The sequence below is a fragment of the Melanostigma gelatinosum genome (assembly GCF_949748355.1).
Source record: "Melanostigma gelatinosum genome assembly, chromosome: 3".
NCBI lineage: Eukaryota > Metazoa > Chordata > Actinopteri > Perciformes > Zoarcidae > Melanostigma > Melanostigma gelatinosum.
Window position 1 is genome coordinate 24,983,690 of NC_136636.1, and position 60,948 is coordinate 25,044,637.

At 45.9% G+C, this 60,948-nt stretch overlaps 1 protein-coding gene across 1 annotated transcript; it reads left to right on the forward strand.

Moving 5' to 3' along the window:
- The first annotated feature begins 27,456 nt into the window (after nt 1-27,456).
- Nucleotides 27,457-53,046, forward strand: wnt4 (wingless-type MMTV integration site family, member 4). The gene is made up of 6 exons (XM_079265882.1): nt 27,457-27,925; nt 49,638-49,719; nt 49,940-50,093; nt 50,732-50,863; nt 51,155-51,297; nt 52,124-53,046. The coding sequence occupies exons 1-6, from the start codon at nt 27,690-27,692 to the stop codon at nt 52,592-52,594; spliced, it is 1,218 nt and encodes a 405-aa protein (XP_079122008.1). The 5' UTR covers nt 27,457-27,689; the 3' UTR covers nt 52,595-53,046.
- Nucleotides 53,047-60,948: the final 7,902 nt, after the last annotated feature.

The window sequence follows — 60,948 nt, forward strand, 5'->3', positions numbered from 1 at the left end:
CCCTCATCAGTACGAAACACCACTGTGAGGGAAAGTCGGGACTACGGGTGCTTCGGAGGTACAAAAGAGGCGAGACGCCGCTTCCGCAGGAAGCATTAACTAAATTAAACGCCAAATAAAATTAGCTCATAAAGATAGAATTCACACATACTCAACAGAATAATAAAGTACATTTTTAACTCTGTTACATCCACCCCCACTGAATTTTAGCGAATATGAGCACCGACTACACAGTGTGCACTAAAGAAAACACTACAAATCAACAAATTACAAAAGGGTCATCATCAAGAAAACCAACATCTAATGTATCCCATAGGGATGAAGTGGTATGAGAGCAGCGCTTATCCCTCACTCCAGCAACTGGCTGCCTTGTACACCCCACAAGACCCAAACACAAAGTGCAGTGCAGTACAGGCTCATGTCAGATAAGAAAATTAAACAGTGGAACATTATACCAAAAAAACAAAAACTTCCAAACCCATCATTGGCATAAGCTACATGCCTACGGTTTCAATCAGGAAGCAGCAGGAACATAGATTGTAGGGCTGGGCGATATGGCCTAAAAAAAAAATCTCCGATTTTTTTACAAAAAATCCGATTCACGATTTAAATCGATTTTTTCCCCCACAAATTTTTGCAGATGACAGAAGCTGTTGAAAACATTTTTTTTTTTTATTTTGTGATGATTTTCCCTCGTAGGTTGATAAAAATAAAGTGCAAACAAAACCTGAACATTGTAGAAAGGTGCCTGTAGTATACAAAAAGTATTTGGTCACTCTTTTGTTTCCCTGAATCATTTAAATATAAAATTAAATTAAACATAACATTAAATGGCATTAAATAGTAGCCTTCCATTGTAAACAACTGTGCAAATGTAACTTTTTACACTAAGCTTTTCTAACTGAATACACTGATACAAACACAGCATGAAATAAAATGTATGTGACCCTTTACCATTCACATTTTCAAAAGTGCAACATCTGATCTAACATCAACATAACATATTTTGCACAGTAAATAAGTGCATGTAAACAAAATCAAGTGCATTCACAACATAACCAACAGTATTAAACAGTAGTGCATGTTTTTTCTAAATATTTTTTGCCAGGAAGACGGCATCGCTTGTGCTCCCGCGGTCCTGCTCCCTGCTCAGGGCGCAACGCTTCTCCCACTCGGCGGCATGCCTCTGTTTGAGGTGCTGCATTAAATTTGTTGTGCTGCTTGATTTTGTAGCAATAGCTTTTAGACAGACCTTACATCGTGGTGCTGTTTGTTCGGTGTCAGATGACATGAACCCGAACCATTTCCAGACCACCGAAGACACATTCTTCCCTCTCTTAAGAACGAGAGCTTCACTGCTGGCCGCCATTGTTTTCGTTTGTAAACAATGCGCGCGCACTCAACTACGGGAACCCAACGGGGGGGAGGAGTGGGGGCGATTTTCTCGATTTTCAATAAAACACATCGCCTTAAAGCACACATTCGAATTAATCGATTAAATCGATTTATCGCCCAGCCCTAATAGATTGTCAAACAACTTTAACATTCGACTTCTCCTGAACAACATCCTGCCTGGACATGGTCTGAATGAGCCTGTTCACAGGCTTGACTAAGCGACCAAAACTTGACCTGACCTGTGCAATAAAACGACCACCGATCGTGGCTGAGGTCTGAACATCAGTGTGCAAAATGTCAGATGTTATCTGTCTGTGTCATGGTGTCAAGAGCAGAGTCTGGCTGTCTCACATGTGTTGAAATACCTCCAACAGTCAGAGCAAGAATCATAAGTCACAGACTGACCTTCTATGTGGTCTTCAAGTGAAACAGAAGCATCCTGGGGATCAGAAGCAACACTTCTTATGTCAGAAGCATCTGCCACAGACAGACTTGGTGCATACAACTCTCCGAGTCCACAGGTTCCGAATCAGCCAAGGGGCCCTGTCCATCCTCCACAGTCATAGGTGAGTGTCTGTCACTTTCAGTGTCGAGGCTTTCACTAGTCACACCATGAGGCTCACCCTCTCCCCCAAACAAGGTCTCTTCTGCCTCACTCACATCGTCATCTCCTGAAGCCGTGGATCCTGTAACCGGCATGGATGAGGCAAGGTCAGACATTCCACATGTGTCCCCCACAGGGAGGAAATTGGCCAGCATCATCAAGTTCTTGTGTATCACCTTCTCCCGTCCAGTGACTGTGTCGCGAAGTCTGTACGTGTGTGTCTCTGTATTCACGTCCACCACAGTGTAGACTGTCGAGTCCCACCTGTCCGCAAGCTTCTTCTTACCCCTCTCCTTCCTGTTGGCCAAGAGCACCCGGTCACCGATCTCGATGTCGGATCCCTTTACTTTCCTGTTGTACAGCTGAGCATGTCGATTCTGCTCCTTCGTAGCATGGACCTGAGCAATAACCATTGCTTCTTTTAGATCATTGGCGAGACTCGCTACATACTTCTCATAGCTCATCACAGCAGAGTCACGAAGGACAGTACGGAAGAGTACATCAACAGGTAGGCGGGGAATCCGGCCAAACATGAGGTAAAAGGGGGGATAGCCTGTTGTCTCATGAGCTGTGCAGTTGTACATGAACGTCAGAGTCTGCAAGCGCCGTGGCCAGTCGGCCTTCTCTTCAGGGGGCAGCGCACGAATCATGCCACCTAAAGTCCGGTTGAAACGTTCCACACTCCCATTACCCATCGGATGGTAGGGGGTCGTGTGCGATGTCCTGACACCAGAGACCCTGAGAAGCTCACTTATCAGCAGAGTTTCAAAGTTAGCACCTTGGTCACTATGGATCCTTTCCGGGAATCCAAAGACACAGAAGTACCGGTCCCAGAGAACTCTCGCCACCTGCTTAGCTGTTTGGTCTTTACATGGAAATGCCTGGGCCATCCTCGTGAAATGGTCAGTTATCACCAAAACATCGACAGACTTGTTCCTGGAGTCTTCGGCCGACCAAAAGTCAATGCAGACCAACTCCAGTGGCCTGGTTGTTGTTATGCTCTCCAGGGGAGCCCGTCCCTCAGGCACGATGGTCTTGCTGACGATGCATCGTTGACAATGCCGAACATAGTCTCTCACGTCTCTGTCAAGGTTTGGCCAGAAAAACCTCTGTCTCGCCAAGCTGAGGCTCCTGAACTGAGCTTGATGTCCAGCCCTATCATGAATCCCCTGCAGAACCTCGGCCTTAAGTGAGTCAGGAACAACATATTGAAAATGCTTCGCTTTGGTTTTCTGGTCTTTTAAAATGCTGTACAGCACACCATCACTTACAGTGAGCCTATCCCAGTGCTTCAGATACCTTGTGACAAGGACAGACTCATTGAATCTTTCCCTCCTGGAAGGCCTCCGACGTCTCTCAATATAGGACAGAACACGAGAGAGAGTCCTATCCTCCAACTGCTTATCACGGAGATCCTTCTCGGTGTAGGCGGGTAAGGCGTCCTGTCCAGGTGGAACCAACTGAGGTAAGTACTGCAACACCTCAACAGCACGGGCCCTTGGACCAGCATCCCATTCCATGTGTGACTGTAGTACAGCAGACACATCCTCCATTGCAACAGACTGAGTGTGCATGTGAAGCGGACTGCATGCAGACTGGTTATTGTTACTCAGAGAGAAGGGTTCCCTGTGCTGGCTGGATGACCGAAAGGCATTTTGGACAGAGAAACTTGACATATCTCTGACCTCTGTGAGAATGAATGAATGAATGAATTTTATTTATATAGCGCTTTTCACAGACAGTACTATCACAAAGTGCTTAACAGAGCAGACATTTAAAAGCATAAAAAACACAATGTGACCCTACGGTCAATAAATTACATACACAGAGTGAATAAAAAATGTTAAAGAATAAAATAAAAATAAAATAAAAATGTAAAACAAATGTTAAGAGCAGGTCTAGGACATGGGTTTACTTTTACACAAACGCCAGCCTAAACAGGTGGGTTTTTAGCTGGCTTTTAAAAGTATCCACAGTATCGGCGAGGCGTAGAGTTGCAGGCAGAGCATTCCAGAGCCTCGGGGCCACTGCCTCAAAGGCTCGGTCACCACGGGTCTTAAATCGTGTGCGTGGGACTGACAGAAGACCTAGAGCATTTGACCTGAGAGTGCGGGCGGGTGAATAGGGGCGAAGTAGATCAGCTACATAAGTCGGAGCCTGACCGTGAAGTGCTCTGTAAGTGATGGTGAGAATTTTGAAGTGTATCCGAGATGCTACAGGAAGCCAGTGGAGAGATCGGAGTACGGGGGTGATGTGAGACCGTCGGTTTGTCCTGGTGAGTAATCTGGCGGCAGCATTTTGGATGACCTGCAGACGGTTAAGAGCAGATACACTGAGTGATGTAAAAAGTGAGTTGCAGTAGTCAATGCGAGAGGAGATAAATGTGTGTATGATCATTTCTAATTCAGGCGTTGATAATACAGATCTCAGTTTACTGATATTTCTTAGATGGAAGAAACATGACCTGGACAGCTGCTTAACATGAGGGTCAAATGACATGGAGCGATCAAAGAAAATCCCAAGATTGCGCAGGTTGCAATGGGAAGCAGAGGAGAGAGGACTAATAATCTGCCTGATCATGGGGACAAACTCCTCTGGAGCAATAACTAGGACCTCCGTCTTAGAGTCGTTGAGTTGCAGGCAGTTTTCTGCCGTCCAGTCTCTGATGGCATTGACACAGTCCAGGAGCCTAGTTAATGTGAATGCCTCGCTGGGTTTGAATGACAGATGAAGTTGGATGTCGTCTGCATATAAGTGATAGGACACATTATAGCTTTTTATGATCGGTCCCAAAGGTAACAGATAAAGTGAAAATAACAGAGGCCCCAGAACCGAGCCCTGCGGTACACCACAAGACAGTGGAGAGGTAACAGACACAAAAGCACCCACAGAGACATTGAAACTTCTGTCACTGAGGTAAGATGTAAACCAGTCTAACGCTATGCCAGTTATGCCCACCCAATCACGTAGCCTCTTAATCAGGATGTCATGGTCTACAGTGTCAAATGCAGAACTGAGATCCAGAAGAACTAACACAGAGCAGTCACCTGCATCAGCACACATGAGAATGTCATTTGAAACCCTCAGGAGAGCGGTTTCAGTAGAGTGTTGCTTACGAAACCCAGACTGGAACTTGTCATACATGTTGTGCCTCTCCAGTGCAGCAGTAAGTTGTTTGGCCACCACTTTCTCTAAAAGTTTGGACAGGAAAGGCAGTTTTGATATGGGCCTGTAGTTCATGGGCAAAGCTGGATCTAAGTTAGGTTTCTTTAATATGGGCTGGATAGTGGCATGTTTGAAATAGGAAGGGACAATTCCTGTAGACAATGAGGAATTGACAATAGATGTTACTGCAGGGCCAATAGTTAACAGAACGTTCTTAAATAGAGAGGATGGAATTATATCCAGAGGGCAAGTTGATGGCTTTGTATTGTTAATTAAGTCCATCAGGTCTTGAAGGCTGATAGGCTGGAAAGAGCCCATAACAGCAGGAGATTGCGAGGAGCTACAAGTAGCCGAACAGATCCCAGGCCGAATGCCAGACCTAATACCTGTTACCTTATCATTAAAATAGATCAGGAATTTGTTGCAATCGTCAACAGAATAGCATGGTACAGTGGAGACAGGTGGTGAAACAATTCCTCTAATTGTGTCAAACAGAATCTTGGGATTTTTCTTTGAAGAAGAGATTAGGTTGGCAAAATAAGCAGTTCTAGCTTCCTTTACTGTGGTATTAAAAGAAACTCTGAGGTCTTTCAGATATAGACGATGCACTTCTAGCCCAGTAGCTTTCCAGAGTCGCTCTGCCCTGCGACACTTCTGTCTCACGCTGCACACAGCTTCTGTCATCCACGGAGTAGTGTTATAGGCAGCCCTGGTCCTTTCCTTAAGAGGTGCCACTTTATCCAGCAAAGTGGTGCAATGTTCATTAAAGGACTGTATCAAGTGTTCAACATCATTGAGATTTGTGTAAAAGTCACAGCAGAAGTGCATCGAGAACTGATCAGCTGTACTCTGAGTAATAATGCGTGAGTGGAATGTTTGTTTCAGACACAAGGGGTCAGCATTGACAGAAAGATCAAAGAAAATACATTTATGGTCACTGATCAATAGGTCCTCACAACGGGTATTATCAATATCAAGACCCAGAGAAAACACAAGGTCCAAGGTGTGACCACCCCTGTGAGTGGCGCCAGAAACATGTTGCGTGAAATTAAAAGATTCAGTAATATTGAGAAACTCAGTAGCTATACAGTCTGTGGTATCATTGACATGCAGATTAAAATCACCAACCAGAAGCACTTTGTCTAGCTTGATAATAGAGGTCAGAAAGTCTGTGAATTCTGATAAAAACTGACCTGCAGGACCTGGAGGTCGGTAAATTAAAAAACAGTAAAACGGCTTTTGCCGGCCCACTTTAGTCAGCTGTAGTTCAAAAGTAGCATAGGATTCTGTGCTCCCCAAGTGGCAGGAAAACTGATTCTTCCAGACCACGGCGAGGCCTCCACCGCGGCCTGTCAGACGCGGTGTCCCAACATAAGAACAGTCCACAGGGCAGAGTTCATTGAAATGGATGCATTCCATATTCTGTTGCCAGGTCTCGGTCAGAAATAAAAAAGCCAAATTATGACTTGTGAACAAGTCATTTAAAATGTGAGCCTTGTTTGTTATAGAGCGTGCATTAATCAGACACATTTTGATGGGGGAAGACACTGTGTCGTCATCAGCACAGGAAGCTTTGGGGGTATGTGCAATAGGACGGATCACTCGTGCAGCACCTCGAAACCGACCATAACTAGGGCGTGAGCGCGAGTCTGTGATTCTCACGGGAATGTTCATGGGTCGTGGAGTGGAAGTTACGTTAGAGGCTGGAGATCCTCCATGCCGCCAGGGGGAGCTGGTGTTGCTTGTAGGGGATGAATGCGGCTGATGATTTATCGTAGAGGAAGAGTGACAGCGGACAGGGGATCCAGGTGTAAACAGTCAATCATGTGAATGGGAGTGAACAGCATACTGTAAATTAGCCGCTAGCAGGCGGCTACCCAGCTTGTTAAAATGAATACCATCCTTCTTAAAAGCGGAAGAGCGGCCCCAAAACAGATTAAAATTGTCAATGAAGCTCACGTTGTTGATCCTGCAGGCGGCCTGGAGCCAGGTGTGGAGGCTGAGGACTCTGCTGAACCGCTGTGATCCACGGCCGAGTGTTGGACTTGGACCACTGATAAAAACAGACAGTCCACAGCTGTTTAAAAAGCTTAAAAGATTTGTAAAATCCATCTTGGTCAACTCGGACTGGTGGAGGGCTGTATCGTTGATTCCCACATGAACGATAATTCGCCGAATGGAAGACGGGAGGGCGCGCATCAGGCCAGGCAGTGTCAGCAGGATGTCTGGAGCCGTTGCTCCGGGGAAGCAGTGTGTCTCCGCGTTGAAGAAACGGGTGTTCCTGATGATTGAGTCCCCGACTATCAGCGTCGTCGGGGCGAAGAGGGGACGAGGCGGCAACACTGCGCGTGCAATACGCGTGGATGGAGGCGAGGATTCAACCAGTGGTGGCGGAGCAGACAAGCAAGGACTGAGAGAACGGGCGACCGAAGCTCGCCGCGGTGCTGGTGTAAAGCACGGTATGGAGCGGCGTGTCCTGGGGCGAGAGGAGGGCTCAGGAATGACTGGCGTAGGGATGTCGGTGGACCCGGGGCTGTGGGTCCCCCGAGGCGGCAGCTGGGATGATGTAGGAAGCTGGGAGTCCGTAGTCAGAGGAGGGAACTCGTGCAGGGCAAGGGCGTCAAATCCATTCTTCAGCTGGACATCGAAGCCATGGGGTGTAGGAGATGAGCGTCTCCCTCTCCGGCTGCCGCGAGCACAGACCAGGGAACAGGGCTCGTGATGTGATGGAGTAGAGCTGACCAGGGCTTTGGGCTTAGCTCCGAGCCGTAGCCAGGAGGCCTCAGGAGCTGCGACCGGAGGAGGTGCCGCGGCAGCAGGACTGGAAGCGATGGACTCATGCACGCGGTCGCTGGCTGTGTCAGTCTGTGATGGACCGAAAATGATGGTGTCCATGAGGCTCTCAGCATACTGGATCCTGTAGAGCGTGGATATTCTTCCCTCCAACTCTGTGATTTTATCCACCAGGCGGGCGCAGCTGACACAGTCGGATGGAGGGGTGAGTGAAGCCATAGCAGATCAAATGCAAAAACAGTTCTAGTTATAAAAAAGTTCTAAAAAACTTCTAGCTTCGAGAAGACCTGCATAGGGTTCAGCAAGTAGCCTGTGACCAACACTCCCCTTGACAAACGGCACACGGCTCAGGGCATCAGCCACGATGTTCTCTGGACCTGGAACATACTTGATGTCAAAGTCATAACTCGCCAACTTGGCTACCCAGCGTTGCTCACAACAATCTAGCTTTGGCTTTGTCAGGATGTGAGTCAAAGGGTTATTGTCTGTCCAGACTGTGAATGTGTGGCCTTTCAGCCAGTGACTGAACCTTTCGCAGACTGACCATTTCAAGGCCAGAAACTCCAACCGATGAGCTGGATAGTTCTTTTGGGACTGAGACAACGACTTGCTAGCAAAAGCAATGGGCCTGGCTCGTGCTTCCCCGTCCTGGATTTGAGACAGAACCGCGCCTATGCCATCCAAGGAGGCATCAGTTGACAGCACGAATGGACAGTTGAAATCGGGATGAGCCAAGACAACACTGTGAACCAGCAAAGTTTTCAGACTCTCAAAAGCCTGTCCCTGTTCCGGGGTCCAGTCTGCCGCACACAACTTCCTGCTTGACAGTTTGTTTTTATGTTTACCTTTTCTTTACTCACCTTTCAACAGGTCAAACAGTGGCTTGGCAGTGGCAGAGTATCTGGGCACGAAGTGTTGATAGTAATTTACCATCCCCAAAAAGGATCTTATCCGCTTCTGGGACGGGGTCACGCCATCAGTCTCCATGAGATCAGTGTCTGTCATGTTGGTGATGTTCTCAACCTTACTGGGGTCTGTTGAAACACCATTCTCATCAATAATGTGGCCAAGAAACTTTACAGACCTCCTGAGGAAGAAGCACTTTTTGGGGGCTAGCTTCAGGTAATGGCCACGCAGCCTCTCAAACACCATCTCCAGGCGCAGCAAGGCAGTCTCCTCATCAGGCGCAAACACCAACAAGTCATCCAAAGTCATCCCTTGAGATATGTTGATGAGAAGCGTATTTGTACATCAAACACAAACGTAATCAGGGAGAAAATACGTTCGTGGTAAAACGTAATTGAGAATGCATTTTAGTTTTGGGGGAACGTAATTTTTAGGAGACAGGACTGCACCGCCATTACATTTTCCCCAGGGGTGCGCGCACCCTACTTTGGGAATCCCTGGCTTAGACTGATGCAGGATGTGTTTTATAACATTTGTCCCGAGTATCAACTCATCGTGCTGTCCTGGGACAACAAGTGTGGGAACAAACATCTTACAGCCATACACTTCCATTTCCACATCAAAAGCACACTTGGGCCGAACACGAAGTCCGCCACATCCAACAAGGACTACATTCACATCAATCCGTTTTTGGTCGGTTATCACTCCAGCATCTTTCAGTTTCATCTCAGCTGTTTCGTTAATGCTACAAGCCATGGAACCACTGTCCAACATGCCTCCTATTGTCACTGTCCCACCCATCACCACAGGTGTGTAGAAAAGACTGTCACTACTGCCAACTCAATGAATATTCTGATAAATGGCAACTTCAGATTCATCACATGAGTCTCTCACAGCTGTGTAAACAGTCTCAGGATCAGACATGTCGTCTATTTGGGAGTTTGTTGTGCGACCTGTACTGCCTCCCTCGGAATACAGGTCAGCTAGTTTCCCTCAGTTTGAGAATGGGGGGAGTTCTTGGCAGGGCAGTTCAGTTTGGTGTGGCCAGGGGCGTGGCAGGCAAAACACAGTCTCTCGGACATACAATGTGTAATGGTGCTGTGGTCCGAGTCATTACAGACCTTACAAACTTCCTCTCTGACGCGTTTCTCACGATAGGCATGCTGGAATCTCCCACCTTGCATTGGACGTGCAGCATCTCGCAGTTGCATTTTCTCCATCATCTCCTGAAACATGTCGACCACACGAGTGATAAGTCTCTCCTCTGACTGTTAGAGATTCTGTGCCACAGCTGGTACAGAGGGATGACTCATAGCATGATGAGGTTCACCTTGACCTGGGGTAGACGCAGGAGAGAGGCAAGGAGGATGACGCACATGATGCTGGCCATGGAGAGAGAAAGGTGAAGGACTCGGAGTAAGACACTGCACAGACACCGTCTGACTTGTTGATGGCTGACTAGGCTGCTCAGAGGTGGCTGCAGTGACGTAGTTCTTCAGTTCTGCAGTACCAGCGGCTCCACCACTGGCCCTCAACTCCCTTTGATAGTCATCAATCCTCAGCTGAACATCACATGAGGTCCATTCATGGAGTGGCTTACACTTTAAGGTGCAAGACAACTCTGGGTCTGGGCAATGTTTGACGAACATGAGAGCCACTTCATCATTCATGTTTTCCGTCCGCTTCCCTTGTCTGCTTAGGCCCTCAAGTGCTAGGTCGGCAGCTTTGTTGACTCTTATCCAGTAGTCGACTGGATTTTCTCTGTGCTTAGGCAGAGTGGCATAGAAGTCTGCTAGAGGGAGACATGAGGGAGCAACACTGAAGTAGTGAAGAAGAACATTGTACATCAGTTCAGGTCTCTGTTTAACGTCAAGCGTAGGATCACTACGCAATGCAATCTTCACAACATCTCTGGCCTTGCCCATTAAATGGCTCATAACTTCCTCGGCTTGGTCGCACACAGGAATCTCTCGTTTTCTGAGATGTGTTTTAGCCATGTCAATCCAGTCCTGGATTGGGTATTTGTCGGTGTTATCCCCTCTGAATGTCTGGAGTCCTTTATCAGAGTTTACATGGACTGTCACATGTGGAGAACGGTCATGTTGGTCAACATCACAGTGTGTGTTCTGGGTGGTAGTAGTCTGGTGGTCACTGTTCATGTTTACTACACCAGCTGACATCAACTTTGCTACAATGGATTCCCCAATTTGAGCACCTAACTGCCCTACCATGTCTGTAAGATGATGAATAGCATCCAAATCACTGCCAGGAGTGGACGTGAGGGGACCGTCTCTCATAAGCCCACTAACAGGAGTACTACCTGGGCTCTGACCTAGCCCTGTATCCTCACTACTGTCACGTGTTAGCTTAGAATGTCCCACATCCCTACTGCCCGCTATATGACTGAGCCAAACACCCCTACCTTTTGGCAGACGAGGACTAGCAAACTCATCCATTGTTATTTCACCAGCCGTTTATAACTATAAAATGTACTTGCGTTGTGTGTACTTAGAACCAAAATGCAGTAGAAATGCAAGTTAATGTAAAAAGAAAATTTAAAAAAATAACTAACACAATAAAGATAGACAATTCAAATCACTATGCCCTATTCCACAGTCTTTTATAAACCTTATATGATCACAGCAGTCCTGAAAAGGCAGATCAGGACGGCAGCACAGCATCCACGGTGACGAGCATCAAGCTGATCTGAAGATCCGAAGGTCACGGCACCAGTGTAACAGACTTGGAATGGCATTGAAGGAGATGACTCAGAGGGTAGTTTCCCAGCATTTATTCGCTGCAGAAGACAACATAAACCACATTCGTTTCTTCCTGGTCTCACTCTCTCTGTATACATCTGCTCCCTCATCAGTACGAAACACCACTGTCTGGGGAAGTCGGGACTAACAGCGACATCAAGTGGACAAAACAAACTACATGAGGTGGAATGATTAACAAAACCCGCGAAAATTATAACATTAAACAAAGGAAAATACATACCTGCAGAAGACAACATAAACCACATTAGTTTCTTCCTGGTCTCACTCTCTCTATATACATCCGCTCCTAAACATGCAAGACAACAGAATTCACACAAAGGAATGCCAAAGTATCTGCGTCGTTACGTTATGACAGGGCAGGGAAAGTCGGGACTACGGGGGCTTCGGAGGTACAAAAGAGGCGAGACGCCGCTTCCGCAGGAAGCATTAACAAAATAAAACGCCAAATAAAAATAGCTCATAAAGATAGAATTCACACATACTCAACAGAATGATAAAGTACATTTTTAACTCTGTTACACGTGAACCCGGTCGGGATGTAGAAGGGGGTGTGTGGCCTATAAAGTTTGGGAACCGCTGTTCTAGACCACACTGGAAAAAAATTATGAAATTACTTTGAAATAGGACCAAAATATGATCTAGTTTGTTTGTGTGTTATGTTTACTGATATGTAAAGTTTTCTTTCATAATTTCATAATTTATTTGACTAATAATTGAATCAATTTGACATTTGTTTGTTTTAATGTCTTTTGAATTTAACAAAAGAACATATTTAAATAAAAAATAATTGAATCAGCTAAATCAATTGAGCAGCTCTTTCCTATTTTCCCATTGTAACAAATATGTCACATTGGTTTTTCTGAAATAATTACAAGTTTAAAAGCCCGATGTCACGTATCTGTCACAATATTTTCATACATTTTGAGACATAAATATGTTTGTGAAACATGGTTAGAACAGTTTAGATGTAATGTAGAACCTGTTGTGAAAGCATTAGAATTGTTAAATGTGTTGAAATTTACCTTTAGCAACAAAAACAAGCTTTTTCAAATTAGCTAGTTCTGCCAAATGTGCTGACCAGCCAGGCAACCATTTTGGAAGTGATGTCATTGGTTCATAAAGTCACTGTCACATGACCTCACCAGGATGTTCAGTATGTGTCACTTGGGGACTTCAAGTGTTAAAATCAAGGATAAAACTGTAGAAGGAACTCTCGAGGATATTTAAAGTGTCAACTGTGTCATTGTGGGTCCTTATGGGTTTTAAAAGAGCATGCTAACTAGCTAGCTCCGTCCCGACCTGTCTCGTAATACTACTTGTATACCTGTAGAGACGATAGTGAGTCACTGCATCCAGTCTGTCCTTGGTCCAAAGTGAGAAAACGAAAATGTAGAGCTGTCAGTCACGATCAGTAAGCAAACTCCAATTCTGTTGAGTGAAATCAATGCAGAAGTCACTTAAAACTTGCATTCTCTCTACTGACCAGCAGGAGGCGACTCCTCTGGTTGCAAAAACAAGTCTGATTGTACAGACGTCTATGAGAACATTACCCTGTTACTAACTTGATTTATTCCTTCAGTAAACATTGTAAACATGAGTTTATGAGTTTCAACTCTTCCTCAATACAGCATGATGTTCATTTAGTACATTATGATCCATTTAGAGTCTAACAGACCATAAAGCAGAGTATGCTTTAGGGCGGGCTTACTGGGATTGACAGGCCAATGAATGGTAACTTCCATTCATTGGTTGCAAAAAGAACAACATGGCAACGGCCGTAGTCCAAGATGGCGATGGCGATATTGCTAAACTCAAGGCTTCATAACGACAGTCCACAAACCAGTGGGCGACGTCAATATGACTACGTCCACTTCATACAGTCTATGGTCACGATAAAAGTACAGTGTTGCAGAACTTTGTTTGTCGTATTAAATCCAAAGTTGCAGAAACAATAAAAAAACGACTCTGTATTTATTTTATTTATTTTTCGTGAATTCTGATAAATCAAACCATTTATTTCCCTGCATGTGCTGCTCTTATTCATCATTGCAACAAGTGACCCTTCTAAACCTTTCAGTTCTTGACAATGTCTAAAGATCTCTGCATTGTTAAGATCGAAAAGTTCGGCGCTGTTTGGAGAAACAGTAACTGACTGGGCATGTGCCTGCATGTTGTAGTCTGGGCAGCAAAAGAGGAGCAAATCCAGAGGTAAATCCCTGACCGAGCCGTCAGCGAGACAGCGAGAGGTGACGCGGTTCAGCACCCTCAGAAAACAGAGGAATGAACCAAATTAAACTCCGTGAGCATGTGTGTGTGGGCGAAGCCCAGCAGACTGGAGCTGTCGGCTGTTGTTGTTTTCACTCCAGTGCTGTGGTGATGCCTGGAATACCTAAGCAAAGCTCTGTGGCTGAAGGCAACCATCTGATTTCCTGTCCACGGCAGGAATGGCTCTGATAAGGCAGATGAACACACACCCCGAGGACCTGGACCCTCTTAACACGTTGACACGCACACACTCCCGATGCAATACGCTGCTTATCGGCCCTCTACGACAGCGTAGGGCACTCCTGTCGACAGGCACATGGTAAAATTGGAGCTTTCAGCGCCGACAAACACCACTTCTCTCACTTTGTTTTTTTTCCTTTTGGGAGGAAACTGCTTTTGCTGAGTGACGCCGAGGAATAAACACATGCATAGCTGTGGCTGCTGTCGCTAGAAACAGAGGAAGTCGCAGCCAGTAAATGTGGGGAAAGTGTGGGCCAACCAACACTCGAGCCAGCACCTATGTAGTCAACGCATCCGAGGCCCACCCGCCTCTACCTTGACCTTCCCTCTCACTCCTTTTCCCCTCATTGTTCAATAACCAGTGTGTGTGTTTGAGACCCAAATCGGATTTGTGTTTGCAGACATCACTAACCTGTCTGCATGGGTTGCTGTGGAAAAGGCTGTTATACCCTTCATGATAAAAGTCGAAGCATCTATCATGCTTCGGGTTTCCAATGCCGGAGCATGATAAATGAAGGGTCCATAACTTTGCCCTCCAAAACATTCGCGTCACATCCGACAAACTCAGCGACTGAGTAGGCCGGTACACAAGGGGATGTTCCGTGCCTCCATAGTGCACTGCTAGTTGGAGTACTTCCGTCACTGTGGATTTGGCGTCATCGTTGCGTGTCACATTGCGAGTGATGCAAGGAGACACTTTGAGATCCGTCTGAGACTGAATACCATTGGAATCGCAATTCTAAACACCTCCAAGTGTGGTTTGACACACATTTACAAAAATCGTATGAAATGTGTTTTTTTTTTGTGCTGTGCAGACTTTCTAAAATCCCCCCGGACGCAATCTCAATGTGCCAATAAACTGATTTGGATTGTCAGTCTGAGCAAGACCCAAGAGGCCGGCCCATAAGTCTGTGAGAGGGGCCAGACAGTATGAATTGCACAAATGGAGATTAATGGTGCACATATTCTGGCTGTCTCTCCTTTCTCACATTCATAATGTTACATTTGGTTTTTACGGGGGGAAAAGGGATGGAAGTATTGTGTGAAAACTGTAGAAAAGAACACTTGAGGTGGATGTTCATACACCTTCCTTATCTGCACACCTCAGCACACCTGGCCGCTCGCTGCACGAAGCGGGCACGATTGTCTGAATGTCGGTTTCAGAAAGTTGGATGCAGTCCTTGATTTCTCATTTTAGTACATGATGAACTAAATGGTCGGGAAAGTACTCCAACGGTAAAAACAGCGTAGCACTGCCACATTCAGCATGGCACCCAGGGTTTAGCTTGTACCATTTCAATGAAATCCTCTTCACTTAGAGGGGGGATCGGAACTGCGAGGGAAGCCTCATGGGATCAACTCATCTGTTGAGTTTGTCCATCGTACAACTACTCTCACGTTTTAGCCAACAGCTTGGCTTTAGGGATGGCAGTGTTGATAAGTTGGTCGGTTGGTTGGTCCAGACTGAGACAACTTTGATATGGATTGCTGTGGCATTTTGTACAGACATTCATGGTCCCCAGAGAAAGATTAACTTTGGTGATCCATGACCACCACGATGTTGACATTTTTGCCTTGATTGGCTAGAGATTCATAGTTTTTACACGGAGAAAGGCCTTGTTCAATGGGATATTGTATATATTGGAGCCTTTATTTCATTGTAGTCTAGCTAATGTTAGAAAGCTAAGAGGGCGTGTGGGAGAGCACGGTTTCACGGTAAAAAAAAGACCTCATTATATCACATTTTCTGAATAGATTGTCTCCAGACCTCCTTGTTAATCTCGCAGAGTCGTTTTTGAGGTCTAATTATAATTTGATCAGATTCCAACCGGCTATGCAGGGCTGTGTTTTGATTATTTCTGTATCGGATGTCTGAGCAGAGACATCATTCCACTGTGGTGTGGGAGAAATCTTTCTCTCTCGAGTCTATAAAACCTGCTGTGAAACTTGCCTCGCCCTGTCTGCAATCATAACTTTAAAAAATTGTCACCAGTGTGACTTTTTCAGGAGGAGAGTTTTTAAGTGTCCCTTCATGGTCAAAACCTTGTTCCGGGTGGCATTTCCACACTCTGTGGCGGCTGATTATTTTTCCAGCCTTTGCGCCAGCTTGAGTGTGTGCACATCGGTGGAAGTGTGTGGTCAGTGTTGGCTTTTTTGCTGAAAGCCAAAGTTCTTCCAGAGCCACAGACAAAGCCACAGCAGGTGGATGGGTAGCAGGGTGGAGGGGTGCAGAGGCCTCAATGCCTCTCCTCATCACGCTCCTTGACTCCGAAGAAAAGGCTGATTAATCTGAGCCTAATAGGATGGAGGGGCAACACTCATCCTTTTACTGCTGCTGGACAGGCCTGCTGGACACCGGCACACAGAACGACAAAGTGAGGAGAAAACAATGACGATGAACTGCCGCAATGGCACAATGACTATCCTCAGTCCTGTCCAATACCGAATGAATATTAAGCTTTATTTTGATGAGAAAGTTATTACTATTCCTGGCTGGAGGTATTCCTGCTACATTGATTAGATCAAGGTAAAGAACATCAGACACTTTTCGGTTTTCATAGAAAGAAAAGAAGAAGAGACTGACTCATCGAACAAGTCCTCACAACTAAATGGCAAACATAGTTGGCTTATCACAGTCATTTAAAGATTTGTTTCCGTCTCGGGACTTGGCACACCCAGTTTGAAAGCTGAGCAATACCGCGAATCCCGTCACGTCTGGAGCTAGAAGCTCGGGGCTACATTAGTCGCTACTAGTGAAGCACACCCAAATCTCCAACCAGACTGTCGGCGGTGGAGTTGCCTTGTAGATAAAGTTTTGACAAGGAAGAAGAATGTGAGGAATAAAAAAGGATGAGATCTCTGGTTCTGCTGCATCGGTTTTGGACCATTTTTGCTTTAAACTGTCCATCATGTCCGACAGCATTATGGGCTGTCGGACATATGCTAACTTGGCGACGTACTCTTTGAATCGACACTTGGCAACTGGCTGCTGGTAACAGTTACTGTTGGTAACTGGCATAAGTATAAAAAACAGTCCCATACACACCACGGTACTTGGAGCCAAACTTTGTAGATTTTCAACTGGCCTTTGTTTCATTGCAATGTGGGTGGTATGTGCATCCGGCTCCCCCCCCCCCATAATACTGGCAATATTCCACTGGACAGGAAATACGCTTTGCGTCATTCGGCGGACCCTCGCCGACAATTGAGCAGCGCCGGAGCTCCAGGCGACGGTAACACAGAGGGAAGTCGGACGCCGTTCATTTGCTCATACCACCCACATCGCAAGGGCACAAAGGCGCATTCAAGTTTCCCTTTAATATCGCTGCACTCTGCATTCGATGAGAATACATTTCACGTTAGTTATTTGCCGATGAAGCATCGTCCTCTGAGGCTGAGTGAAGGTGCCAGTGAAGGGGGGCCCAGGGGGTGACTGCTGTGCTGTCCTGTGACGCCTGCCTGGCTTTGTAATGGACGCCTCTTGAGTCCTTTCAACCGAGCTCAGTCCGGTCTCCTGGACCTTCGCAAGGCCTCTGGGAGCCCGATGTTGACTCCCCATTGTCTGTGTAGGCTAAGTGTGTGTGTTGTGTATGTGTGTGTGTGTCCAAAGGGGTCTTTGGAGGCCTCCTGGGGATGGTGACTCCTCTTTGTCTCCGGTTGGCCTGCTGTCAGAGTGTCTTTGTTATGACAGTTGGGCTGCTTTTATACAGACTAAATCACCACTCTCAGCTGTTCATTTACTGGCCTAACCCCAGACAGCCCTCGTGACACCTAAAACACACACGCACCCACGTACACACACACACACACACACACACACACACACACACACATCTCCAGCATCATCCCCGTTTACTTCATTGCATCCACTTCTTTTACCAGACAATATGTCCACAGCCACACCGTGGAAATTGCTACGGTTTCTTCTGAGTAGAATGAGGACAAAAAAGATTGAAACGAAAAGGTGGATGAGGAGGAAGGGTGACAAATCAAGAGAGGGGGGGGGGCAAAGGGCGTTTGACCCCTGACCTTTGTGTTGTGGCTGGGGCACAGGGGGGGTCAAAGGACGCAACATCCCGTGGTAATCAGTAACTACACGCTAGATACGACACAAAACAGACCAAATCCAGGCCAGCTTAAATCCACTTTCTCTGTGTAACGGGAAGCAGCAAACGCAAACATGACATAAGAGTCCCTCTGAGTCAAAGTACAGTAATAATTGAGTTCATCTGTATTCCTGCCTCTGCTCAGCTTGCAAAATACTAAATTGCAATTTGGCCAGAGTATCAAGGTGTAATCATCCCACTGGCAGATTACTGTCACTCGTTTGGAACATTTATCCGAAAATGTCTTCTCGAGTTCGAGTGCAGAGAGAAAGAGAGCATGGCAGCATCCTGGATATCTACAGTCAATATTGAACAGCATCGATCTAGCTTGTGTTTGAAGAGGGAAGGCAGGAACATACTTTTGTTTGACTTGGTGTGTGTGTGTGTAGGAGCAGTGTCTCTGGACACTGCTCCTACACTCAACTCTAAATCCATCATCAACATCAGTATCTTCTTCATCAGCGGGAGGAGGTCTGGCTAGAGAGAGAGAGAGAGAGAGAGAGAGAGAGAGAGAGAGAGAGAGAGAGAGAGAGAGAGAGAGAGAGAGAGAGAGAGAGAGAGACGGGGCGAGATTAAGAAACAGTGGGAAAGAGGAAGAGACGTGTCAGAGTTGTCATAACTCTTTCAGGGGTCACACACTGCCTGTGTTAGTGTGTGTGTGTGTGTGTGTGTGTGTGTGTGTGTGTGTGTGTGTGTGTGTGTGTGTGTGTGTGTGTGTGTGTGTGTGCAACAGCTCATTTGTGTGTGTGTGTCGCCCGTAAGTAAATGTTAGAGGGCCGAGCAGCATTAGTGTTACCATGGTGATGGCACAGGAGTGTAAAGCCAGGGGGCAATATAAAACCTGTGCTTTTCCCAGAATGCTTTTGTGCCGTGGCGTCTGTGCCAGCTCCCGTTGCCTTGGGGATGGGGGGTGAGGGGGGTCGTCAGGGTAACACGTCCTGACTCAGACCTTTTCTACCATGACCCCCCCTGTCACCTTTCACTGTGTTTCGTGCATCCAGCGAGAACACACACCGTTCACGCCTGTCCGTCTCTCTCCCGCTCACCGCCACAGGGCTCCGTGGGGGGTAATGGTTTCTTTCACAGCATCCGTGTGTGTGTGTGTGTGTGTGTGTGTGTGTGTGTGTGTGTGAGAGAGAGAGAGAGAGAGACTTAGATGTGTGTGTGCTTGTGAGAGAGAGAGACTTAGAAAATGTGTCTGTGTGTGTGAGAGAGAGAGACTTAGAATGTGTGTGTGTGAGAGAGAGACTTAGAGAGAGTGTGTGTGTGTGTGTGTGCGTGTGTGTGAGAAAGAGAGAGAGAGAGAGAGACTTAGAATGTGTGTGTGTGTGTGAGAGAGAGAGACTTAGAATGTGTGTGTGTGAGAGAGAGACTTAGAGAGAGTGTGTGTGTGTGTGTGTGTGTGCGTGTGTGTGAGAAAGAGAGAGAGAGAGAGAGACTTAGAACGTGTGTGTGTGTGTGAGCTTGTGTCTCCTTCAGCAGCTCGCAGCGATCTCACCTCAGCAGACTGAATGATTGGAGTTAGCAACAACACACACACACACACACACACACACACACACACACAGCGTCAGAGAGGGAAGCGGTGGGTCCAATCTGCTGAGTGCTGGCACGAGTCGGACGCGTGTGTGTTTTGTGCAAAACTCAGATTTGACCCTGATTGTGAGCAGTGAGGACACTTCAGGACACAGCGGGGAGTTCAGTTCACAGCTGACAGTGAGGATTGAGTCTAAAAGATGTGTGTGTGTGTGTGTGTGTGTGTGTGTGTGTGTGTGTGTGTGTGTGTGTGTGTGTGTGTGTGTGTGTGTGTGTGTGTGTCTGCTGACGGCTGTGTGACTGCTCAGCACATCGTCTCTATAATGCATTAAAAATACAGGAAGCTAATCGTGAAAGAGAAGAAAAACATCAGTCAAGTATTTAAAGTTAATATGAATTCATTATGGGCTGACAGAGTCAATAGCGTTTCAATTCGCTGTTGTTTTTGCCCGTCCATCCAAAGATGCACTTTATAGTTCCCTCTATAGGTCAGCATGAGCGAAACATCTTGTAAACAAGCAGAGTAATGGTGTTTGACTTCAAACCAGGTCTCCTTGTTACTTGAGAGGGTATGATTTCAGTTTTCTTTCATATTTATTCTTGCTATCTACCCCACTGATGTTTTGGTACATTGTGTGAAAAGAAAAGTAAGAAGTTTAATGAAATATTAAGTAAAGAGGTAAAAATGAAACACCAAAGTATGGTTTAAGTGCTTTCATCCTTTCACACTTTTTGTTTAATACATATATAACTGCATAAATGCATGTACCTGACCTGTAACGCTGGAAACACACAATAGTTTCTTCTTTTTGTTTCCATCAGGGAGGTGTGTGTGGCTGTGTTCCAGGCGGAGGGATTCTGTTTCTTTGTCATGTCACAGGACTGTTTATCAGTATTAAATATAGACTGTTTCATGACCCGATTAAAGCTCCTCACAGTAACTTTAGAGGTGACGTATCTGAATATCTCTTGATAATCAGTTGGAGGCTAAACTCTCCTCCACAAGCAGCCGTACTATTTGAAACACTTCACACGGTGGACACACTCTCTGTCGCACACGCTGCACCATTAACATCAACAAGCTGGTTAGTTTGGTTTTGACGTTGCAGGTCTCAGACCTGACAGGTGCCTCTGACACAACTCAATTTATTGAAGAGATGTTCTTGTTTTTTACTCGTTTTGAATATAAATGGCCAAAATATATTTGGGGTTCAGTGCAGTGTCTTAGAATCAGACCTTTTTGCAAAACATAAAATCACTCATAGCACGAGTCCTATTTGTGGCGAGGTTTTCAGAACTAATTGTAATTTTGTTTTTCTTAGTTTCATTTAAAAGCAACATGCTCGATGCAGGGATGCCGAAGAAATGCCATTCATGGTAAGGTGCTATTGTATGTACACTGTAAACCCGAATTTATTTCAAATTAAACTTTTCAGTAGTCATTACTTATACTTGCGTGTTTTGTAAAACAACTGTGTCATTACTAAATATATTTAGTAGTTTGCACTAATCAACTGAAATATTGAGTGCAATGATCATGTTTAGCAGAAATAACTTGGTAGGTTACGTTTCTGTAAGGGGGGGGGGGGGGGCGTTTGAATTTCACTCGATTCAGCATTAGTGCCGTGTGCAGCACAGTGACGAGCCCAGAGGAGTCTGCTCATCCTGCGTCTGAGCGCGACACCTGTCCTCGCTTTGACGGAGCTGCGGGACTTTGCAACAACTTTGAACCAAGTGGAATGGTGAGTGTGTACTCTCACCATATTGACTGTAACGTTACATATCATTCTGGGAGCATTTATTTCAACAAGTAAGCTAAACGCTAACGTTAGCTGCGTGTTAGCATGCTAACGATTTTCTGTGGGTCATTTATAACTTTAACACGTGTGCTGTGTTTTAAGCTAGCTGACGATAACGTTACGTTAGCTTTTCAAAATGGTGCTTGGTTAGGTTGCACAGGAGTTATTTATTGCATTCATAGCAGTAACTTAGCTAGCTTCTCAAGGCACGAGGTCATTAGTTGGTTATTAGCAGAGGCTGGGTAACGTTTTGCAGTGGAGTTCATGTTACTGGAACTGGGTTGTTGAACTGAAAGTTGAGCCAATAGTTTTCTTCTTGTTTTCACAGGTTCTTGTGAAGATGCAATGGAAGTGTACATATTGTGAGTTCATAAGTCGACTCAGGTCGCCCCTGCGGACACCGGGGTATCCGCACATCAAACGCGCCTTTTCCCCCCCGTTCAAATACTGCAGGCAGGTAACAGGCAGCCTACCATTAGGACCCAGGCAACAGGGGGCATACCATAGGGTGGGAGGTTCACCTTTCCTCCTGAACTCAGACAAACCTGAGAGAGCAACTGATCTACCTCGAGGCCAGCCTTTGTTTGGTAAGTTCGCTTTCCTTTTTTAAATATGTTTAAAAGCATGATTTTAAGAGTGAAATTGTATAAAAAACATTCTGTAAAGTGTTAACAGTACTTTTTTGATCCATTTTAGATTTCCTCCCTGGCAACCATCGGAGGACATGACACAAAACGGGTTACATGGAACATCCTTGCCCGCATGTTCAACGGTGATATTGGGAAGAGAATGAACTGGAAAGGGATAAATGGGAAAAAGTCCTTCAGCCAGATGGAGTCGAAGACTTTGCTCCTGCGTAAGTAACTAATATTTAATGAAAACAATTTGAAGTCACCCAGAGGTCTTAGGTCGTGTTCAAACTTACAAATTCTCTTTGCAACTTCAACTTCATTCTCTGCTCAGGTAGATATTACTCGACTATATCTTCACACAATAGTTATATGATATATTAGCTCTGAATATAGCATAGCAAACCTTTACATGCCAGACAGCCACTAGCTTTTAGACTGCATGTCTGCTATATGTTCCACTGAGGGCTCATGGGATTTTGTATGATCTGCTTGTGATTACAGATGCCGTCGAAAGAATCATGTCTCGCGTGCCGCCACAGATGAGTGTGAAACAGCAATGAGGTGGTTCAACCTGGCAGCAGACAGGGGAAGCTCCAGGAGGCGTGCCACAGTCAGCATCCCAACTGAACAAGCCTAAACATGTATGTGTTATACATGTGATGTTTTAAAATCCTGTTTTTGATACTATTCGTTGCAGAGTTTGCTGTCTGTTTAGGTCTTATATGCAGAGATACCTTAACTGTGGGGTCTGCTAGCCCCCTTTGTCACCAAAGACTCTCAGGAAATGTTTAACGAGTAAGATACTTATTTTGAATTATGTTATAAGTTTTTGTTGAATGAGGAGTAGGAATGTTCCACCACTTGTGTTTTACAGTGTATGCTCAGGACTGCATATTGGTGTTCAGTGGTGTCGATATGTTTAACCCAGTTCCTCTGTCCTGATCCAGTCAAGTTGAAATGTCTGCGTGTGAATAGTCATTCACATGGCACAGTTACTGTGTAATGCTGCATTTCTTCTCTCGACAAGTTGGAATTTCTTGTGACAATGCAATGTTTTGAAAAAATAAAACACATTGGAACATTCAAATGTATTGTTTAATTTCTTTCCTTCTATACAATTTTCTTGAAACAATACATTAAATCTCAAAATTAAATAGTATAATTCATTTAATTAAAAGTAAAGACATTACTTAAATAAACTAATGTAAATAATGTTATATTAGTGATTTGTTTATATATGCTTATGTATGTTGAACTTAAAATAGTTATTTCATTAAACTTACACTAAAAAGAAATAATTCAAGTGAACAAATGATTTTTAGTGAAGATTACTAATGTGGACTTAAATGTGTCTACTGCATTCATTAAGGTTCTATGTTAACACAACTAGATCTGTTTAGTTCCTCTATTTGTAAAAACTTAAATGGTTTGAGGCAACGGGTTTCCACGCGGTTTTCTAGTAAACTCAACTAGTTCGGGCTAACTATATATATAGTATATACAAAGTGATAATAAAATGTTATTTCATTGTGTATTTCATTCACTAACCAGATATATTCAGCGTAATACTGATAACCTCTTATCACTGGGGGGTGTGACCCCTGTCAAGATGTCAAGATTGTTGTTTGGAAATTGGAACATTTTTTATTGTATTTGCGTTTCTAAAAAATGTTTTGAGTTTTGAGTCAAATGTTTAATTTATCAGGTTTTACAAAAACAATAAAATGATTTCACTTTCATGGAGAAAATGTATGCAGGTTATTCAAAGTCTACTTTTACCAAAATCAGTTTTAAAATCCATCCTTGTTTTTTCATTGGTGGGACCATCAAGGGGTTGAATATATGCGTTACAATTTTCCAAAAATGAACCTTGAACCTTGCTCACTGTAATGTTTACAGCAGTCTCCACACTTTATTACACTTGTTCCTCATGAACAACGATCTGTCAGCCTCGGCTGTGTGGGGCGGTGGGATGATAACGGGGCACATCTCAGTCATGTCGGAGCACATTATGATCTGTTGATTTCCTGCTGATTCCGTCAACAAGCTCCTCTACTCACTTCCCCCCTCTGTTGGTCGACCGGCAGCAGAGCTGAAGCAGGTGGCCTCTGGGAAACCCCGGACGCGCTCGGGGACGTTGGCCATTTCTCTTCACCGCCAAAAGGCCCTCGCGGCGAGGTGTCTTTCGAGCTCACTCTGAGTGGTAACCCACCCCCTGAGCCCAGCGCAGGTGCCATCTGTCTCGTTGCGAAGCAGGAACAGGGGGTTCTGTGGGAGCAGAAGCTTGGAGGAGCCTGTCGAGCCCCAGAATGTAGGTCAGCGGGTTCCCACACCAGCCCTGCTCTGCCGGCCAGAACGCTCTGCGGCTTTTTTTTTCTTTTTCTGAAGAACCTGCAGACTTTTCCGCTCAGATCAGGAGAAAAACTTTACAGCCCCTTGTCAGTTACTGTTTTCTGTGTTTAGTTGATACCCTGTTTTTTGGGCTCATATTCAACCTTCTTTTTGTCCCATTGCTGAACTAATTTAGTTTGGCTGTTGCAGCAAAATCTCCCCGCAGGGAAGAAATGCACATTTATCTTATCTTTAAGTATCAGATGAAGAAAATCAGACAGATGACTTGACCCTCTGCGTGTGTGTGTGTGTGTGTCCGGGGCAGCCAGGAGCCACACTGCACACAGCTGGTGGCGCGGCTGTGTGCAGGGTCTCGTCCCAGCAGGGTGTATTCTTAGCTCCCTAAAACCCAATAAGTGAAATGAGATTAGACGGCACACACACACACACACACACACACACTCACACACTCAAACACTCAAACCTCAACCACCACCACCACCTCTACACATGAACACACTCACACAAGCTTAAGACTGAGCCTGTGTGTGAAGAGCGGCTGGAGCAGAAGTCTCCTCTCTGTCCGTGTTTTCCGGCTTTTCCACATCTGCAGGCTGTGACTGAAGCAGCGGCGATGCCACACATTGTCTCTGACCACTTAACATCCAATGCTCCTTTTTATGTATTTCCCCCCGGTACAGTTGGAAAACTTCCTGTGTGGCTGCACCATTTACATTTCATTTTGATGTCTTGTTTTATGAGAATTTTCTCCAAAATTCAGCCCAGAGTTGGTATCGCTAAGTGCTCTTCACCGGAACTCAAATCAAGTTTCAGTGGGTTCGAACAAAGCGTGAGTTTCTGTTTGTTTCTCTGCATTCATGACATTGCACCATTTGTTACTTTTTCCTCTATGTATCTGCAATGCTCTGTCTTTGTTAGTTGTGCTCAATACCCACATTTCCTCTCTGGAGATCAATAAAGGAAAATCTTATCTTATAATGTACTGTGTGTATTATATCCATTGGATAAATACTGATATATGTAGAGAACACATATGAATATACATATTTGACTCATCTGTCTCCTCTTCTTGTCTTCTTCTTATTTATGTCCTGTTCAATTTCCCTCCTGGGATGAAAACTGTTTGATCTTGTCTTATATGCATGTATCTATGTATTTATATATGTATATATGTATACATTTCTGCATGTATGTATGTCTTTATATATGTATATATTTTTGCATGTATGTATGTATGTTTTTATGTATTTATGTATATAACAGTCATTCTGCACAAATACCTCAATTCCATTGTAATTGTTCTCTATGTTCATATATATATATATATATATATATATATATATATATATATATACTTTTGGATATATATTTATAATGTACATAGTCGTTAAATCTGTTCTACTTTGTTGTCCTTGTTATTTGTAATTTCTGTGTATGTACATTGAGAGCAACGTAAAAAACGTAGTCAACTTCCTTGTATGCATTCACATTCATGGCCAATAAAGCTGTGTGTCTGTGTCTGTTATTATGTATGTTTGTATGTATGTATTTATGTATGCATGTATGTTTGTAGGAATGTGTGTATGTTTGTATGTGTGTGTATGTATGTATGCTTGCATGCGTGTATCCTTGTCTGTATGTAGTTATGTATGTTTGTATAGCTGTATATGTGATTTTGTATGTATTTATGCATGTACTGTAGTGTCTCTGTATAGGTACAATATTTCTTTCACTCTGAATGTTAAGCATCTTTGGCAAAAAAAATGAATCCTGCAGCTTGAATCGTTCTTTTTGTCTAAGATGAACCTCTGAGACTCTCGGTTTTCCCTTGAATAACTCTCAAACTGCACAATATAGCACCTCTACTCTGTTTCATCATGCCATTCAAACTACTGCAGCTCATACTGAATGAGCATTCAGACCGAACCCAATGCCATTCTCATGGCTGCAACATGTTCAATAGAGGTACGTATTTGTCCATCTTTTTATAGACCTTTACCCATGTCATTCATTTCTCGGTTTTTGTCTGTCATCGCGCAGTCCTCAGTCCTCATCCTCGCTCCTCTTCTTCGCCAGGATCAGGTGAGTCATATCGAGTCCTCGGTGGTATTAATTACGTGATTCCAGCATGGCTGCCTCACCTTATTATCTCCCTACAACGCTTTCATCAATCAATAGCGAGTGGCTGACATTTGTCGTGTTATTGGGATTTGCTGTTTCATTTAAAAAAATGCAAACTTTTTGCAGCCAAGCTTTAAATAGCCCATTGACCGCAGAATATGTGGTGGAGTGTGTGACAGGGAGAGCGAGGCGCTGCGAAGGAGTGTGTGCGGCTTTGAGGAGCGCGAGTGAAAGAGAGCGTGTTTATGTGTGCGTTGGAGAGGAGCGCGGGGGGGGGGGGCATTAGTGAATGGCTATGCTATTGCATCCTCCCAAGAGACCTCTAAAAAAACACACACATTGTCCCGTCCACACACACACACACTCACACTCACACTCACACACAGAGTACCATAGTAGCGCGCTATGAACCCGCCTCCTTCACCCCCCCCCCCCCCCCCAAAAAAAACCTCCCATCTCGCTGCCATACCTCTATATCCTCGCGCCGCCCCTACACTAAAGTCAGCACGCATCTCTCCTTCGCCAGACGCACCGAGAGACGGTGGTGTGCGAGCAAGGGAGCCCGTGCGTATTTACGCTCTTCAGAGTGCGTGCATGTGTCCGGGCGCGGGGAGGAGGCGCGGAGAGTCCTGCGGCGCGCTGACAGGAGAGTCCCGCTTGTCTGAGTGAGAAGCACCGGACCCGGCAGCGGGTGATAAAGCCGCCAGAGAGAAGGAAGAACGGCACGTGATTGCTCGCTCATATTTGGCTTTTTTATTGACTGCTCATCCGCGCGCGCTGTCCCGGCGCGCGGCTGAGGAAGAAAGCAAACAAAAGTTGTCTATTAGAAGAAGGGTCCAAATTCAGCCCGAGCGCTCCAGAGTTTATCTTTTGGTTTTTTTCGCATCCCTCTTTTCTTCCCTCCTTCTCCCCGTCCCCTGTGAGTGCGGAGCGGCAGAGGGAGGGACGGGAGAACCCGGGCGGGCGGACCGTGAAGCTGCGCGCCTCCCCGGCGGATGATCCACTGGATGCGGGGCGATGGATTAACAGCTTCCTACGGACCCCTGCCGCTGCTTCTTTTTTGTTGTTGTTGTTTTTTTGTTACCACCGCCGACCCCCTGTCCACCTCGGGATTATTTCAGCTCTCACCGACCTCCCCGACAATCCCTCTCGAGATGACCGAGGAATATGTTTTGCGGTGCGTCCTGATGCTCTGCTGTGCGCTCCTCTCGGCCAACGCGAGTAACTGGCTGTAAGTTGGACTCCACACTTCTTTTACTCCTTGACTGTGGACCACATCTCTCTCACCTCGTTCACCTGACCTCCCCCTGCTCCTCCTCATCTTCACATGTCTACTCATCTTCTTCTGTCTTCTTTCACTGCAGCTCAGTTGCCGTTCAGGTTAATCGTTAACCATCACGCACACACACTCTCTCCCCCTCTCGCCCTGACTTAATAACTTACCAACACTGCTACATCCCCCCCAGCAAAGACCTTTACAAAAAAAAATAATAATAATAAAATTCTTCTTTTTCGGAAAGGCGCAGGTTTCCCATAAAGGTGAAATACCATATTCTTGATTAAAAGAATAAGTTTTAAAATCCTCTATTTAAGGTCAGGTGGAAAGGTGACAATAATATGCACGTGCAGCCTGAAGAAAAAAAGTTGGCGTCTGGTGGTATTTTGTTTTGCTGAAGTATCAGGTGTTCTCTGCCTTTTTGCCATGACAACCCCATATGTTCATAAGAATTTGGAAATGATGTGAGCAAGAAGAACCACGTAATGTGCGCATTTCCTTGTAAATGACGAGAACAAATTGTGAAGCAGAATTTTTGGTTTCACTTTAGAAACTCTTTGAGGAGCCATTTGGGCTCCTGACCTATGTTCTAATAAAAAACTTTTTTTTCATAGTCCTAACTTCATATTTAGTCATCAGCAATGACGCTGATGCTGTTAATACAAGGCAGGTGTAGGGCCATGTTCAGCTGCATTTGAGCTAAAGAATGAAGAACGTTCCAAAGAAACTATTGAAAGAAATTGTTATTCATAAAATTAAAATACGTTAATATTATCAAATTATCAGAGACTGACCACCACATGGATATGAATACAATGATACTAAAATACTTCAAATGCCCCAAATAAATAAAGAAGTATAAGACCACTATCAGCTACAGGGTATATCTCAGGAGACAAGGACAAATGCAAAGCTCAACCAGGTCATTATAAGATCAATGTCAGCCCGTGTAGGAATATTAGATATGTATCTGAAGCGGTCGGATACGGTGGCTCTAAACTCACAGTGTGGCTCCCTGTGCCACCTCTTCCTGGGGGCCGGGCCGGTCGGGTCGCATGCGTGCCTGCTCTCCCCGCAGCCTGTGTGGGAGGTGGTTAGGTGGGTTGCATTCCTGCTCATGCACTGCTCCTCACTTCTGCTGTCATTTATTCCCCCGCATATATAGCTCCAGCAGATCCACCAGCAGCGCTCATCATTCAGGGTGTGTGTGTGTGGGGGGGGGGGGGCACCTTAAAATCGAGGCTCGGGTTGGTTTGGATTAATCCCAGTATTGATGGTTATTATTATATGACACAATTGGCCACTCTAAGAATCCTCTTATGTGGGGGGCTTAGGTTGTGGCCGCCGTGCCAAATAGTCACCGTTTAACTTTGGTATTTGTATTTTCATTTTGATTCATTTCTCTGTGTTAACAGATTGTGAGGTATGATCACTACAGCCTTGCGTGTTGACATCCGCGTAGCGCGGCAGACGGGTTAACTGGTATCACTGACAGATTCGTCAGAATAAATCACATTGAGAGCCTTGCCAAACAGCACCGTCCGCCTTGAACTCTGTCACTGAGTGCAGGGTAATTGTGCTGTTTGGGGCTGAAGGTGTGGTGACAGCAGCAGCGCAGGGCAGGCATGTGCAGGCAGGCCCGCCGAGCTGCCGGGAATCACACTGTGGAGGAAAAAGTGTGTGGCGGGGCTGTATGTCAGTCCTCGACGCCCCAACAAACCCCTCGCGCTTCAGCTGGTACGCTCGGGGGGTCAAAGGGATGGGAAGCAATTTGGAGAGAGATTGTTGCTGTTAGCTAGGACCAAAAGAAGCATGCCTCAGCTAACCTACTGTACACACCAAGCAGTTTGCAATGACTCTTTATCAGTGCTGTTGGTTTGCCTCGATCCCTCTCACGTCACTTATTTAAAAGTCAAGAGACAACCGTCCACCGCTACTCACCAATTCAATCCACCAAGTCATTTTGCATGCAATAAGAACGCCTTTCTTACTTTTTGGGTGTCATTTGTACCATACTGTGTATAAGAAGTGGACGTAGTCATGGTGACGTCACCCCATTGGTTTGTGGCCTGCCGTTATGAAGCCTCAACTTGGCTTTTTTACAACTGATGAACAGAAGTTACCATATTTGGAATGAGGAGGAGTGACGTAGAGACGCTGTATACGTCTCTAGAGGCAGCAATCTGTCAATCACAGTAAGCCTGCCCTAAAGCATACTCTGCTTTATGGTCTATTTGACTCGAAATTTTACGAATTCAATTTACTAAATGAACATCATGCTGTACTGAAGAAGACTTGAAACTAGAGCTTGAGACCATAAACTTATGTTTACAATGTTTACTGAGGTAATAAATCAAGAGAGAAGTAGAGTCATTTTCTATAGACTTCTATACAACCAGAGGAGTCGCCCCCTGCTGGTCAGTAGAGAGAATGTAAGTTTTCACTTCTGCATCAGCTTCACATGAAAAGCAGATTCAAATGTCACGTGACAAGCCAAAAAATACCTGTTTCTAACTCTATGATGTCATAACAACAGTGTGGCCATTCAGAAAACAAGGGTGTTGATATAATATTCCTTCATCTGACAAACGGATTCATGGTGGAGAATCATCAGTTAAACTGTTACTCACAGTGCTTATTATTGTGTAATAAGGATACTGTAATTATAAATGATATTATTGTTACATAGTTGGGTGAAGAAATTGATTCATGTTGATAGATCAGATCTAGAACAACAAAGCAAAATCTGCTTTAATGATCATTTGTGAAGGTGCATCATTATAGTTAGCATCGTAGGTTTGGGAAATACATTGAAATCATATCAATATTGTGATATGACACTCAATAATAATAATATGGCATACGTGTTGTCGTCCCCTAGTTTTAAAGGCTTCATTACAGTAAAGTGATGGGATTCTCTGACTTTACAATATCGTCGCATTATCGACATCGAGGTATTTGGTCAAAAATAATCAGATATTTGATTTTCTCCGTATTGCCCAGCCCGTACACAGAGCTATTGATATCTTTCACCATAGAAACACCAAGCTGCCGCTATGACAACAAAGTAAGCTAGTTGTAAGCTAGTTCACTTTTTATTTGAACAGGTGGTTGATTTGTAGTGTTGTGACCTCCCCAGAGGACTGATTATGTTCCCAACTTTGAGAAATGTATCGAAAGCTGTGTGAACCAATCAGGACCAATACGTTTGACTTGTATTTACTGGATGTTAAGAGACAAAAGCAGAAATGGAACAAAACAATAAATCACTGCAGTGTTATTTAATATTGCACTTTCATCTCTCAAAAGACAGATTCAAAGATTTCAAAATGAAATCCAAGCAGCAGATGGACAGATATCCTGACTTATACGGCTGAGTAGGGGTCAAGCTACAAAAACACAGGATCCTACATTTCCCATAATGCAACTTGAAAGCATCTATTCATGAGTTAATTCCTGCCTGTTAAATAGCCATGTCCTTTAATCTACAAAGCTCCAGTCTGTAATAGGGGCTATCTGTTATAAATGTGTGGTCTCCGGACCCTAACGGAGATGATGACATCACTGTGACATCATCAGGGTGATGAAGGCATTAAGCAGCTGTTTCCTAAGAGTCGACCAGTTCGATCAGGTTGTTTGACTGATGTGTGCGTCCTGCAACTTCTTTGCGACAGTGATAACTTTTCTACAAAGTGGATTGCATTTTGTTTGCACAAGATGGATAAATACTCAGTACTTGAGAGCGATTGTAAAAATGACCCCAAAAATTGTGGTTTAAAAAAGTGTTACATTTTCGAGTCATCAGTTATGTTTGCTTAGAATTTTCACTGCCAAACATTCGTTTCCTTCGTCTGTAAATGAAATACCTTCAGGGTTTTAGACTTTTGGTCTGATAAAGTCAGCCATATGTTTCCTTTCGCTGTCAGAAATTGTGACAGCCATTTTCCTTATTCTATGTTAATTAATGAATTAATGAATCATGAAAACATTATTGTTAGTTGCAGCCCTGTGTCGAGAAATATCAACAACTTACAATAAGTTGGCATGAATGTAGTTGTGACCTCTACAGGCCTTTTCCCTTCTCCATGCACCGTGTAAAGTTGTGCCAGAACCCCCCCCCCACACACACACACACACTCACACACACTCTGCTCCCAGGTTATTATTGTTTCACACATCAAACGTGTCTTAAAATGAGCATGATTCAGAGCAGCTCTAATATTTCGAACACCTCTCAGCTGCTCTGACGTCACATGAAACCACAGCCTGTTTGTTTACCTGCAGCTCTGCCTTCAGCCCGTCAGCCAGGATGCGATCACTTTGCCAAATCTCCGCAGCTGCGGAGTCATGTGTGGCGTCCCGCTGCCCGAATGGGGATTTGAATGCTACTTTCCATTAGTGTGTCCGTCGTCGCCCTCCTCCTCCTCTTTCTCCTCTTCCTCCTCTTGCCCTGCTCCGACTGGTTCTGCTGCACCTGTGCGCTGCTCCAGGGCTGCAGACTGTGTGTGTGTGTGTGTGTGTGTGTGTGTTGAGCTTGTAAACTGGCATCTTCCCCAACAGTGGCACATATTACCACACTGGCTGCGGAAGAATGGTGGCCACACAATGCACGCTCCAACTCCCACACGGATGCATGCACAGCTGAACCCGATGTGGGAGAAGAAGAAGGAAAGTTGTGTGTGTGTGTGTGTGTGTGTGTGTGAGTGTGTGTGTGTGTTTGTGTGAGTGTGTGTGTGTGAGTGTATACGGGCATGGGTTTTGAAATCAAATCAAATAATCTCGGAATGCACTGCCTAGTGAGAAACCAAATGAATTAGCAAGAGGACTTCACTCTCATCTTTAGAGGAAGAAATTCAGTTGTCACCTGAATTCTCTCTTATGGCCAACAGGTCTGATTATATGCTGTAGAAGTCTATGAGAAGATGACTCTTCTGTCTTGATTTATTACCTCAGTAAACATTGTAAACATGAGTTTATGGTCTCAATCTCCAGTTGCAAGTCTTCTTCAATACAGCATGATGTTCATTTGGTACATTATGGTCCATAGACCATAAAGCAGGGGATGCTTTATGGCTACCTTGTGATTGACAGGCCGCTACCACGACAATGTCCGGTCTCTGTGTTTACATGGTCGCCCAAAAATGTCTTTTTCAGCGCTTGTAGTTCCCGCCTCTCGTGTCACTTCTGGTCGCTAAAAACCAAAATGTCGAACCTTGAGACTTCAAAACTATAGTCAAGAAACCAATAGGTGACGTCGCAGTTACTACCTCCACTTCTTAAATACAGTCGATGATAGCACTAAACATCTAGCAGCTTTTGGGTTAAAATGACAATGAGAAGTATTTCAATTAAGCTTTGCCAAACATTGTGGTGTGGGTTAATGTTTGTACTTTGTTAGTTTGTGGGTGTGGTCAAAAGAAATAGACGAACAGCAGTCTCCTATGTTAAAGTCAAGTCTTTGGACTTTGTTGCTCTACTAAATTGTCATCTGACTTCCTCCTTTGCTTCGAGGCCAAGAGGCATTACTCTCCCACCGCTAGAGGGCTTTGTCCCTTCATTGTAAATAAATGTTATTTCGGGGCATTTGCTGAAACAATTCGTTCTGTTTGTTTTTGTTCTTGGGAAGACCGCCTCTTCTCTAGTGTCTATGATATAGACATATATAAAGTCCCCATGACATGATGATGGGGCTGGATGAAAAGTCATGTGATCACCAACGTTATTACAATTCAGCCTGAGGTAAACGTCAATGTCAGCACCACATTTCAAAACAATCCATCTATTTAGTTGTGGACCAAACGACCGACTGACCGACATTGACGTCCATGAAGCAGAGTTTCAAATATGAATACAGCAGTCCAGAGATCGGCCTACTGCCAGCAGTAGATGATTGAATCAGAATTTATTTTAAAGTTGAATTCAGTTACACAGTTATATCATGTTGCTCATCACAGCCACGCATCTACTTCTATTGTAATGACTGTAAAATGTTGCCCCTGGTTACCCATTGTTTTACACACTGTCCTGAGAGACAGTCCTGAGAGAGAAGTTTTAATTGAATAATGACGACATCACTCACCCACTTAGAGTATGCAGATGGAGCCGACATCTGCTGCCTTCAGATGGCAGTAAACACAGTCACCAGAGTAAAGGAAAGGCCTTCAGAATAGGCTGCCTACTCACTGCTGTTACCTGGTAAGAATCTGTATTCTGCCATGAGACGGATAACACTGGTTGGAAAATGCAAAATAAATGTGGCAACAAGCAAAACATGAATAAAAATGTCCTTCACCAAATGAAGTGACTAAATATTACTGTTTGAGACACACTCGTTCTTAGCACCAAGACTGCAGCGTGCCGCTGGGTTGACATCGCCACACCGAGTTAGCAAGATACCAAACGGGTGCAGTATAAAAATAAATCAGTGCGCCCTGACAGACAAAACGTTTCCACGGTTACAAGGTAACACTGACTTAAAGCTACTACGGGGAACTTTCACTGCGTTTTGATCATTTTAACTGCAGCAAGGTTGGTCCTGGTTCTCCCGGGCCTCCCTTCCCTCCAGTGGGCCATGCAATATAGCCTTTGCATCCAGCAGTGTGGTTGTTGTCGGTGTTGGCTCCCGGCAGGGACAGGCGGAGGAGGAGCTTGCCATCAATCGTTTAGTCTGATTTCGCAGGGCCATCGGACCAGATATCAGCCATTAAGAACAACTCGACTGTAGAAATAAGCCCATATTGGTCCTGTTTGCTTATAAAGGTCATATAAAGGCATCAGTTTTAGATTCTTACTGTTTCATGTTTCAATTTTAAGAAAAGAGCAACCATAGCGGTTGTGAATAATCCATCTCACCACTGTTGTGGCAGAAGAAGGATTACATCTGGCATCTGTCTGAAGACGAGACAAAAAGCGAGAGCGGCCTCGCACGGCTTCATTTATTTGTTCAGTTAAACTGTCACGAATCTGCTCTGGAGAAAGGATTAGAATCCTGGTTTATTTGCTCAGGAAAGGACATCCCCTTTAAAGGCTCCAATGGGTTGAGTGTTTGCTTTTCAAACACTTCACTTTCAGCAGGGAACAGTGGGTTCAAGTTTGGACGCCGTTTGCTGCTGTCAACATGAAGCAGAGGATACGGCAGAAGAGCAACCAGCGTATGGAAAAGAACAAATGTGATTGGAAGATGGTTTTGGTGAATACTCTGTGGTAGCATCACGGTGTTACACAGAGATAACTCACTAACAGCACCGAAACTATATCTGTTGATACACTGTAGGATAATGAGCACACACGCTGGTCTCTCTCTCTGTGTCTCCGTCTCTTTGTCTCTCTGTGTCTTTGTGTGTAAGTGTGTGAAGACGCATGCATGTGTCCCGGACAACCATGGTGAGGTGCTAAAGAGATGGCAGCTGATGGGTAACCAGAGAAAGCAGAGACCTTGGCATTGCGGTACTCACTGGCGCCTCACACTTCTTTACACACACGCACGCACACACACACACACACATGAATGTGGTGAAGCTGTGGCATGTTATTTCGAGCACGGGGGACGCTCACGGCGAGCAGATTACCGGCAGGACGGCTCCGGCTGACGAGGAAACACCCGGGTCGCTGAAAGACAAGAGAGGGTTCTGGCGGATCCGCTCTGGCGGCCATGTTTGAAGGGCTCGTGCTCTGGGAGGGCAACAATGGCGAACAGCTGATCGCATTTCTGAATGTACACTGCAGCTTCTCTTTGATGCATTGGCTCGTGAAGAAATGAAACAAGACAGGAAGCATGTTTTTTCATGAAAAACTTTTGAAGATCGATTATATGCAGAGAGCCGTCACTGTGAACCAGAGGGACAGACGTGAGGCACGGATGCTGCTGAGGTGAACGGGACAGGTGCATGCTGGATGTTCTAAACACAACTGGCAGGTAGTTATTGTAGTTTGGCGCGCTCAGCAGCAGCAGCTGTGACTCTGAAAACACGTCAAGCCTGATTGCTGTAATTTACTTCAAAATTGAACTTCCCCTCGAAGTGACTTAGACTTTCCGAGGATATTTCCATCTCTGACGGGCCGAACGTGAATCAACTTCCATAAAGTTCCTTAGAAATCATAGAAATAGACACTCCTTGTAACTCCAGAACATGTCTGGAAATCATTGAGTTTTCCTCAGTATCAAAGTAGTGCGGTGATATTTGTCTGTACATCCGCAGGCTACAAACTAGAAGGGCACTCTGAGAGCGCAGAGCTTCGCCAAAGCCATTTCCATTGGGTGAAAAATTGTGCGCGAGTTTGCCTCATGATTGAATTGAACTTAATGGATTCCTCTTTGGCTTTGCCTTTCACAAAGTTAAATGAAAATCTGGCAAGCAGTTTTTCCATAATCCTGCTCACAAATCCGAAAACATGACCTTCTTCAGCGGAGGTAACAAGAACTGGTAATCGCTAATTTGGCATCATTGTAAACTTGCCAATTCGCCAAAATGTACAAATATAGGCTTAAAAGAATGGGTCACCAGTTGGGGGTCCCTCACATCGAGATCCTGTCCAGGGGTAAAACCCCTCAATGATTACTGCAAGAGTATAAGCAACATTTCAGGATATTTAGGGTAACATTTATGGTTTGACTTTGGTCTATTTTTTAAATAAGAATGTATTTTTCCCCCTTTAAGTGACTAACTCCAGACACATTTATTCTTCATGTTAAAATGTAAAGCTTAAGGGGTGTATAGTCAGGTATTCTGCTCAGTAGTGATGGCTAAGTACCAGGTTCCAAGAACCAAGCTGAATATTCTAACCGAGGGTTCTTTATACACACAAACTTGTGTACAACACACAGTTTATACACGTGTGTTAACTGTGTAAATAGTTAGCAGGAATGGTGCACGTCCAAACCTGCCCGCCGCACATGAATGATTCCACTTTCACCGGCAAGCTTATCTCCTTATCTATCCGAACTGAATGTGGAGATAAAAAACAACAACAAACACATCAATTATGCAATCGCATTTCTTCTCAGCTTATGATTTCATGACCTTTTTTCAATCTGACAAGTTGACAATATGGGAGAACCAAGCATTGGTCTGCAATATCGTCAAGCCGTGCTGTTCACTCGCTCAGTCTTTCATTTGAAACTTCAAATTGTCAACTGATCCAAATGACATCTGAATGTCTTACCTTTACTGAAAAATGTCATATTGTCCTTTGACGTTAAATAGGCCATAATTAAAACAAATCGTCCAAAATATATTTTTGCCATAGATTATCAAGACAAATGTCCAATCTCCAATTCTTGTCCAACAAACTGACAAAGGTGGGTCCAGGAGGTCACGGGACACTGGCCCCCTAATCTGACCGGCCACCCCAATTTTTGTTCAAACTACTATTTTTATTTGGAGGCATGCCAGCGGTATTGCTCTATGGATGGCAATGTTGCACTGTCTGCTGGTCGGTCCGTCACTTTATCCAGATTGAAATATCTCAGCTTTGTGCAAAAAGTGCAAGGACGAATCCAAATCCCTTTTGGTCATGCTCTAACTTTTCATTTTGCATCATCATCAGGTAAAAATTTAAATTTGTCCAATACCTTGTTTTATCGGCAAATATCTGGAGAACATACCAATCACTTTGTGTTTTGTAGAAATCAGCAAATGTTAGCGTTGTCATTGTGAGCACGTTGGCAAGTCGATGTCGTCATTTAGCTCAAAGCATTGGCGAGCAAGTCTTGTGTAAATATTGGTCAAAATGACAAAATGCATTTTTACTGATGAGATGACTTTACCTAAACACAATAATGGTCACAGGTGCACAGCACAGGAATCCCCCAACATGGCCGCCAGAGTCTTACATCACCTGAAAGACCTTTATAGGCAGAAACAAGACGATACAAAGCATGACAAAGACTCTGAGGACAGTCACAGTCAAACCGGCTGATGCCTCCGGTTGGATGAGGCTGGTATATGAACATTACACTGACACACACACTAATTGATTCCTGGCCTTTCGGGGCCGTGGCACTAACACCAGGCAGGAGGTCAATTTCATGGCTTTTATTGCCTCTTTCCCCCTGTGTGAAAGTGTGTTGTTGTGTACACGTGTGAGTGTGTGTGTGTGTCTGTGTGTGAGTGGTTGTGGTGTTGGCAGAGCATGTTATTTTTAGGGGGAAATGAGCTCTAGTGGAGCCAGCAGCATATAAATACACCCAGACACACGCGTGGACACAGACACACACTAACATTCAAACACACACATGCAAGCCTCTAGCTGCTCAGAAACTACGTTAACTGGACTCATCAGATGCATTTCACCTTCACCTCTCTGCCCTCTTATCCCGTCTCCACGCTTTGCTTCCATCTTTTGTCGTATGTACTTTAAATGATTCTCTTTGACCTTTGTTCCATTGTCTCATCCCCCCTTCCTTCTAATCTTTCATTCCTTTCGTTGAAGCTTTCCCTCCTGTATTTATATCATTTGTCACTGAATACATAAGAGCAAAGGCTATTTTGAACATTGTGACTCAAAATTAGATCCACGTAGCCCTTCATACAAAAACCAACCTACTGTTACTACCACCACCGACCCACCTACTGTTACCACCACCACCGCCCCACCTACTGTTACCACCACCACCGCCCCACCTACTGTTACCACCACCACCGACCCACCTACTGTTACCACCACCACCGGCCCACCTACTGTTACCACCACCGACCCACCTACTGTTACCACCACCGACCCACCTACTGTTACCACCACCACCGCCCCACCTACTGTTACCACCACCACCGGCCCACCTACTGTTACCACCACCGACCCACCTACTGCTACCACCACCACCGGCCCACCTACTGTTACCACCACCGACCCACCTACTGTTACCACCACCGACCCACCTACTGTTACCACCACCACCGCCCCACCTACTGTTACCACCACCGACCCACCTACCGTTACTACCACCACCGACCCACCTACTGTTACCACCACCACCGGCCCACCTACTGTTACCACCACCACCGGCCCACCTACTGTTACCACCACCGACCCACCTACTGTTACCACCACCACCGCCCCACCTACTGTTACCACCACCACCGCCCCACCTACTGTTACCACCACCACCGCCCCACCTACTGCTACCACCACCACCGCCCCACCTACTGTTACCACCACCACCGCCCCACCTACTGTTACCACCACCACCGGCCCACCTACTGTTACCACCACCACCGGCCCACCTACTGTTACCACCACCGACCCACCTACTGTTACCACCACCACCGCCCCACCTACTGTTACCACCACCACCGGCCCACCTACTGTTACCACCACCACCGACCCACCGACTGTTACCACCACCACTACCGACCCACCTACTGCTACCACCACCACCGACCCACCTACTGTTACCACCACCACCGGCCCACCTACTGTTACCACCACCACCGACCCACCTACTGTTACCACCACCACCGGCCCACCTACTGTTACCACCACCACCGACCCACCTACTGTTACCACCACCACCGGCCCACCTACTGTTACCACCACCACCGACCCACCTACTGTTACCACCACCACCGACCCACCTACTGCTACCACCACCACCGACCCACCTACTGTTACCACCACCGACCCACCTACTGTTACCACCACCACCGGCCCACCTACTGTTACCACCACCACCGACCCACCTACTGTTACCACCACCACCGGCCCACCTACTGTTACCACCACCACCGACCCACCTACTGCTACCACCACCGACCCACCTACTGCTACCACCACCAACGACCCACCTACTGTTACCACCACCACCGACCCACCTACTGCTACCACCACCACCGACCCACCTACTGTTACCACCACCACCGACCCACCTACTGTTACCACCACCACCACCGACCCACCTACTGTTACCACCACCACCGGCCCACCTACTGTTACCACCACCACCGACCCACCTACTGTTACCACCACCACCACCGACCCACCTACTGCTACCACCACCACCGGCCCACCTACTGTTACCACCACCACTGGCCCACCTACTGTTACCACCACCACCGGCCCACCTACTGTTACCACCACCACAGACCCACCTACTGTTACCACCACCACCGACCCACCTACTGCTACCACCACCACCGACCCACCTACTGCTACCACCACCACCGACCCACCTACTGTTACCACCACCACCGACCCACCTACTGTTACCACCACCACCGACCCACCTACTGCTACCACCACCACCGACCCACCTACTGTTACCACCACCACCGACCCACCTACTGTTACCACCACCACCACCGACCCACCTACTGTTACCACCACCACCGGCCCACCTACTGTTACCACCACCACCGACCCACCTACTGTTACCACCACCACCACCGACCCACCTACTGCTACCACCACCACCGACCCACCTACTGTTACCACCACCACCGGCCCACCTACTGTTACCACCACCACCGGCCCACCTACTGTTACCACCACCACCGACCCACCTACTGTTACCACCACCACCGACCCACCTACTGCTACCACCACCACCGACCCACCTACTGCTACCACCTCCACCGGCCCACCTACTGTTACCACCACCACCGACCCACCTACTGTTACCACCACCACCGACCCACCTACTGCTACCACCACCACCGACCCACCTACTGCTACCACCACCACCGCCCACCTACTGCTACCACCACCACCGGCCCACCTACTGTTACCACCACCACCGACCCACCTACTGTTACCACCACCACCGGCCCACCTACTGCTACCACCACCACCGACCCACCTACTGTTACCACCACCACCGGCCCACCTACTGCTACCACCACCAGCGACCCACCTACTGCTACCACCACCACCGACCCACCTACTGTTACCACCACCACCGGCCCACCTACTGTTACCACCACCACCGACCCACCTACTGTTACCACCACCACCGGCCCACCTACTGCTACCACCACCACCGACCCACCTACTGTTACCACCACCACCGGCCCACCTACTGTTACCACCACCACCGACCCACCTACTGTTACCACCACCACCGGCCCACCTACTGCTACCACCACCACCGACCCACCTACTGTTACCACCACCACCGGCCCACCTACTGCTACCACCACCAGCGACCCACCTACTGTTACCACCACCACCGACCCACCTACTGCTACCACCACCACCGACCCACCTACTGTTACCACCACCTCCGACCCACCTACTGTTACCACCACCACGACCCACCTACTGTTACCACCACCACCGACCCACCTACTGCTACCACCACCACCGACCCACCTACTGTTACCACCACCACCGACCCACCTACTGTTACCACGACCACCGACCCACCTACTGCTACCACCACCACCGACCCACCGACTGTTACCACCACCACCGGCCCACCGACTGTTACCACCACCACCGGCCCACCTACTGTTACCACCACCACCGACCCACCTACTGTTACCACCACCACCGACCCACCTACTGCTACCACCACCACCGACCCACCGACTGTTACCACCACCACCGGCCCACCGACTGTTACCACCACCACCGGCCCACCTACTGCTACCACCACCACCGACCCACCTACTGTTACCACCACCACCGACCCACCTACTGTTACCACCACCACCGACCCACCTACTGCTACCACCACCACCGACCCACCTACTGCTACCACCACCACCGACCCACCTACTGCTACCACCACCACCGACCCACCTACTGTTACCACCACCACCGACCCACCGACTGTTACCACCACCACCGGCCCACCGACTGTTACCACCGCCACCGACCCACCTACTGTTACCACCACCACCGACCCACCTACTGCTACCACCGCCACCGACCCACCGACTGTTACCACCGCCACCGACCCACCTACTGTTACCACCACCACCGGCCAGAGGCTCCTGATGGCAGGATGGCAGCAGTGTTTTTTTCATTTTGATGAGTTTCATTCCTCAATGACACATCCATGATTTTTTTTATTGACTCATGAGAAAGAGTTACTGATTTCATATTATTCATGCAAAAGCATATGTCAATATTTTAAAGCTCAGTCATTCATATTTTTTAAATTTTCACTATATTTTACTAAATATGTTTAATATCTGTTTAATATTTCAAATCACTAGCTAGCTTTCAGTATTCTGTATTCATTCACATGACAACTTTGTTCTGCTTCCTTCAAGCGGACCTTATGAAGTTGCACGATTCTGTGATCCCCTGAATATTTGTGATAATCGCATGTCGATCCATTAGTTTTTGGACATTTCATTATTCCAAGATCAAGCCTGCCTGACATCTACGCTGTAGTCAGGGATGGTTCGACAAAATAAAACAATTGTGTCAATGTTGCTGAACAGTGTGTGTGGAAAAGTGAATCCTGATGCAACTGGAACCTCGACGGACTTCTTCTGTAAATGGGAAAACAAAAAAAAGCAAGTTGAGTTGTTCTACTTATATCATGGACACTTATCAAAGAAGGGAAACTTAACTACCAGGCAGGTTCGTTTCACCAAAGATGGGAGGGTAATGTAACAAGGAGCAGATGTTGTGAAGGTAAACTTACAGTTTAATGTAAATGATTTGAGGATTAACAGTGATTCAAGTGTCTACTGTGGTTATGTTTGAGATACACTGATTCAAACTGTTGAAAATATGTGTTTTATTCAGTGTGGATTAAACATAGTGGACTGTGCAGGTGAAGTTGTATCTGTTTCACTTTGGTGTCTGAGAGCCCCATATCATCCAAATGTTGAAGGGAAACTTGTTTATGTTTTTGTGTCTAAGTGACTAATGGGGACAATAACATTGGAGGTTGGTCCGGTATTGAGTGAGAGTTGACTTGTTGCCAGAGGACAACGCTGGAAAGGTGAATGAGAGTTGGAGAGAGAAGTTTGTTGTGCCGGAATGGAGAAATTGTAGCTCATGTTGTCTCAAAGGTTTTGATCGTCGTGGATATTTGGCTGATTTGGACGATGTGGAGGAGGCCTTTGAATTTGACGACACCTCTCATGAGATTTCGGGACGATTTCGTCTGCAGTCACTCGGCAGGTTATTACAATTTTGCAGCCGCATATTATCAGAACAACACAACAGCAAACACTATAGTACAACACTGTACAACACAATACTATACAATACAATAAAAATACATAACAAAACTATTAGACTTGTAAAACCATGAGAGTATCGCTCAAAGGCTCGCTCAAATGTGTCAAAAATAATGATTCGGACGCAGGTCAGAGGTCAGCTTTAGAGGTCTGGTGTCTGATTTTTTTGGACCTGTGAGCATTTTATGGACTTTCTGACATTACTGAGATGTTTCACTCGCTGAGTTCTATAAATGTAGATCTTTGTTGTGAAGGTCCATATTCCAGATTCACACTTAGATGTCTTAGAGTAGAAAATATCTGTCACTGTGGAACATTCCATCAGAAGCTGGTCTAACGAGGAAAGTGGAGACTGCATTCATGGGTTTAAAGGCTTTTCTTTCTATATTTTGGGCACATAACACGTGCATCATGCGATCAACAGACGGGTTTTTTTCTCAGAACCCATTTGGTTCATCAGGAGCGCCACAAGTGTTCAGCGAGCTCGGCGCTGTCATGTAGTTCAGTGCGGTAAAGAGTCTGAAGGTAAACTGAGAGGATAGTGCCCTCTACAGCTCACGCTCTGTTTTACATCCTGGAGGTGTCCACTGCAGAGGGGGGGACAGGGAGGGTTAGCTCAGGTCACACTCGTCTTTACCCGAGCAGTTTAAATCTCTGCTGAACCAAAGTATTTCCTTTCGCACAACTAACGCACAAAAAACACAGCCCGTGCGTCGAGTCCTGTAACCGCTCGCGGGTCTGTGCGCAGCGCCTCGGTGGAGGAGACGTTTCTGAGGCTCTTTCCTTGCAGCTCTCCTCCTAGCCTTTCCCATCCGTGCTATATTTACCTGTCGCTGTGTACCTCTGCTGTGTGCTCAGTGCTGGAAAGGCAAACACGCGGGTATTTTCATATAAATACACATTAGAAGGGATGGACGCACAGAGAGAGCGCTACAGTAGTGTGCTGAAGCACATTACTGTCATGCAGATGTATCCAGCCTCCACATCCCCCTTGCCTTTCTCTCTTCTTCATACGGTCCCTCCTTTCTCTCCTTCAGGCCTTCATTTAGTGAAGGGGGGGGGGGGGGAACTGCTGCACTGTATGAGGAGGACAACTCAAGACCTCTCTGAAGTCATATCGACTTCTCTTCAGTTTGGCATGAACAATAAAGTAAAGCTTAATCTGTTTCTTTTTGTTGTTTACTCTATGGAATGTCCAAAATAGTAGAATAGGGTTTATGCTGTTCACAAGTTGCCAGAACCCTGGGGGATGATTACAAATGGCTTCTTAAGTCTGACAGCCCAAATGTAGTCAATTCAAACTCTTACAAAACAGTAACAAAATTCACCTATCGGTGAAACCAGCAAATATCTGGTATGTTTGCATGGGACCAGATTGACATTTTGGGAAACTCCTGCTGAGAGTCGGATGAGGAGATCCGTACCTGTGAGGTCACTGCTCGTGGCCAAGAAATAGTCCGACACGTAACATTCAACCTGTTTTTTTCACTGGTCTTTGAACTGATTAAACAATTAATTATTATTAATAGATTAATCGTTGAGCTTCAGGGGTACCCATAGATTATTGTTGTTTAGCTTTGGACAGAGCCAGGCTAGCCCCCTGTGTAATAAATGAAGAACTTCACCTGGACCTGTGGTAACGCTTCATGTAACAACAAAAGGTCCACTCTCCAGCTCCCCGAGCTTTCAATCGCATCCCAATGTTTTCATTCAGAGTGCAGCTCTGACAGCTAGTGGACCTTCAGCTGAGTTTATTTTGTTTCATAGGACATAACTATTGTTGTTGATTTATTTTATGTTCATCAACTGATACATGTTGAATCATCTTTACAATGATGTTCTTCTTATTTTTTCTTACTTATTTATTTTTGTTTAATAGCATTTTAAATGAAATGATTCTCATAATAATAGAATGTGCAAGAAAGACCAACAGCCTGGAAGGCTTATCACGTGTCTCCCCCAGTTTTGATTTTTTTCTTTTTATATAATTTCAAAGCAAGAAATCATTTTCTAGAATAAAATAAAAAAATAAATACAACACACAATTAGTAGGAAAGTTAAGTGAAACTAATTAATCAGAAAATGACAAATAAAACAACAACAAATAACTCAGGAAATAACTAAGACTAAGCCTTGAAGTGGCGATCATGATCTCCAACCATACACATGTCCGTCGAGTCATCTGACACCGAATGAGGCAACACAGTGGCGACCGAGCCCATCGATGAAAGCGCTGCACATTTATATGCAAGCAACTGGGCCTCTGTGGTGACGGCCGGAAAAGAACTATGCACACAATACCGAAGAACCTAAAGCTCACCACCAACGAAACCACCACTGTGGCAACTGTGGCTGAGTGGCCAGCAGGGCCGTCCTCCAATCAGAGGACCGGAGGTTCGTGCCCCGGCTCAGCTGTAGTCACATGTCGATGTGTCCTTGAGCAAGACACTTAACCCCAAAAGTGCTCCCGTAGCTGTGCCTGTATGAATGTGATGGAATCTGAATTGTAAGTTGCTTTGGATAAAAGCGTCTGCTAAATGACTGTAATGTACTGTAACACCTCAGACTAACAAACTCCAGGCACAAATACCGTTGTCCTCCAAGACCTGAATCCCAAGGAGTGCCACCCTGACTGAATGCAAGATTTAGCGTTGTGTTTTTAACTTCAACAACAGCAACTTTTTTTTAAATGCAGTAATTCATATTTACAATGCACAAAAGTGGTTCAAGTGGGAGTTTTGTGTGGTATTCACCATTTTCTATGTTAGCCTTTATTTCCTGTCTCCAGATAACAGTCTGCGTCATGAACGGCTCCTCTGTTTAGAATTATCTCTTATTTCCAGTGTGAGCCTCCCATGAGCCCGTGGGGGGCTCTGGGTGGGAGGTATGGAGCATTCCACCTGGACCGTGGTGCGTTCGCGTGTTTGCGTTGCATTACACATCGCAGCCTTCACAACACCACTGGCTCCACTGGGCTTAGGCCCCCTGGGATTTAAGCACGCAACCACCAGAGGCCAGAGAGGAAAGAGGGAGTGGAATGAGGATGAGATGTGGGGATGATGGTGTGTGTGTGTGTGTGTGTGCGTGTGTGTGTGTGTGCGTGTGTGCGCGATGCTCTGTCCTTCTACGGTTTGTCTCCTTGTTGAGGCGTTTCGTTAACCTCGTCTCTGGGAAGCGAAGGGCATACACATGCAGAGGGAGCAGATAAAAGTGAGACGGGGATGAAAGCGCTCACACACACACTGGCCCAAGGCCTCTGCTGAACCTTTCCCACGCGTGTACAGACACACACACACACAAACACGTATCCAGAAAATGGCCCGCATAGCGGCTTATCGGATGTTTATTAAATGTTTCCAGGGTGAATGTCAGGCCAGCGGGATGCCATCCAGCTGTTTGTGTCTTGGCGAGTGGGATGCTGCTCGTCCGGCGGGCAGGGCTCTGTTGTCGTCTTGTGTTGTTCTGTCCGTGGGTTGTTCCCATCGCCGTCTGATGGTCTCCCAGCTGGATGCCTCCACCCGAACGCAGCGCTCTGCCCAAGGCTACGCCAAACAACAAAGAGGGATCAAACAGCACACATGGCTTTGATCAAAACCCCCTCGCTACTGCAATAGAGCAAATCAGAGCTGGGCAGAGCCGAGTTGGACTCCATCCGAACCAGGGGGGGGGGGGGGGGGGGGGGGGGCAGGACCTGTAGATTTTGGGAAAAGATATAACCTGGCAGAGGGCTCGAGAACAGACACTAGGCTTTAGGGTTCCCCCAAGAGTTTAGATTTACCACAACTCAATCGATATATATTTTTAAAGTATTAATACGCTTATTAATATTTCCTGCCACTGCCTTCTTTTGGTCTGGTGTGACCAGTATAGCTTATGTTGGCTAACGTTAGCATAACAAATATTTGATCACAGCAAAGACGTTGGGAGACCAGCCATGAAGCCAAACAATGATGTCTTCAAAACGTTGTGATCACAACATTGACATGTGATCACCTTTTAAGGTTTTTGATATGGCGAATATTTTTGGAAATTTCGACAACGTTACAATGATTGTTCCATTTGTTCTTGGGACATGTTACAGTGCTTCTCTGTTTGACAGTGGCTGTTTCTTCAATGACAGAGCCTCATGCTGCTGTGGTGTATTTCACTCTTAAGAGTCTATGAGGGTCGATCGCATTTTGAGTCGGTTTCTAATTGTACTCCATTGTCTATTTAGATCGGTCTAAATGTGAGCTCTGGCAACGTGAATATATTCCTGCTCGTCCTACTCGTGCCGCTTGGGCAGAAGCCTTTTGCGTGTAGTATCTTGACGCAGCGCGTGGCCAACGTTGTGAAGCCGTCGCGGTCAGGTTTAGGCAACAAAACAGTTTGGTTCAAGTCAGAAAAGACATGTGCTTTGGTTTAAAATGAGTATGCTTTTAACAAAATGCTGGCTACAGTCGTGTCATGTCACGTGACTTATTGTCTTCAGTAAAAATAACTCCAATTTTGTTTTCACACTAAATGTTGGGGGCTCGTGGCATGAAGACATTAGACACACTCTGATGAAGGGGGGGGGGTCCTCGGTGGTCCTCTTGAGGAAACTGAGTCAACCTCACGAGAGAGTGAGGTCACCCCTGAGGGTGGATGTGAGCGGATGTGGCGGAGATGTGGTGGAGTGTTGGAGAGCGGGGTTATCGCAGCGATGAGTGCTAAATACTGACACTGGCTGGAGGGGGGGAGAAACAGAAGGACATCAAAGAGACGGAGAGAGAGAGAGATGTTATCTGAACTGTTGAGAGGAGGAGATGAGCGGGTGGATGGAGAGGAGGAGCTGTTTGACCTCAAGGATGATGTACTCATTTTACCACCACATTTACAAATAGCACCGACAACAACGCAACACTCGGACATTACCACCCAAACTCAGCAGGGTTTAAAAGAGCTGAGATGCAGCTAAAAGCTGATCCATACACAATGAAATTGATCATTTGGATGTCAAAATAATTATTCGTACAGTCAGCTGGTGTGCAACATTGGTGGGCAGGACTTTGTGTTGTGCGTTACAGCTTTGTCAAGGATCTGACAGCCGAATTCTCTGCAATCTGCATGTGTGCCACAGCTTGATTGAGACGGACTAGCAGGGCTTTACAGAGGTATGTGTGGTCTTGGGAACTCATAACCCAGGACTCATAAAACAAGCTTGAGAAACCCTCAGGAAAAACATATCTGCCCGTACGGAATGATAGCCTGGAAGTTAATTCTGTTGGAATTTGCCTTTATTAATAAGGACCATTTTGATATTCAAACTCTGTTCATCTGTTCAGAGGCGCCTGCAAATACAGAAACATTAATATTGTTTTTACTATTATAATAATAGTTTTCATGCGTTAAGGGATTTTCTTTGGTCCTTAAAGACTCTGCTGTGGTGTTATATTTCAAATAGGATGTCAGCGATGGACAAATGGAATATAATATTAGCATATGTTTTCTTTCGTGTTTAATCACTTGAAAATAGGAACTGCTGTGTTTTCTCTACCTTGGAATGAGCTGTTTTTATCTACACATGGACGGTGTCCTCCTTACAGAGTCTGCCATGTTGAACGTTGCCTTTTTGCGTCGGCCACCGTAGTTCTCCTGCACGCTCGGCACGCAGGAGAAGTTTCAGCCGGTTGCGATCAGCAAACTCACCGCGTGGATAGCCTAGCTTAGCATAAAGATGACACCATTAAAAAAGTTTCTGGAATGCGAAAAGAGACAACTGCCAACAACAATGTGTTGACACGACGTAAAGAAATCAATCTCAACAATCCGTCGACTTAATCTGGTGTTAAGTCGTAAATATGAAAACGTACGTGGATCTGCACTTTGAAATGAGTTCGCTCAGGTCATCTGCAAAACTTTCCATTGTTTGAGGAAAGCACGCTTTTTAGACTCAACATGCGTTGACATTTGAGTAGCGTAGCCGGTACACGACCAGGGCTGCTCCCGCGCTGGCAGACTCACCGCCAGCTGATGAGAAAGCCTATTTCTGTGAGGTGCAGCTGGGACTGGAGATATGAGACTGAAGTGAGGTGGATGTGTGAGGGTCAGGGCATCCAGACTGATGCCATTTTCTCACACATCTTAGATTGTGTGTGTGTGTGTGTGTGTGTGTGTCTGTGTGTGTATGCGGTATATCTCCCCGACCTGTCTGGCCTGGAGGTGGTGTGTATGATAAGCCGCTTTCCCTCCTCTCAGTGTCCTCACAACCTGATATTTATTGTCCAAAACATTCCCACAACGTCATGGGAACCAAACCCCTCTGTACGCAAGATGTGCTTCATCTGAATGGTGGTGTGGTCCAATTCAATAATTGCCGGTTTGAAGGTCTCATTTTCTTTGACAATAACTGTATCAAAGTGATTTGTAGCCTCTGTCTCGCCTGTATCTCACCTTATATCGCTTTAAACAACGACACTTTCCCCTGAATGTTCCTCCGTGACCTCCGTGTTCTTTCAGGCCATCTGCTGCTCACGAACCTGTTGTTGGTCTTTTTGTTTTTCTGTCAGGTACCTGGCCAAGCTGTCGTCAGTTGGAAGCATCCGGGACGAGGAGACGTGCGAGAGGTTACGAGGCCTCATCCAGAGACAGGTACAGACCTCTACCTCTGTGCACCTTGTCTCCTGTAACGTGTGTCCAACAGTGTTTTCTTTCAGCATGGGGTATCAACATCTGGTATCTGGTGTTGATTTGATAATGACATATCAGTACCTTTTTCATCCAGGACACTTCTAATGAGAAAGTGAAGTATTTTGTCAGTAGGTGTGCTTGTGTTCGTGGCTGACGCAGCTCCTGTGTGTCTCCGCTCCAGGTCCAGATCTGTAAGCGCAGTGTGGAGGTGATGGATGCAGTGCGCCGTGGAGCCCAGCTGGCTATAGACGAGTGTCAGTTCCAGTTTCGCAACCGTCGATGGAACTGCTCCACTCTGGAGACCCTGCCCGTGTTCGGCAAAGTGGTCACCCAGGGTAAGATTATGTTCTGCATCTTGGCACAAAGGAGACACTGACTTGACAGATAGCGTTTGGTTAGGACCCCATGGGGAAGCTTAGGTTTGGTAAAAAGAGTGGTTTGGGTTACAATTACATAACTTCATTAACTACGTAGGTTATGTTCAGCAACGTGATGTCAATTCTGAATGTTACTTACGCTACTTAAAATGAGTCAATGTTTACTTGTTTCACTGGGAACACAAACAGAGGTCTCCTGGGTGAAAGTCCTGTGTTTGCGCGACCCATCCATCGGCCCGACCTCTGCCCCTCTCAGCCTGGTCGCTCGTTACTCGACAGCCCTGTTGGTCTTTGTAAGCGGAATGAGACCGGGCTGGCCCGACAGCTGATTGACACGAAAACAACTATCCGACCTGCATGCATTTACAAAAATGGGGATTATTCCATTCCATTTTCAAATATTGTGACATTTCAGCGCCGGTTTCCATTTGTATTGGCTCAACCAGCTCCTGTATGTCAATGTCTGAGCTCCCTCCCACAAACTTTAACACAGTCTTCATCTGTAGAAGTGTTCTTGCCATTCAAAATGAGAAGCTCTTTTCAGCTACATAATGAAACAATACGGCCGTGTGTGCCCGTGTTTGTGCATGTGTTAGGCACCCGTGAGGCAGCCTTTGTGTATGCCATCTCAGCAGCCAGTGTGGCGTTTGCGGTCACGAGGGCCTGCAGCAGCGGAGAGCTGGAAAAATGTGGCTGCGACCACAATGTACATGGAGTCAGTCCAGACGGTAGGTCTCTCTTTCCCTTTCACACAAACACACACACACACACACACACACACACCCGAAGGAAACAGAAGGACCAACTGATCCAGTACATTTGATTTTAAAAGCGAAATAATGCGACGTTTTAAATATTTGTTTCATTTTGAAAAGGCCAGAAGGATGTGATTGGTGGTCGCATATTATTCATGCCATGTTATCTCCATGTGTATAGAGCCAGATCTTTTACAATACGTCCATAGCACACATTACTACAATGAACCATCAATGAAGAATTATCTGAATGTATTTTCATAGGGTTCCAGTGGTCGGGCTGCAGTGATAACATCGCATACGGCGTGGCCTTTTCCCAGTCCTTTGTGGATGTGAGGGAGAGGAGTAAAGGCCAGTCCTCCAGTCGGGCTCTCATGAACTTGCACAACAACGAGGCTGGCAGGAAGGTAACTCAAAGGCCCTTTTGTAAAACACTCAACTTCTTTTAGTACAGCGCACCTAAAGAGTCATGTTGGATTTCTTTTTCCTGAACTGATACAAGTCTAAGTCTTAAGTCATTCAAGATAAGTCCACGTCAAGTCTTACATTATTCCAGTCAATTCAAAGCTATGTCTCAGGTCATTCAAATAAGTCCAGGTCAAGTTTTAAATCTTTCGAGATACATCCAAGTCAAGTTTTAAGTCACGAAAGGCAAGCTGGAGTCAGGTCCCTAGTCATATGAGACAAGTCCAGGCCAAGTCACATGTCATTAAAATAAGTCCAAGTCAAGTCTTAAGTCTTTCTAGATACATCCAGGTCAAGTTCCTCAGGTAACTCAAATAAGTTCAGGTCAAGTCTCAAGTTATTCGAGACAATTTCGAGTCATGTTTAGAGTCATATGAGACAAGTCTAAAGCAGGCCTAAAGTCAGTCAATAAAAGTCCAGGTCAATCTTTCAAGATAAGTTGAAGTCAAGTTTATCATTCAAGACTAGCCTGAGTCTAGTCCAAAGTCCAAGTCAAGTCGTACGTTACCAGATAAGTCCTGAGTCAAGTTTCAAGTCAATCAAGTGCAAGTCCATTTTTAAGTTATTTTAGACGAGTGCAAGTCAAGTTTCAAGTCATTCAAATCAGTCATATGAGACAATTCAATTTCAAAATACAACATGCTTACGCAGGTTAGCTCTGGTAGCTGTAGAACATCATTTGAAGCAATTTTTTGGGGATATTATGCATTGTCATCACATTATTTCAAGGTCTTTCTGCTAACCAAAGGGTCTTTGGCTTCTCTGCAGGCCATCCTGTCCCACATGCGTGTGGAGTGCAAATGTCACGGCGTGTCAGGCTCCTGTGAGGTGAAGACCTGCTGGAAAGCCATGCCGCCCTTCCGCAAAGTGGGCAACGTCATCAAGGAGAAGTTTGACGGCGCCACTGAGGTGGAGCAGCGCAAGGTGGGCACCACCAAAGTCCTGATGCCTCGGAACTCCCAGTTCAAACCTCACACGGACGAAGATCTTGTCTACCTGGAACCCAGTCCAGACTTCTGCGACTATGACCCGCGCACGCCGGGTATGCTGGGCACCGTGGGCCGCCAGTGCAACCGAACGTCGAAGGCCATCGACGGCTGCGAGCTGATGTGCTGCGGCCGCGGCTTCCAGACGCAGGAGGTGGAGGTGGTGGACAGGTGCAGCTGTAAGTTCCACTGGTGCTGTTATGTCAAGTGCAAACAGTGTCGCAAAATGGTGGAGATGCACACTTGCCGGTGATGGGAGTGGCGGGGCACAGAGGGCACTGCTGATGAACAAAACAAACGCCCCACACTCCCGCTCGATTACAAAGGCCAGAGGGAGCGAGGAGGACTTGTTGAGCTCCCTCTTCTCCTGCTTGAACCCCCCCCCCCCCCCACCCTCCTACTACTGGTCAACGGAAACAAACTGAATGGCTTAGAAGTCAAATGTCATCCTATTCATTTCATGACACCTTAATGGACAATCAGTAGATTATGCATGGGACCTCTTACAAAGCTACAGAGGCAGTTTGTTCTCGAGTAGAGAGTGTCTTTCTCTTTCTGTCTCCCCCCCCCTTCACTCTCATGTTTGCTTTGTCATTGATGCTTCTTATTTTTGTAATGTTTAACTTATTTTGTTGAGATTGAGGAGACTGATGAGGGGTGGACCTAGAAGGAGGGGACAGACCAATGGAGACAATAAGGGACTAACTGGACCCATGGGTGGGTGGGGTTAAAGGGTTGGGGTGGGGTCAAGAGGAGGGTTGTTTGCCCTCTGTCCTTGCTGCTGCTGCTGCTGCTTTTGGAGGACTGAGTTGGAGCGCTGGATGTCAAAAAAGGGAGCCGCCGAGTCTGTCGGAGGACGGACTTGAAGAACGAGGAGGAACATGTCGCACTTTCTGTGATTTGCTTCCTGAGTGTACATGGCTGTGCTGCGCTGAGGTTCAGATGCTGCTCCACTCTCTCTCACACACGCACACACACACACACACTGTCTTTCTGTCAGAGGGAGGATGATGATGGACAGGTGAAAGCCACTGTCAGCTCCTGCCTGTCTTTTCTGTACAGTACTGGCAGGTGATGGTCATGAGACACATGTACCCAGCAAGCATTGTTCCAGATCGACACCTGTATTCATCCACAGCTTCCGGGTCCGATTTGGCGTGAACTCGGCCTCCACCTGCATGTCGCCATCTGCCAAAAAAGCGAGTCGGCTTAATGCAAACAAGAGTAAACACGCATGTACCGGCAAACACATACATAACGCAAACACACACACAATGCAAACACACGCGTACACAAAGGGGTCTGCCAGAGGGTTGCCGAGCATGCTCACCATGCATGATGACTGAAGCACTTTCTCTCCAAGCGCACATAGAGCCCTCGCCCCCACAGCAACGAGCGATCCGACCACACACTCAGTTTTCCCGTTCCTCTCACACACACACACACACACACACACACACACACACAGTTTCCCATGCCACTGTCAGGACTCTATTGTTGTCTTGTCCCACCACCATGAAGCCAAGCTTTCCTATAATAACGTGCTATCATTATAGAGACATACTGTAGATCTGTAAAGACTTATACACTGAAGAAGACTATACTGCCTATGAATGTATGTTAATACGGAATATATGCTGTGTCCAAAATGACTGTTGTCCCTTCTTTCAAAAGGGATTACGTGTGTGTGTGTGTGTGTGTGTGTGTGTGTGTGTGCGTGTGTGTGTGTGCGTGTATGAGCGAGAAAGAGAATGACAACAAAACAATGTTGCTAATAAGGAAAGAAAGAGCACGAGAGGGATAGTAAGAGGGAAAGTGAGAGAGAGTACATCCCCATTCCACCACCATGTCTTGTGACACACACACACACACACACAGCCCTGCTGACAGACAGACACATATTTCAATAAAATCCTCCATTTCCCGTGTCTTTCAGCTGCGTTATTATGTGGCCACAGTGTGCACTCTGCAGCATTTTGTCAGTGTGTGTGTGTGTGTGTGTGTGTTTGTGTGAGGTACATTACACCCCGAGGTCCTACCCATGTACCCCTGACACCTACAGACACAATTTAAATGCGACATATATCACTGAATGCAGCATATCAATCAGACGTAAATGGATGTGTTTCCCGCGGCGCTGGGAACCTGGTAGTCTGGTTTTGGGAAGAACCGGAGCGGCCGCTCGGGTTTCAGCGACCGCCTGATTGGGTTCGGGCTGAAGAGGGAACACAGGCAAGGAACACCGAGCTAGAACAGGGATTACAGCGAAATGCAGACCACATGGCACAAGCTTTTTCCCTCCTTCTGTCTCTATCAATATCATCCTGCCCCCCCCCCCCACTGAAGCTTGCTCGCTCTTTCTCCTGCAATATCTTTGACTTGCGCCGGTTCCAGTCCGCTCTCCCTCTGCAGAAAAGCGTAACCCTAACCCCTGTTGGTCTGCAACGGTGAGGATCTGTCCTTCATTAAGCCACCATGATGGCCGGGATGAGGTGGGTGGTGGGGGCCACACTGATTGGGAAATGTCTGTGGGCTCGTGTGTGTGTGTGTGTGTCCGCGCAGGCTGTCAGACAGCCAGATGTACAGTCAGACAGTCAGTTAGTCAGTCAGTCAGAGAAGTCTAATGCCTTTTGTGGTTTGCTGCGGTTGTGGCGGAGACAAGAGGCTGGGTTTTACCACTTAGTGTGTGTGTGTGTGTGTGTGTGTGTGTGTGTGTGTGTGTGTGTGTGTGTGTGTGTGTGTGTGTGTGTGTGTGTGTGTGTGTGTGTGTTTGGTGTCAAAGTTAAGATGCAACAAATATGGGGTTATAAATGCTGGTTCAAATATTTGTGGAATAAAAACGACTCACAGTTGGTATATCTTACATCAATATGGACAATTTTTAGGCCAGAAAAGAACCCAAAAATGTATACTCTATACATACACACCTTTGATAGACACATTCTACACAGAAACAGTGTGTAGTCTACTAAAACCAACTGCTTCATCATCAGGTCTTTCTCATCTTAGGACTCATTTTAAAAGTGTTTAACAGTGAGTTTAGCCTGTAGCGTAACTCATTTACCTACTGGATCAAGTTGCAGTTATGGCCAAATGTGGTAAAACCATAGACTGTATATAAGAAGTGGACGTAGTCATCGTGATGTCACCCTGCCGTTTGTGGACTGACGTTTTGAAGCCTTCGCTGTAGTCCTCTTTTTTGCAGCCAATGAACAGAAATGACCAAATTTGGAATACGGAGGAGCAACGTAGAGACGCCGTATAAGGCTCTGGTAGTGGCAGCTACCTGTCAATCACAGTGAGCCCGCCCTAAAGCATACTCTGCTTTAACTAAATGAACATCATGCTGTGTTGAAGAAGACTTGAAACTACAGACTGAGACCATAAACTCATGTTTACAATGTTTACTGAGGTAATAAATCAGGAGACTTCCATACAATCAGATATCTTTTTGCCACTGGAGGAGTCGCCCCCTGCTGGTCAGCAGAGAGAATGCACATTTTAAGACACATTAAGTTTTTCTTTGACAAATGTTTTCACAATAAAAGGGTGACGGTAATACTAGGAATGACCCTTTTTATGACTTGTAGGCTATATATTATCCCTGTACACAGATAAGTGTTGAATTCATAAGCAATACAATATAATCAGGTGTTTTGCTGCTGCAGCTGTACATAATCTGGTAAAACCAGCAGCTCATGGTGGCTAATGTTAGCTAATGTTAGCTAATGTTAGCTAATGTTAGCTAACGTTAGCTAATGTTAGCTAACGTTAGCTAACGTTAGGTAGATTTTGCTGTGTAATTAACATCCCTCTGCAAGTTAATTGACTTTCCTCTATATTACTATGACTATTACTCTGTAATCATCACTTGTGGCCGCCGTTCAGCAAAAGTTACATTAGCCGACATAAATCAAACATTTTACATGAAATTAGCGGCTTCATAAATGATGTGTATTATTTATGAGGAGATTATGAAGAGATTACAAATCATTACAAGATCATTAACCGCAACCCCTCGACTCTGTCATGGACTCGCCGCTACTCCCGAGCCGAGACGTTGAACCTGCGATGGTCTCAAGCAATACGCAAATGGGTTTCATCAAAGAATGCTAAAAATGCAAATTTTGAAGAAACAACGATATCAGATTTCTTTTTTAAAATAATGATCTTACCTCAACATAAGAAGCGAGAAGTAGTAGTGAGTAGTACACGTCCTGCATCTTTGACACATTACGATCCAAAAGGACAGTATCCAGGGGACGCACACTGTTATTCTATTGAACCTTGCGTTCGAGATCCTGTGTCAATACTTTGAATCAGCGCGAGAGAGACTAAATGCCCTCGCTGCAACCAGACCCATCCTCGCCCCACAGGTTTCAATTCTACGAACGAGGCTACAAACTCGGTATTGGTAAATAACTGAATGTGGCCACTGATCAATGCTGTATTTGCTAATATATCTTGCAGAAGTCTCAATTAGTGAAAGCAAGGGTGTAATTCTCCCGAAAGTGAAAGACTGTAGGGCAAAGTGGAAGATCTGGGAAAGGAGTGGAGCATCAAAGGGCTAGAGGGATTGGAAGAACAACTACAGGTCAGGTTTCATATTCAGAATCTAACTTCTTTATAGGGAATGATGTTCTTTATTTTTTCATCTTTCTTTTAATAACATATTGTCTTTAAATGACAAAATTGTCATGAAGCCTAGAAGTTCCACTCTCGAAGATTTCTTTGCACAAATGACCGATAGATAGATGGATATAGTTACTTTATTAATCCCGCAAGGGGACATTTTTTATGTTGGCAAACAACATCATAATGAATACAAAGTGATGTTTTGCCTGATTAGCATGTGTTATTCACAACCCACAGAAGCCGTGTACTTCTCTAACATCCTTCCTGAAGGTATGAGAGGTGATGAGATAACGCTGATGTGATTTCACCCTTTCTGAATACCCCAGGTTAAAGGTTTTCTGATGTCTCTCTCTCTCTCTCTCTCTCTCTCTCTCCCCCTCTGTCTGTCTGTCAGCGTGTGTCGTGAGTGTGAAGGGTTAACAGTGCAGGTTGGCTGGATATTAATGCCACTCGCTCAGAGAACCCGGGAGAAGGCTGGCTTTAGCCCAGGGCCCGGCCCTCCCAGGCCTCTCTCAAACTCCCAGATCTCTTCAGCATACTTCTCATATTAAAAGAAAACAAGTTACACAAATGAGACAGATGGTTCTTGTTTGTGATGACAGTTGCAATTCTCTCCCTCCCTCCCCCTCCTCCTTCCCTCTCGGCTTTTCCTCTGGTGTCTCCGCCGCTCTCTGCCCCCAGACGTCCACGTTGTGCAACACGAGCGAAGCGGCCGTGATGGTCGGGACTCACGGGGCCACACTCTCCACATCGGACATGGCTAGGTACTGGTAGTGCAGGGAACCGTCTATTTACTGGCTGCACTTTACTTTACACTGCTTTGAAGTTTCGCATCCTTTCTACCCACAAGTGCACATTAAGTCAATCAAACGGTGGGCAAACTGGGAGCTCCAGTGTTTTCGTTTTCATTCATTCTTTTTGAGGAAGGACATGAACCATTGACCTCCACCGCACCACCGTAACTGTTACGCAAAGGTAACTCGCTAACACTGTTTAGCTATGAACATCATTTATGAGGGAAACTAAGCTACTGTAACATATTTTCTTTTTAGCAAAATTCTTAAGTAAATTTGGAGCTCCGTCTGGTAAACAGTTACACGCTGTACACGTTTAGGGCTTTTATTGTGAAAAGGTCCGAGCAGAAGGAAGGGATCTGGCATGTGCCGCCTTTGTCAAGGTCCAGAGGAGTAATAAAGTTTTCCGTCTTGGTTGGAACTACGGAGCCTCCATGTAGTTGCACAACGTAGTGAACGCACAACGTGATTGGTTGATGCCTTCATTCTCGGCGCCAAAGTCCAGAAAAATTAAACCTCGTTCCTAAAAAAAAGAACAATTTCATTTGGAATAGTTCTGTGCAAACAAAAACAACAGCTCGGAAAAAATATATTGATGTGCAAATGAATCACAAACACACAAACACACACACGCACACACACACACCAGTGTGTAAAGGCTTTTTTGTGGCCTTTATTTAGCAGCAAAGACGGTGATTGTCAGCAGCAAACCTGACTTTAGACACCACGATGAAGTCTAACCAGGTCTGTCATTCACTTCTATCCAAACAAACTCACTGATCTTGATCACAGCGGATTCCAAGCAGTCATCTCGAGGCAACATTGTATCCCAGCAGATCAGATAAGAACAGATCAGTCGGGAGGAGTGAAAGTGACAACACACACACACACACACACACAGTGGATCAGGCTGGTGATGAGGGCTTGAGCTGCCACAGCTTCATCTCTGGATGCAGGTGGAGGATCACTGTGAGCTTACGTCTCCCCACACACACACACACACACACACTCTCCATCGATGGTCATAGCCGTGTGTCTGTCATCGGGGAGATTTTGTCTGAACTGCAAAGAACTTTCCCTTAACACCTGGACGCTAAACACCTAACAGTGTGTGTGTATGCGGGCCAAATGGGGTCGGGGTGTGTGTGTTCCGTGTATCTATTAGCCGACAGCAACCTGCCGTGTCAAAATAGCCCTTGCAGTGACCAGCGGTGGCGTCGCTTGACTGGCCCGGTCGTCAGACATGTACTCGAAAAAGACGTTGCGATGAGTGCGATGCTTGGATGTGCTTCTTTTAACAGCAGCAACACAATGCAACCACAACTACCTCACCAGAATGTGTTACAAAAAGAAAAAGGAATTAGGAATGAAAAGTATGAAATAGAATGATTACAGCATTAATAAACCAGATGCAAAATACCGTGAAACATGAGAAAATAAATGAATATAAATAGTGTACTTGGATTGTAATTGGCCTCCTCATCAGATTGGCATGTCCTCACTTATCCTACTTTAAACTGACTTTCTCAATGATTGAACATGCTGTGGACCTCAAATAAAGGTCGACCGAAAAAAATATCAACACCAGTTTAAGTATCCCTGTATTTAGAACATTTTCACTGCTGCCCTTTACAATGGCGAACTTGAAGCCGCTAAAACACATCTATGCTCTTTTCGTTTCACTCCATTGCAAAAACTGGAATTTTGACTGGCAGAGCACAAGAGTTCTGTGAGGTAAGAATGACTCTTTTTGCTTAGAAAGAGAGCAGATAACAGCTTCAGTTCCCCGTCAGAAAGGGTCGTGGACAATGACCCCGAACTATCCCTTTGAAGCTCGGCGCATAAAAACCCAAAACCATCTGAACGGACTAAAGCCAACTAAAAGCTGTACTTTCTGTGCTGCTTTTATCAGCAATACTTCCAAACAAATGGACCTTTTTTACAACTTGAATACACATTGTGAGGTAAGAAGTAAGACAGCTAACCTTTCGGTTCATACTATACCCCCCCCCCCCCCACACGATTGGCACTTCTCTCTTACTCACGCGCCCCCTCCTACCTGCTGGAGAGCGTTTAGACCAGGTAGACCGGCGCCAAGCCCCTCCAGCGTGGCCAACATCTACATGAGAACCACATTGTGCTCCGTGCGTTGGCACGAGCTTTGGACACTGGAACGGGCAGAGACTGTCAAAGGTTCAGCTCAGGCCTCATCCACAGACTCGAGATGTACTCTCCTGCGCACACATGGTGGCCCCGAGCCCTCGCACAGTGTACGGCTGAGACGTCTGAGCACCGATTTACCGCTGGGCTCTGATGAACTGCTTAAATCCTCAGCGTGTTTTTCATCAGTCCAGTATGTGTGTGTGTGTGTGTGTGTGTGTGTGTGTGTGTGTGTGTGTGTGTGTGTGTGTGTGTGTGTGTGTGTGTGTGTGTGTGTGTGTGTGTGTGCTTCAGGTAGTCAAAGTGTCCCCGGTGGGTTGCCTGATCATCACATTCCCACCTCCCTCTGCTCGTCCCACCCGGAGGAGACGCTCGGTCCAGGCTGCACGGTGATTGGACGACCTCAGAGGACAAAAAGCGTTTTTGCCTCATTTGTCAAATACGATGAAGACCGATGACGGCCAGGTGGTGTCTCTCTGCGTTTGTGTGTGGATGTAGAGGGCTGAGGAGAGTGTGTGTGTGTGTGTGTGCATGCGCACACCGATATTTCAGCAGAGAGGAATGCCCTTTGTTCAGCCCACGTGATAATTAATAGCTGTCAGCGTCTCTTCAGCGGAAGGAGGTGCTGACAGACAGCACTCCAGACACGCGGAGAATGCGCGAACGCGTCACAGGGGTGGAGGAGGCGGCCGAGGGTTGGCGTGCAGAGGTGAGGTGCGGTGCAACAGCCCTCTGAGCCGTCCCGTCTCAGATGATCCAGGTCACCAAACCTGGGACGTGTCACCCTCATTTGCTGCCATCTGAGGAATTCCTGGACATCTGTGAAAGCTGTGTGAGAGCAATAGTGATCTCTCAACACCAACACTCCCTCCTTTCGAAAAAGCCCCCCTGTGGCATTATGGGTAGAGCAGCTGACGTGGTATAACGTGCAAGACACACACAGGACTTTTGTCCAGGAGACTGCACTGGACACCAACGTCCAGTGCAAAACTAAAATGAAAGTTGTGGGTCGTTATAA

Bases quoted from the DNA above. Each gene is read 5' to 3' on its own strand.
- wnt4 (XM_079265882.1), top strand. From the start codon at position 27,690: ATGATCCACTGGATGCGGGGCGATGGATTAACAGCTTCCTACGGACCC. The intron at 49,720-49,939 runs GTACAGACCTCT...TCTCCGCTCCAG, and splicing joins GAGGCCTCATCCAGAGACAG to GTCCAGATCTGTAAGCGCAG. The intron at 51,298-52,123 runs GTAACTCAAAGG...GCTTCTCTGCAG, and splicing joins ACAACGAGGCTGGCAGGAAG to GCCATCCTGTCCCACATGCG.